General features: G+C 37.4%; 1 protein-coding gene and 1 non-coding gene across 2 annotated transcripts; one reads left to right on the top strand and one right to left on the bottom strand.

The window, feature by feature from the left end:
* The first annotated feature begins 26,910 nt into the window (after positions 1 to 26,910).
* Positions 26,911 to 43,201, top strand: LOC107789320 (trafficking protein particle complex II-specific subunit 130 homolog). The gene is made up of 21 exons (XM_075235646.1): positions 26,911 to 27,301; positions 28,526 to 28,755; positions 30,628 to 30,809; positions 31,520 to 31,703; positions 32,116 to 32,206; positions 33,918 to 34,078; positions 35,392 to 35,481; positions 35,744 to 35,905; positions 36,172 to 36,233; positions 36,538 to 36,628; positions 37,329 to 37,492; positions 38,443 to 38,641; positions 38,897 to 39,442; positions 39,533 to 39,745; positions 39,968 to 40,352; positions 40,433 to 40,529; positions 40,600 to 40,684; positions 41,092 to 41,281; positions 41,765 to 42,063; positions 42,502 to 42,592; positions 42,698 to 43,201. Exons 1-21 carry the CDS (start codon positions 27,238 to 27,240, stop codon positions 42,871 to 42,873), a joined length of 3,762 nt encoding a protein of 1,253 aa, XP_075091747.1. The 5' UTR covers positions 26,911 to 27,237; the 3' UTR covers positions 42,874 to 43,201.
* Positions 43,202 to 44,437: 1,236 nt separating this feature from the next.
* Positions 44,438 to 44,509, bottom strand: TRNAQ-CUG (transfer RNA glutamine (anticodon CUG)). The gene has a single exon. It is a non-coding gene; the product is annotated as a tRNA-Gln (tRNA).
* Positions 44,510 to 72,089: the final 27,580 nt, after the last annotated feature.

Genomic DNA, 72,089 nt, shown 5'->3' with positions numbered 1-72,089 from the left:
CAATTGAATTTTTTTGTGGTTTAAAGGATATGCAGATTAATTTGATACTAAACGATAACTTTGATAGCAATTGAAATAAATAACGATAAATTAACTGCATACCACACGAATTGGATATTAGGCCTAGGAAAGGTGGCCACCCTCGAGCTGGATGTACTTTGATTGACACCGAGATACCAAAGAATAAGAACTTAAAGAATAACGGTAATATCTTGATTATGAGTGTATGTTACAATATCCTTCATGAATTGTGAGGCCCCCTTTATATATTAGAGGAACCTACTTTTAAGGTATTATTCTATTATTCCATTAAAGGTAAAAAGGTCCTTGATTTATTGACTGTTGGTCCCTTTTTTGGTATGTTCCGTGATTTCCGCCGTAATGTCCGGTTAGGTACGAGAATTTCGGACCCTTTTCGGATAAGCTGGCAATATGTTCCTTGAGTCCGTTATAACCTCGGTATCCTCAAAGGCAAGTCTGGTGGTTCCGGTGACTAATTTGGTAAGGCAGGAACCGATCTCCGAGATTTTATCACCATCTCTCCATCCCAAACTGTTATGCTGGATGCTTGGTCAAATCTTGAGTTCGATTTTACCCGTATACAAATTTTAATCCATAAGAAATTTGGATTTAATCTCAATTAAATATATTTTGGTCCAAATAAATAATATGGTCTAATATAATTGGATTAATTACTTAAGTCTATTAAATATTGATTGGGCTAGCCTATTTAGTTGGTCTACAAGTGATGAACCCACTTCATTAGGCCCAATATGTCATCTTCCTAGAGGCCCAGTTTGGTTCCACGGGTCAAATGATGTGGCACGCCAAGTCAAACGGAAGAACCAGTAGGATCATGCCACGTGTCAAAATGACAAGGCATACCAAGTCACATCAAAAGTCCAATGAAACCGTGCCACATGTGTAAATGACATGTTCTAGCCAATCAAATGCGGCCTTGTCACACTTCAATTTGATTGGTCTGAAAGAGTTTGTTCTTATCATAACTCTTCCCTCCCACAACTATAAATGGGGGTCTTCACAATCCAGAAAAGACACCAGAAGTTATAGCAAGAAGACACAAGGGAGCTCGTGGATCAAAGGCCACAATTCTCTGCAAATTGCAAGTGTTCAAGCATTCAAGCACTTCAACACAAATTTCAAGTATACAAGACCAAGAACGAATTCAAATCAAATACAAGGCGTTCAAGATCAAAGCTACTTGTTCGTGATAAAATTCGTGGCAACAATCAAAGTGTTCATGACGGATAAATCAAATTCAAATTCAAGATCAAGCTCAAAGGCCCTTGAATTTATATTGGAAAAGTAGAATCAGAGGGATCATAGAGATTGTGACACTCAAATATTTGAAATCAAATACTACGATTGTTACAATATTTTTCGGTCTTGATTTTATTTTCTTGACGTAAATTTATTGTCTACAAATTCTGGCACACCCAGTGGGATAATTTCTACCTCTCATCTCAACTTTTCAATCACCAAAGTTTAAGAACACAGAAATGGCTTCAAAGAAAATCAGCCCCAGATCAACTTCCACCAAGGCTGCTAATTCCAGGTTCTATGCTGATGTAGAAAGAATCCTCGATGTTACCTTTGGAATCTTTGGACCAACTAAAATGAGCAAGGCAAGCTCTTTAGAACAACAAGCACTCCAAGTGTCGTCCACATCAACCCCTGTTTTCTGATCTTCATCCTCAAAAGGAGCAAGATCTTCCATAAATGCCCCCGAAGGAGGAAGCGATGTTGCTGAAAAGATCAAGAAAATTGTTGCTCTACTTGACCTCTCCGAATCCAAGAACTCTGTTGTGAAGGAAGATGATGATGCTTCAAGTGATGGATCCTCCCCACTTACACCACATAGCGTGAGCCTATCGAGAATCAATCTGTGTGACAATCCATGGTACTTTCCATCGTCCACAACAATCATGCAAGCCTTGGTGACAAATGCTTCATCTGTGGAAGAGTAGTTGGCAAACTTGACGAAAGCAATCGCTAGCTTGACCAAGTGCATGCAAAATCAAGAAGCTAGAATTGACAAGCTAACATACATGGTGGGAATCTTGATAGAAGAAGAATCCACCCATGCACCTAGAAAACTCCCAGAAGTTCAAGAGATTGATCCTCCCCCACGACAAGTTACATCCACTAAGGAAGTTCCAGTCTCTTCGGAAGGGATGATTCCAATCAATTAACTAAAGGAGTTCATTGAAGGTACTATAAGAAACAAATATAAAGTTGCTTCCAAGTCCTCCTATAGCTACGCAAAGCCGTACACTTCAAGGATCAATATGTTTAAGATGCATGATGGCTATCAACCTCCACAATTTCAATAGTTTGATGGCAAAGGCAATACAAAGCAATATGTAGCGCATTTCGTCGAGACATGTAACAATGCTGGGACTTATGGAGATTACCTCGTCAAACATTTTGTCCGCTCATTAAAAGGAAATGCTTTTGATTGGTACACGGACCTTGAGGCTGGATCTGTTGATAGTTGTGATAAACTAGAGTAAGAATTCCTCAATCACTTTTATATCACAAGACGTACTGTGAGTATGATAGAACTTATAAATACTCATCAACGAAAGGGTGAATCAGTTATCGACTTTATCAATCGTCCTCAACTGCAAAGACAAGCTTAGTGAAGCTGCAGGCATAGAGATGTGCATCCAAGGTATGCATTGAGGACTCTGCTACATCTTACAAGGTATCAAGCCTAGCACATTTGAAGAACTTATGACTCGTGCCCATGACATGGAGTTAAGCATGGCCTCCGCTAGAAACGAAAGGCTGCCTATCTATGAGCCTCGCAAAGGGAACGACAAGCAAGAAGTCAGGAAATGGATCGAGTTTGTACCCAAGTCTGAAAACAAAGAAGTTATGAATATCAATACATCACCTGTGAAGTTCACAACGAAGGTGAGCAAGAACAAGAGTACGAAATCCACTTCTTTTCAAGATAAACCAAGTGTAAAGTTGACTCTAAAAGAAATGCAAGAGAAAGAGTACCTATTTCTGTATTCTGATGTGCCAACAATTTTTGAAGAACTCCTCGAGTTAAATCTCATTGAGCTTCCGGAGATGAAATGGCCAAATAAAGCTGATAAAATGAATGACCCAAATTACTACAAATACCATTGACTCGTGAGCCACCCTCTCGAGAATTGCTTTGTCTTCAAGGACAAAGTTATGGACTTGGCCCATGAAAAGAAGATCATACTTGAAGATGAAAAGGCAAGTCCCAACCAAGTCTCTATCACCTTTGTCTCATTCAGTCCAGATGAGCTATGCAGTTTAAAAGAAATCAAAGATGAAGAATTACTGGAGAATAACAAAGTCGAAGTAGACGACCATGATGATGATGAAGGTTGGACGTTGGTGACTCACCGTAGGCGCCAAAAAAGGAGCCCACAAAATGAATCAATAAAACAACCAACAAGAAAAATAATGGTGAAAATACCAAGGAGACGAAATCCAGTTAAGAATTTGAAGAAAGCAAAAGTGAAGGTGCACCATCCTCAAAAGCCACGACATCCAGTGACCTTGGAGGAGTTCTTATCGAGTTGGTTCCTCACGAAGATTTTTCATGAAGGTATTGGTGCCTCTTGTTGCCATACTGACAAAGGGTAAGAAAAGAGTGATGACCTACCAAAAGCACCATCTTCAGAAAATTCCATCGAGTTTATTCATCAAGAAGTTCATGCCTGTGAGGAAAAAGTTACATTCACAAATAACGATCTTCTACTAGGTGACACTTCTCATAATCGCTCGTTGTACCCGGTTGGCTATATGCGTGATGAAAGGGTAAATCGAATTTTGGTTGACGGAGGATCCTCAGTAAACATCTTGCCAATTCGTACTGTAAAAGAACTTGGTATTCCCATGAACGAACTCTCGGAAAGTCATGTGATGATTTAAGGATTCAACCAAGGGGGGAAAAGAGCCATAGGTGCTATCAGGTTGGGAATCACCATTAAAGACATGCAATCAAGTGCATGGCTGCATGTGATCGATGCAAAGACTTCATACAATGTCTTTCTTGGAAGGCCTTGGATACATGAGAATAAAGTAGTTCCATCTACCTACCATTAATGTTTAAAATACTACGAGGGTGAAGTCGAGAAGAAGATAGTTGTTGATGATTAGCCATTCACCGAGGCTGAGTCACACTTCGTTGATGCAAAGTTCTACTTGAAGAACCGCATTGTAAAGGAGCTAAAAGTTGATATGTCATGAAAGGCAAGAATGATGAGCCCACAACTAAAAGAGCTGAGGTAACTGCTGGTAGAGCCAAAGCTGTTACTGAAGAGGTACAACCTAACTCTAATAAATCTTATAGAGGGGGCTATTGCGTCTTATGGCAAGAAAGTAACTCATGCGCTCCAATATGCCCCTAAAAGGAAGAACGATGATGGTGAATCATCTAATCTCCAAACTAACATGCTAAAGGAGTTAACTCTTCCGGTAAATCAAATTGAGGCACTAAAGTTGTCATCAAAGCCACTTGCAGGGTTTGTGGCCCAAGATCGTTTGCAGAATGTGGCACTCCCTATAAAACGAATAGATGAAGGTTTTGATCATAACGCTTACAGACTATTTGTAGAAGCTGGATACAATATCAATGAACCGTCAAAGTTAGGGAATCTCCCATCAAAAGCTGCAACGAGGCAACCACGTGAAGGTTTGGGACACAAGAAACCGTCACCAGTGCGCATCTCTATAAAAAGAGCGAGCAACAATTATATCACCATAGAAGACGAATCTGCCGCTTCTAACAAGCCTTCTGTCTTTGATTGACTTGGAAAATAAACTGTGAAGACTTCCGCGTTTATGAGTCTGGGTCCATTAAAGCAAGGGAATAAGTTCCAGAGAAACTATCGAAATACAATAACACCCGCTTTGCCCAAAATTCAGAAGATCTCTAAGGATTTCCAAAGTCCGATTCCTTCTAGAATGAGGCGACAAACAAAAGTCATGGTTTCGTGTGATGAGGTGCTAAAGGTGAAGCCATACATTGTGGTCTACACTAAATAACGTGATGAAGAAGAAAGTGTGGGTTCTTCGTATCATGTCACTACACAAGGCGAGAAAGGTGTTTCATCTTTAATAGATGATGACGAGAAATTGGAGGATGTTTCACCATGTTATCACATATCCTTCAATGATGGGGACCCTTTAGAAGATGAAGATGTGAAAGATGCTCCCCCGAAACTTGAAGAAGGGGTGAATGCAATGATTGATGCCTTAAAAGAAGATAACCTTGGCATAGATGAAGAATCAAGGCCCACATACCTAAGTGTTTTACTAGCAATCGATGAAGAAAGCACTTATATCGAGTTACTTAGGGAGTTCAAGGATGTATTTGCTTGGAGTCACAAAGAGATCTCTGGCTTGGACCCTAAAGTACAGTTCATCACCATGCAGTCAAGAATGACGCTCGTCCTGTTAAGCAAGCCCAAAGGCGCTTTAGGCCGGACTTGGTTCCCTTGATCGAAAGTGAAGTTAACAAACTCATTGAAGATGGCTTTATTCGCAAAGTTAAATACCCAACATGAGTCTCAAGTATTATCCCTGTAAGGAAGAAGAATGTCCAGATTTGGGTGTGTGTTGACTTTAGAGATCTCAACAATGCGTGTCCCAAAGATGAATTCCCGCTTCTTATTCTAGAGCTGATGATCGATGCTACTATTGGGTATGAGGCAATGCCATTTATGGACAGTTCATCGGGCTATAACCAAATTCGCATGGCACCAAAAAATGAAGAGCTTACTGCATTCCGTACCCCCAAGGGTATTTATTGCTACAAGGTAATGCCTTTTGGTTTGAAGAACGCTGGTGCTACTTACCAAAGGGATATGCAGAATATTTTTGATGATCTTCTCCACAAGAATGTCGAATGCTATGTTGACGACTTTGTGGTAAAATCAAGAGAGAAGAGCGAGCACTTGAAAGACTTGAGAATGGTGTTTGAGTTACTCCGGAGGCACCAACTTAGGATGAATCCATTGAAATATGCCTTTGGAGTTACTTCTGGAAAGTTCCTTGGTTTCATTGTCCGACATCGAGGGATCGAAATTGATCAAGCCAAAGTGGATGCTATTTTGAAGATGCATGAGCCTCGCGATCTTCATTAATTGAAAAGTCTGCAAGGAAAGCTAGCGTATCTTAGGAGATTCATCTCAAACCTAGCTGGGAGGTGCCAACCATTCAGTTGCCTCATGAAGAAAGGCGTTCCTTTCAAATGGGACCAAGCTTGTAGCAATGCCTTTGAAAGCATCAAAACTTACTTGATGAAGCCTCTAGTTTTGGCAGCTCATATACCTGGAAAGCCGTTGATACTATATATTTCAGCACACGAAAGGTCTGTTGGAGCGTTGTTGGCCCAAGAAGAATAGTGAAGGGAAAGAAAACTCCATTTACTACTTGAGAAGGATGATGACACCAAATGAGCTAAATTTTTCACCAATCGAAAAGTTATGTTTGGCACTAGTTAATCCAAACGTTGAAGCACTACTTTCAAGCTCATATCGTTCGTCTTGTTTCTAGAGCAAATTCGATCAAGTTCGTGATGTCAAAACCTATCCTTAGTGATCGATTAGCAAGATGGTACCTCCAGTTTCAGCAATTCGAAATTGTGTACATCCTTCAAAGGGCTATAAAAGGACAAACGTTAGCATACTTCTTGGCAGATCACCCTATACCTTATTATTGGTAGCTAACCGACGAACTACCTGATAAGGACGTAATGTTCATTGAAGTTCAACCTCCATGAAAGATGTACTTTGATGGTGTTGCACATTGCGGAGAAGCTAGTGCTGGCATAGTATTTGTCACTTCTCAAGGTGAATTTTTGCCCTACTCTTTTACGTTGACGCAACTCTGCTCTAACAACGTTGTTGAGTATCAAGTATTAATACTTGGGCTTGAAATGGCAGTCAAAATGATGCAGTTGCAATTACAAGTCTTTGGTGACTCTCAATTGGTGATCAACCAGCTTTTAAGTAGTTACGAGGACAAGAAACCTAAACTACGCCCATATCATGAATATGCTAAAAATTTAATGGGGTGAGTCGGTTATGTGACTATTCAACATGTTCTAAGGAAAGAAAACAAGAAGGATGATGCTTTAGCTGCCCTAGCTTCATCGTTAACCCTGCCTGATCAAGCGCAAGTTACTATCTGCCAAAAATGGGTAGTACCGCTGCCAAATGAGGGTGAATGTGAAAGAAATGAACTCGAACATCTTGTGGTTGTTTCTAAGGCTGAGAAGGAAGAATGGCGACAACCCATTATTGATTACTTGAGCTACGGGATACTCCCAGAAAATCCGAGGAGAAGGACTGAAATCCGTCGCCGTGCACCTCCCTTCCTTTACTACAAAGATACTCTATAAGAAGATCATTTGAGGGAGTAATATTGCGATGTTTAGGGAAAGATGAATCACTCCAAGCTTTGCAAGAAGCGCATTCTGGGGTATGTAGATCACATCAGTCTGGGCCAAAGCTCCACTTTCATATAAAAAGGATGGGATATTATTTGCCAACGATGGTAAAAGATTGCTTGGACTACGCTCGAAGATGCAAGGCTTGCCAGTTCTATGCAAATTTTATTCATCAACCTCCTGAAGTGCTACATCTGACTATTGCATCATGGTCATTTCACACTTAAGGACTAGATATTGTTGGACCATTGCCAAAATCCCCTAGTGGACACTTATACATCTTGGTTGCACCTGACTACTTCTCAAAATAAGCTGAAGTTGTTGCTCTTAAGGAGGTAAAGAAGGAAAATGTTGCAAGTTTCATCCGAGTAAATATAATCTATCGCTTTGGCATTCCTCGTTACATAATAACGGATAATGTCAAGCCATTCGACAATAGGTTGATGAACAAGATTTGTGATCTCTTTGGCTTCAAGCAACGTATCTCTTCTATATACAATGTTGCCGCCAATGGTCTAGCTGAGGCATTCAACAAGACTCTATGTAACTTGTTAAATAAAGTTGTCTCCAAATCTAAATGAGATTGGCAATTTGGCATGATCGTATGGAAGAAGCTTTGTGGGGATAGGATAACTCACTGCACGCCAACACAAGCGACCTCTTATGCACTCGTTTATGGAGTAGAAGCCGTCTTACCACTCGAGCGTCAAATACCTTCATTATGATTAGCTATTCAAGAGGGAATCACTTATGAAGAAAATGCTCAACTTCGATTAGCAGAGTTAGATGCTCTTGATGAGAAGAGGTTGGAAGCAATAAAGTCTTGAATGTTATTAAGCTCGATTGTCTCGCGCCTTCAATAAAATGTTTCGCCCGAGATCCTTTCAAGTAGGAGATCAAGTCCTTGCCATACGAAGACCCATTATTACTTCCCATAAAACCTTTAGGGAAGTTCACTTCAAAATGGGATGGGCCATATGTCGTACAAGAAGCTTATTCAAGTGAGGCTTACAAGCTGGTTGATGTAGATGGCATAAGAATTGGCCCTATAAATGGAAAATTCTTAAAAAAGTATTATCCTTGAAGTTGCAACGCTCCTTAACGCATGAGCCTAAAATGCATGTTCCTACACTCCTGGCCTACATGAGTCTAAACTGTGTACGGCCCACCCAAAAAAAAAGAGTCCGCTAGATTGAAGACCTCGAAAGAGGCGGCCTAGGCAAAAGTTAGGACATAAAAAAACAAAAGACTCTGCTAGGTTGAAAACCTCGAAAGAAGCGGCCTAGGCAAAAGTTAAAACATAAAAAAAACAAAAAAGTACCCATTCAAAACTACAGTATGACTTGATCCTCTTCACCGAGGTACGTAGGCAGCTTAAATTTTCATCCTGAGTTCAGTCGCATGATTTCAAAAGATACATAGTGCCCCAATCGTTGTTCGAATGAAGTACGATGGAATGTAATCCATTCAATCAACACTTGAAAATCAAGTTGAGAAACCATTCTTCTGTTAAACTTTGGATCCCATTTAATTTAAAGGAGGCAAGCCGCTATGGTAAATTGGTGCCTTTAATGAAATTATGACAGTCTTTTAGGAGACTACAAAGTATTCGCATTGAATTCTGGGGGTTTGCTATGTTTTAATATTCGCATAGCTTTCAAGTTTGTTGGTCTTCATATCCGCTCACTACCCTTAAAAAGGGGGGAAGAGAAGAGAGACGTCAAAAGAGAACACAAGTATAAGAAGAAAGATTGCTTGGCACAACATTTCAAATTCATTGAGACTTGAACCCAAGATATTTGTGAGAATAGAGCTCCTGAATTTCGATTGATAGCAAGAAAAAACGTCTTGTGATCCCGAAGATTCCATACCAAAACATAAAAGTTTTGGCGGAACTATTTTGAAATCTTGTTTCCAAGAAATCAAACAGTTCGTGATTTCGACATTCCTATATCAAGATACAATTTTTTTGTTGAAGCTGTGCAAATCTAAAACTATCAACGTGTCGTAATTTAAAGTCAGTTTCAAAATAATATCCGGTATGACTCTGAAAGTGTTTGATTCCAAATTTTGGATATGTCTTAGATTTTGAAGTCTAGTTTTCAAGAAATCAAACGGTTCGTAATTCCGACGTTTCTACACCAAGATACGAATTTTTTGATGACACTACACAAATCTGAAATTGACAGCGTGGTGCAATATAAATTATAAAGTTGGTTTCAAAATATTATCTGGGGCGATTTCGAAGGTGCTTGATTGCAGATATTGGATATATGTTAGATTTTAAAGTTTAATTCCTATGAAATCAAATGGCTCAAAGTTTTGATGTTCTCACATTGAGATATGTACTTCGCACCGCAAGGATACAAAGGTGATGAAAAACATTATCTTCAAAGACAAAGGAGGATGTATCTTCCAATATAGAGAACCCCGAGACATGAACGGCAACGTTGTTTAAAAGAAAGCCAAGTTCTATTATGTAAACGTCAATGCATCATGCTAAGCAAGCAACTATTGATACTGATCCAAATAAAATTGGGGGGGGGGGGGAGGGGGACATCAATGAAAATGCAATATAAAGTAAAATAGATGGAGATTGCATTTTCAAGGATAGTCGCTAATTAACTAAATGCAAGAAAAAAAAAGGCAAATAAAATACTTTATAGGCTAATCTAAAAACAACTTGTAATTGACCAAGTCTTTAAGGGTGGCCTCTAAGTGTTGTTTCTTCGTCTCCACGTCGGCCAAGTCATCAGCAGTCGCCAATGAAACATCATAACATCTACGGTACTCCTCTTCAGCAGATGAGACTCTAGATTCAATCTCTTCAACCTCTTTCTTGGCAGCATCTCGGAGAGCTCTTAACTGTTTCACCTTCTCCTTGGCCTCTTTGAGAGATAGACTGGTGATGTATAGTTCCTCGACCTTCTCCCCTTTTTCAGTCAAGACAAGATCAAGATGTTCCTTAGCTTTTAAAAATGGCTCTAATTTTTCAATGTCCACAACCTTATTAGAAAGAGTTGATCGTGCTTGGCTATATGAAGTGGCAAGCTTAAAGAAAGATGTCAGCATGTCTTTTAGAGGGCAAATATACACATCCTTTCCATCCATCTTCTCGAGAATCACTTGGATCTTGAAATGAAGAGAAGAAGCATTGTCTACAGTAAGGTCGGAAAGTTTAGCATGAATTTTAGCCCAGGCATTCAAGATGAAATCCTTGCGAAGCGTCAAGACAACCTTTCTTCTGTCAAAGATAGACATCGTTGGTGAAAATTAGGCCCCAGTTTTGCTCCAAGATTAGGAATGGAAGTTGCCTCTAGGGCCGACTTAGATATTGGAAGTGATTTCCTTGAGTCCGGATCCGCCACAGATTCACTAGTACCCTCTGGCTTTCTTTGGTGTGACGCTATCGAAATATGATCACCGTTTGGTTGCATAAAAAAAATAGGCGGTTAGTGAAGTTACCTATATGTTATAAGACAATATGAAAGTTTTAAGCATTACCTCTTTAATGACCGTCAAAGTCCTTGAAGCACTGCCAATATTGTCAGTAATCTCGACTACACCCAAGTCAGTGTCTCCTTATTTGTTTGAATATGTCTTCACCCGCTTGAAGTTTTGATCGCCATGACTACTATCACTCTCATTTTGTGATGATCTCTTGTTAGAGGTAGGAACAACGGTGCCTAATGGAAAGGAACCCTCATTGACTTGATGAGCCTGAGAAGGTCCCTTCTTTTTTTGAGCTTCTTTATATGGAGGTCCTTTGCTGTCGCATGGTGCAAGCACTTTGGATTTCAAAGTAAGGTGGTTTGTCCTCCTTGTTATTCTCTTGAGGCGTGATATCTAAAGGTGCAACGGTGATTGGCCTAGCAAAAGTCACCAAAGATACTAAATGATCTTCAAGAAAGCTCTCATGCACTCTTATCCACCAGGATCTGTACTTTGACGAAAATAGCTTTTTGTCGTAGATATAGCTGGGGGAAAGGTCGCCCTCGCGTTGCTGGAATTATGTGACACACAAATTCGCCAAAATTTGAGTCCTTCTTCTAATGAGGCGCTACAAAGGTTATTTTCCAAAATACCAGGACTAGTCTTATAAAACCCAAATTGACGGCTGAATCGATGTGGACTATATAGTTCAAGAATGAAAGAGTTCCCACACCTCAAAGGGAGATAATTAAAATAGATACTCATAAAATAATTGACTTTCGGTTCCGATGCTTTATCATTATCCTCAAAATAGCAAGGTTCGAACCCTCCGGCATGGTAGAAGTCCAAGATGCATTATCCGCTTGATGGATGCGTTTTCTTGCATTTGTATCATCCAAATACCTTGCAGTGCCTTCTCCGGAATACGCCTCCATCAATGGAAAACATGGTCCTTTTGGAAGCCCATAGTGCGTCCTGAAGTAGCGAGCAAGCCAACCGTATACATAATAAATGGGAAAAGAGATCTTGATATGCTCGAGATGCGAGGACTTAGAGATCTTGTTCAAACCATAGTAGATGCTCGCCAGAGCTGGGATTGCAAGGCTGAATTTCTATCCATATGCCATCATGCTCGCTATTTTAAAGGTCTAAGGTCGAATGAAATCACCATCTTGAGAGGAAAATACAAATGCACACAACCAACAAGATAATAATGCCGCCAGATACGTGCCTTCTCTCCTTTCATGTTGAACCCTAAGGTTAGAAAACATCGTCTCGTCCGTGCTAGACCATGCAACTACTTCTGGCATAGCTCCAGTAGGATTGTGCGTTGACTTCAAACGGGTAGATTTTTTATCCTTCCTTGTTGGAGCAAGTTTATATCTCAAGTCTCTCTTGCATCAAAATTCAATCCACTTGATAAATGAGACATTTGGATCATGACTCTCCCCTTCTTGAAGATGGTTAAAGGAGGTAAACATGTATCCACAAGCTCGAGGAGTAAATCTTTCATTATTTTCATTAACACCTGTGAGTTCGATAGTTTAGGGCACAACTTCTTCGTAGGGAGAACCTCCAATAGGTAAACCGCCAATGGTATGTAAATCCCAAAGAGATATTGATAATTCTCCGACTGATGTAAGTAAGGTATTTGTTGTGGGACACCAAGCTTCAAGAAACGCTTGCAAGATGTTTGAGTTTCGATCATATGTAAATAAAGAAACATAGACGGCATCATAAATTCTTGTTGTCTCCAAAGCCCGTTGACTTCTGCCAAGTATGTCCTCAGCCCATTCCCAATATCCCGGGATATGATGATATTCACCGTCAATTCTCAAAGTATCTCCCCAACATATCTCCCTTTGAATGATACGCCGTCCTAGGCAAGGAAGGGTACTCGCGATATTGAGTTTACATTGGTAAGGAGTCTGAAGGGACCACATTTTGCTTGGGTTTTGGTGGTGCTCTAAAGTCCAATCTACCATATGGAGGGAATTCTGCAGAGGTGGCAACAAATTTGCATATCGACCAACTAGTGGAGGGTAAGTCAACAACTTGGTTATAACCCCTCCATTGTCCAACTGATCACCACACCTATATTGTAAATATGCAGTTACGAATAATCCAGCCAAAGTAATAGGAATTAGACCTAACACGATTCCAAATAGAAAAACTTCAATCATTTTTATTTGTTTGAAAGGAGAAAAAAAGAGGTAATATCGATACCTAAATATTAATCCGAATTGTCAATTCTTGTTCATTGTCATTGTTTCAAAGTAGATAAATGATATCAAAAATCAATAGGTTTAAACTACTCGATCGACGAATAAAGTTTCTTAGCGTCAATTTTGAGATACTTGCGCTTGGAGGATGGAGATGTGTAGTCTCTGAAGTGAACCACCTCTTCAAAACTGCATAAGCGAAAGAAGAAAAAAGAGATTAGTAAATATTAAGTCAACGACAATTGACAAAAGGAGGATAAGATTCTAGTCCTTTGTGCTTTAGGCAGATTTCTATATGCGATTAAGAATTTTTTCTTCTATGTGTTGTCATGGGGTTAATCTTCTATATGTTGATATGGATTTATCCGTCTATGGATTTGGCCGCCTATATAGTGATATGGATTTATCCGTCTATATGAAGGAGATTTTTCCGTCTATATAGTGATATGGATTTGTCCATCTATATAGTAATGTGGATCTGTCCGTCTATATAATGATGGGGATTTGTCTGTCTATATGTTGATATGGATTTATCCGTCTATATGGTGATGGGGATTTGTCTGTCTATATGTTGGTATGGATTTATCCGTCTACATAGTGAGGTGGATTTGTCCGTTTATATAGTGATATGGATTCGTCCGTCTATATGGTGATGAAGGTTTATCCGTCTATATGGTGATGGAGATTTGTCCGTCTATATAGTGATGTGGATTTGTCCGTCTATATATTGGTATGGATTTATCCGTCTATATATTGCGAGGGATCTATCTTCTTATATGTTGTTGTGGATTTGATCATCTATATGCCATGATGGATTTATCCTTCTATGGACGTCATAAAGTTACCTGTCAACTTGGCACTCGGCGACTTTTATCTTCTTAGCCTAGAAAAAAAGAGGAACAAAAAAAGGGACAGAAATCGCAGAAGAAAGATACCTGTCAGGGAGGGACTGAAACAGACTTGAGACTATATGTGTTGATGCTTATAGTTGAAGAGCACGGTGCTATACATAGTAGCATGTATTGGCTGTCCAAAGTAGTTTTTTACAATGTGGGATCATGTAAAAGGCGATGACTACTATCTGTTTCCAACATGGACTTGGTAGGGGACTCTTCCGTATCTAAATAGAAGTCAAGCAAAGTTATTTGGTTTAGAGACGGATTTGGAAACATTCGACATCAAGCGTTGTGGTAAAATAGTATATGTACATATTCATTAGAAATAATGCTTACTTATGACTGTTCAAAGGATTTATGAGTAAGGATTTCAAATGCAAAAAGGTGGTCACGTGCCATCAATGTTTCAGTAAGAAAAACTGAAGAACATTGGCAAAGTTGGAGTTCAAATGCCAAAAGTTTCAAGCTTACGTGGCTTTCCATTGTCTTAGTAAAAGACGAATCTCTATTATAAGCAAATTTGAAGCAAGATTTTCATTACAAACAAATTGCCTAGAGCATTAAATTAGGGGTTCAAAACCATCACATTTGATGTCTTCATAATAGTTCAATCCTTGTCTTAAGTTCGACATATCTGCGACCGGCAAGTCTTGAAGTAGAGGAAATTTGTAGGCAATTAAAATTTTATTGAATTTAAATTCGCAAGAAATTTGGATTTAATCTCAATTAAATATATTTTTATCCAAATAAATATTATGAGCTAATATAATTGGATTAATTACTTAAGTCTTTTAAATATTGATTGGGCTAGCCCATTTAGTTGGACTACAAGTGATGAACCCACTTCATTAGGCCCAACATGTTGTCTTCCTAGAGGCTAGTTTGGTGCCACATGTCAAACGACGTGGTACGCCAAGTCAAACGGAAGAGCCAATAGGATCATGTCACGTGTCAAAATGACAAGGCATGCCAAGTCACATCAAAAGGCCAATGAAATCGTGCCACGTGTGTAAGTGTTCTAGCCAATCAAATGCGGCCTTGTCACACTTTAATTTGATTGGTCGAAAAGAGTTTGTTCTTATCATAACTGTAACGACCCGACCGGTTGCTTTGAGCTCTAGCGCGTCGTTCAGCAGCTTGAGGCCATGAACAACTTCACTTCACGTATTATGACTTGTACGTGTGGTCGGAATTGAAGTTTCGGAAGTTTAGAGTTGATTTGGAAAGCAAATTCTCATTTCGGAAGCATTAAGTTGGAAGAATTGACTAAGGTTGGATTTTTGAGTAAACGATCTTAGAATCGGGATTTGAAGGTTCCAACAGGTTCGTATGATGAATTCGAACTTTGGCGTATGTCTGGATCGAGTTTTAGATGACCCGGGAGCGCTCCGGCGCCTATTGTGGAAGTTGGCATTTTGGAAGAATTTTAAAAATTTGGGTCGACGTGCATTTCAATGTTATCAATGTCCATTTGGGATCCTGAGTCTGGAAATAGCTCTGTACGGTAATTCTGGTATTGGGAGCGCGTCCGGAAGTGGATTCGGATTTCCCTATGTCATTTTGGAGTCATTTGGCTAAAGCTAGAAATTTGGAAAATTTTGATAAGTTTGATCGGAAGTGGACTTTTTGATATCAGGGTCGGAATCTGATTCTGGAAGTTGGAGTAGGTCCGTAATGTCAAATGTGACATGTATACACAATTTAAGGGCAATCGGACATGATTTGATAGATTTTGGCATCGATTGTAGAAGTTGAAGTTTCAAAGTTCATTAAGTTTGAATTCGGGGTGCGATTCATGATTTTGATATTGTTTGATGTGATTTGAGGTATCGAGCAAGTTTGTGTTATGTTATGGTACTGGTTGGTATGATTTGACGGTGCCTCAGATGTGTTTCGGGGTGGTTTAGGATCATTTCGGGTTGTTTTGGAACTGTTGTTGCTAGTGTCTAGTGTCCTTCTTCGCAAACGCGAAGGAAGTCCCACATTCGTGAAGAGGAAAATTATGGGGCTGTTGAGATTGGCCTTCGTGAATGCGAAGGGTAAGACGCGAACGCGGTGAAGAACTTGAGGAAACTACGCGAACGCGAGGGTGGAGTCGCGAACGCGTAGAAGGAAATGAGGATTGGGCCTGAGGATGTTTGGCCTACGCGAACGCGAGGCTGGGTATGCGAACGCGAAGCAGTGAGGGCGGAAATCTTCGCGAACGCGTCATGAGGAAGGGCAGTGCTGGGTAGTGGGTTGTTTTAAAAACGGGTTTTGGCTCATTTTATCTCAAAATCTTTCATGGGAGCCGAGCTTAGGGTGATTTTAGAGGAGATTCATCGTTACCCATCACTAGGTAAGTGATTTCCTTCCATTTGTGAGTTAAATACATGAATTATACATGAATTGGAACATGGAAATTAGTAAAATTTGTGGATTTTTGGTAGAAAACCTAGAATTTGGTATTTTGGATTTTTACCATGAATATGGGCATGGAATTGAGAATAAATTATATATTTGAGTCCGTGATGTCATGGGCAAAGTTTATCTTTGAAAATTTTCGGAAACGGGGTACGTGGGCCCGAGGGTGATTTCATCAACTTTTCAAACGGAGTTGAAAATTGTTATAAAATGATTAATTATGAGTATTAGAGTATATTTTGATTCGGTTGCGTCATATTTGGCTAGTTTTGGAGCAACGAACTTCCGTTTGAATTGTTGGAGTGGATTTGGAGCTGGTTATGGAATTTCAGAGCGAAGTAAGTCTTCTTTCTAACCTTGTAAGAGAGAATTAAACCCATAGGTGAACCAAGTTATTATGTGCTTCTATTTATGGGGGGCTACGTATGCACGAGGTGACGAGAGTCCGTACGTAGCTACTAGCTATGCCTATGTCCGGATAGTTTTAGGCTCACATCTTGCCTTGTTGATATTGTTATTGATTTATGTTTATTGTTTGCCTCGAGAGGGAGCGAGATTGAGTTTGCTTATTAAATATTTTGAAAGGAGTTGAAATTGAAGAACTTGAGATTTAAAAGGTTTCATTTGAACTTCGAAACTTCGAAAAGGATTGAGAAATGCTATAATAACTTAGGAAATCTATGTGTAACCGCGTCGCATGTATGTTTTGCGAGTGGGGTAATTTCCTTAAAAAGCTACAAACTGAATTTCCCTTATTTTGAAAAGAATCAAGAAAGAGACATGATTTTTAAATGTTAAATTTATATTTGACCGCGTCGCAAGTATGATCCACGAGCGGGGAGATTCCTTAAATTTATATATAACTGCGCCGCACGTATGATTCGCGAGCGGGGTATTTCCTTCTACCACTCTTATGGGATCAGGTCGTTCGCTTCGGCAGGATTTATGTACCACACTCTCATGGGAGCGGGTCGTTCGCCTCGGCGGGTTAATAGATACATCTATGGTTCGTACCGTTCGACCCTCGGCAGTGTACAATTTACTTTTATGTTAGATCGGGTTGTACGTCTCGATAATTTCCTATATATATATTATCCTCATGGAATCATGCGTAACATTTTGCAAGAAGTCGGTGTATCTGAGGTTTTTCCTGATTTGGATTATGACAACCTCTTTGATGAAATCCACTATACCTATATATGCTCTGGTTATGGAGGGAACTTGCTAGTTGAAAGCTTGAGTAAATCGTAAAGAGAAAATTTGTACCACGTATTTTATACTTGTTTGTTTCATATATTTACTATGTCTCGTATTCATTCACTTTTTTTACTGTACTATATATTATTGGACCACTAGTAACAGTCGAAGTCGACCCCTCATCACTACATCTTCGGGGTTAGGCGGGATACTTACTGGGTACGCGTTGAATTACGCACTCATACTACACTTGCTGCACATTTTGTTGTGCAGGCACATATATATTACTGGCCTTGTGGGCACAACGGCGTGGCTGATACAGGGACTTAGGTGATCTGCATTTTGTGAGATGATTCGCAGCCAGCAGAGTCTTCTTCAGAGTATTTGTATTTTCTTTTCTGTCCAAATTTGTATTCTAGACAGTAATTGTATTTCATTTTATCTCCTAGTAAATGCTCATGCACTTGTGACATGAGAAAGAGTGGAATGGGACTCCGAGGTCTGCGGACGCGACAGATATACCTTGAAGTCTCCAAAGCTGTCCCGGCTCACTGATAGTGCGGCTGATAAGGTGCACCTGGATCTGTACACGAAAACATGTGCAGAGAGTAGCATGAGTAAACCACAATGGTACCCAGTAAGTGCCAAGCCTAATCTCGATCGAGTAGTAACGGGGTCAGGCCAAGGCTCTACCGGAGTAAACATAATAAATTAAACAGTAAAAGATATAAGTAAAGTTCAAGGTAACACAGTTAAATAAATTCTCGAAAATTTAACAGTTAAGGGAGCCCTCGGCTCAGAACAAGGTAAACACAATGTGGAAACTCCCGGGATACCGTCCCATAGTTCTGAATAAATATACAGTACATGGGGATCTCCCGGAATACGTTCGTAGTCCCAAAATAAATATGCAATACTGGGGGATCTCCCGGAATACGTCTATAGTCCCAAAATAAATATGCAAGACAAGGGGATCTCCTGGAATACGTCCGTAGTCCCAATTTAAATATACAATACAGGGGGATCTCCCAGAATACGTTCGTAGTCCCAATTTAAATGTGCAAGACAGGGAGATCTCCCGAAATACGTCCGTAGTCCCAATTTAAATATGCAACGCAAGATGAAATCACAGGTATGGCACCGAGTTATACAATTTACGCTGAACACATATAAGGAAGGTAGGGACTTAACTAAGCATGGCGCACAAAATATCAAATAGGCAGTTAAAATATGTAAGCATGCTTCTCTAATCTAAGCTAAATAATTAAATGTATTAGTGCAATTTAATAAAGGAAAAACAGTTTATGATTTAGAAAGGAAAAACGGGATTTTTGCAATAATAGGCCATGTACGTACTCGTCACCTCACGTACACGGCGCCCACACATAAATTAATATCAAACATCCTAAAGAAAAAATTCCCAACACAAGGTTAGGTAAGCCACTTACTTTGACCGCTCAAATCAACTTGATATCACGTTCATCCACGAGTATCCGCCTCCAAATGGCCCGAATCTATTCAAATTAATTGCATAATGTAAATATAACTACAAGTAACTAATTAATTCGAAACTAAAGCGTAAAATTAGGGAAAACACCCAAAAAGTCTCCCCGAACTCACGTCTCGAAATTGGGTAAAAATTATAAATTATGAACATCCATTCACTCATGAGTTCACTCAAACAAAATCATCTAAATTCGACGTCAAATTCCCATTCAAATCTCAGATTTTCAATTGGGGAACCTTTTCCCCCGTTTTAAAACTTCTACCCTCAAATTCCTTAATTAGACAAGGGAAAATAACAATAGATTAATGAAATATACACGAATTAGAGTTAAGAATTGTTACCCACTGATTTCCTCTTCAAAACCCTTGCAAAATCGCCTTCTCCCGAGCTAAAACTCGAATTGGTAAAAATGCGAAATGAACCCTCGAATCTGACTCTTCAACCCAGCGATTTCCGCACCTGCGGACCTAGGACTGCACATGCGGTCACGCACCTGCGGACAAATCCATCACAGGTGCGAAGTCCACTTACTTGGGCTGCGTCCGCACCTGCGACCTCTGGGCCGTATCTGCGGTTCCGCTTCTGTGGACAACCAGCCGCACATGGGAGCCGAGCTTGACAATTCCATTTCTGCATCTGCGAGCTTCCCATGCGCGCATGCACTCCTTCACCAGCCCCACCAGTTCTGCATTTGCGCACCCCCTCCGTACCTGCGGCTCTCGCACCTGCGATGTCCCTTCCGCATGTGCGAAACACCAGAACCAGCAAAGGCACCAGATTTTTCCCAAGTCCAATTCCATTCCGTTAAGCATCTGAAACACACCCGAGGCCCCTGGGACTTCAACCAAACCTACCAACCAATCCTATAACACCATACGAACTTAGTCGAGCTTTCAAACCACATCAAACAATACCAAAATCATGAATTAAGCACATATTCAAGCCTAAGAATTTAGAATTTTCCAAATTCTACAAACGAAGGTGAACCACATCAAATCTAGTCCGAATGATCTCAAATTTTACACACAGATCACAAATGACACTACGAACCTACAACCACTTTTGGAATTCCATTCCGAGCTTGATATCAAAATTTTCACTATCGGCCGAAATCGTCGAAAAACTTTCTCCAATTTAAGCCTAAATCTACTACAGAACTCCAAAACACATTCCGGACGCGCTCCTAATCCCAAAATCACTCAATAAAGCTAACGGAGTCGACGGAATTCCATTCCGGATCCGTCTTCACACAGTTCAGACTACGGTCCAAACTCTAAGGCTTAAACTCACAACTAGGGACTAAGTGTCCTAAAAATCTCCGAATTCCATAACCAATCACTCTGGCAAGTCCCAATAGCGGAAACAAACGTGAGAAAAATAGTTATTAGGGGATCGGGGCTCTAACTCTCAAAACGACCGGCCGAGTCGTTACATCATTGTTGAATGAAGTTATAGACTTATGTTTTCCATTTATTTTGAATTACATTTACTTATATTATCTTAAAACTTATTTTATATTATGTTGTAATTTTACATAAAAGTATTATGTTATTTATTTTCTTGAATTTTGAATTTATGTTATACTTTCGGTTCTATTTTTCTTTGCTTTAGTAGTATTGACTTATTAATTTAGATTGCATACCGTTCATTTTTACGTTAGAATTGATAGATTATTTTTTCGTAAAATATTTGAGCAATGTTATGGCAAATATTATAAATATTAATCTTTTTATCAACCATGTAGTCCATGTTGTTCTTACAAAATATGTAGTTTTAGTTTTTATAATTAATTAAAGTAAAACATTATTAATTTGTAAAATATATGTCAATTATTTTTATAATATTAGTTGCAGGTATATGATTCGTAATTAATATATTTTTAAGAAACAATATGCGTCTTAAATGTCAAATTTAATACTATAAATTATAAAAGCATATATTTGTTAAATTTTAACTTTTAATTTTTGATAATTAACTTTATATTAAAAATTTAATCTAACTGTGTAATTATACTTGTGTAACTATATAGTACACATGTAATTACATTATGACAAACAAACAGGTCGTCCTAATTATAATACTATGTTATTACTAGGTTGTGTAATTATTACCTTAATAATTACATCAATTGCAATTTCATGGTGGCTTTCCAATTGTAATATCAACAATATAATAACAAAATTATCGTAAAGTTTAAGGCACTACAACATGATATTTCACCGATGTTCAATAATTGCTACTGGATAAAGAGTCTCTACCTCTATTAATTCATAAGTTATGGATGGATCAATGAAAACTCTATTGCAATGAGTATAAATATTCTTCAAATGAAATATTCATGTTTAGTTTTTTTTTCTCTCAAATGTACTTGTAACTTTAGCAATATAGTTCGAAAAAAAAACAATTTCTAAATGGAAGAAACAAGTGTTCTTTCAACTTACACACGGATCATAGTGAATTAAAAGTTCTAATTTATTTTCACCGACTATAAATTAAAAGTTCTAATTTACCAGGTTAGATAAGATTAGAAATGAGGTTATTCGCGACAAGGTGGGTGTGGCCCCTATTGATGACAAGATACGGAAAACACGGCTTAGGTGGTTTGGTCATGTGAGGAGGAGGAACATAGACGCTCCTGTGAGGAGGTGTGAGAGGTTGACAGTGGAGGGCCTACGAAGAGGTAGAGGTAGGCCAAAGAAGAGGTGGAGAGAGGTGATTAGGCAGGACATGACGCAACTTCAGCTGACCGGGGACATGACCCTTGATAAGAATGTATGAAGGTCGAGGATTAATGTAGTAAAGTAGGTAGTCTAGAGTGCTCATAACAACAGTATTGGCACGCAGTTTCGCTTTCTGTTAGTAGCATGTTTTTATGACTAACCGTTGTTTTCTTGCATTGTTGATCACCTTACTATCTTATTGTTTTTATTATATTTTTATATGGTTTTTGATATTGTCCCTTCTTGTCTAAATTTTCATTAATGTAGTGCTAATACTTTTCTGAGCCGATGGTTTATTGGAAACAACTTCTCTATCCTCACAAGGTAAGAGTAAGGTTTGCGTAGACACTACCTTTCTCAGACCCTACAATATGAAATAATACTGGATATGTTATTATTGTTGTTGTATATGAAACAAGTGATAGAAAAAACAAAAGACAAATGAAGCAATAGTTTAACAGTCGTAGTTGTCTGGATTATGAGATCTAGAATGGAGTTAGGGAAAAGAAAAACAAATCAATAGAAACAAATATACAATTATGAATCATCTAACAACATAAAGGTTATTTTTGTTTACATTCTCCCTTTATATGTTCACTCACTCTCACTCATATCTCTTATTACTATTGATTATTAGCATAATAGCCTAATAAATACTTTTACTTATCCCGTTTTATCATTTCGGTCTCGATACTTTACAAGGTTTCATCCAAACACCTGTAGTTGTTACAACGCACTACTTTAAACCCCTCTGATCGTTGACAAAACATATGTGGTAACTTGATGACCGAGTTAGACAAAATACGTAAATTTTACGCGTATAAAGAGCGTGAATATAAAAAGTTAGACTAAAATAATTAGAATAAGAAGAATAAATAAAAACAAAAAGTAAAAGATAAAAAAAAATATATATATGCCTCCTTCCCCCACGGCTCCCCCATTACTTTTTCTCTTTCTACTGTTCCCTATCCTTTTTCTCTGCTACCCCTCCTCCATTTCTTTTCTCTTTCTCCCCTTTTTCCTTTCCCGTTCTTCTCCTTCCCATTTTCACAAATCTTGAACATTTTGAGAAAAATATATTCCAAAACCCTTTTTTGAAGAGCAATCATCATTAGTGTTTTTGAGATGAATTAGATTTATGGCTATTACAATGTTAAATCTGTTTTGGGTAAGGATCATTTTTGGACTATGATTTTCAGGTTGTAGAGTTGATATTTAATGGTGGATTTATTTGATGGAGATAAGCTGATTTTTTTTTTTTGGCAATTTATGGTGAGATGTTGGAGATGCGGTGATTTTGAAGGGTGTGGTTGACGGAGATCTTTGCAGAATTAAGTGGGATGTACATCGTAAAATTATGTGGACATATGAGTATATTGAGGATTTTACTGGTGGTGCATTGGCGTCAATGGAGGAAGAAGTTCAAGGTGGTTCACATGGGTGTGATTGAAGTAGTGAGTGGCGGCGTTGGACAATAATCTTTGTAAGGGAAATGTGGTTGCTGGTAAAGCCATAAAGTCGGAGTGTTGTTTCTTACTTTCTGTTGTAAAAAATGGAGAGAGATGGGCAAGCGTGGGAAGGAGTCGAGTGAAAAAGAAAAAGGAAATTATTATTTTTGAAATTAAAGTAAAAAAATAATGACGTGTCATAAAAAATTTGATGTGGATGACGACGTGTCATCCACATTGTGCATTTGAAGAACACAGAGGGGTTTAAAGTAGTGTGTTTTTAACAACTACGAGTGTCTTGATAAAATCTTGTGGAGTATAGGGGCCGAGATGACAAATCAGGACAAGTAAAGGTATTTATTAGGCTATTATGCCTTAATTATTTATAATTTGCTTAAACAATGTTTTTAAAAAATATTTACAGCTATTTACTTGTATATCAGACCTTTACATGAATTTAGCTTATTGTTTTTGCACATACTCATTAATTTATTTAGTATCTTATATTCATGTAAGTAATTATTATAGATTATATTATACATTTATGAAAAAGTTATTTTTGTTACAAATCTAGCGCCAACTTTAGCTAGCGTTTGGGTATAGATTTGGTTGAAACTTGACAAAAAATTTTAAAGTTGTGTTGAAAATTAATTTTTAAAAATTGAAGTTGTGTTTGGACATGTATTTTATTTGCAAAAATATTAAAATTTTGTGAGTGAAAAAATTTTTCACCCAAAAACTAGCCCAACCTAGTTTTTGGAACTTGATTTTTTTTAAAAAAAACTGATCAAATTTTATAAACAAATAATTTTTTTTTTAATAAAAAAGTAACCAAAATCCATATCCAAACGGGAGTTTAATTTTCCTCAAATGAAGCATATATTAATAATGTAGAATAACCCTCTCTATAATCCTTCATTGTATTATAATATCCAAATTTATCGTGTATACCAACATAATGAATATTAAATTGTATATGTGACTTACAAATAGTTATACTTATTCACAAGTATAATTTTGTGGTGTTTCCTAGCAATGGTTCTGCAAGAAAACAAAAACAAAAGAAGTTTTTTTTTTGGTAATACAAAAGAGTTACAGCCAAATTTATCTATAACAACATCTATTCACTATAAAAGCCAAATTTTTCTCGGAACCAAATTTTAAATTATATTATAATATATATCCTCTACAACAACACTTCATTATAACAGCCGAAAAATATCAAAATAAACGAGATTGTTATAGAAAGATTTGACTATACTTTGACAAGTCGAATGGATACTAAAAGAATTAAATAGTTCATTCAACCGACTTTGGAATAAATTTTCTACTTCAAATTAAAATACTAAAATTTGGAACGACGAACCCTTCATTGGGAGCCCCCAATCGAAGAAAAAAAGAAAAAGAAAAGTCACTCACTTTATTTGTTGGGACAACAACGCTACCAAAATTGGCTCATATTTTATATTCTTACCTAGTTTGGTCCGCTTTATATTGATTTTGATTTTTTTCCATCCCTTAGTCAATATTAAAGATTCGCTTATATTATTTTAGTCAGAATGGCTTCCTGGCCACTTAAACTTGTCGGGTTTTTAAAAGATGATACATAAGTTTTCTACTTTCCCATTTGAACACTAGAACTCATTTTTCCCGTAACTAATAAACACATCTAACAAGAGACCATGCGCGCGTGTATTACACATACACATACTTGTCCATCCAATCAGCAAATGACCAATGGATGTCTTACACGTCAAGGGCGCGAAAACCTTAACCCAACATATCAAGGTCCCCTCTTTCATTCCATAAACCGCCCCCCTCCCCTCATTTTAACCTCTCTATGACCAAACCCTCTTCCCTGTTCATTCCCGGTTCTCTATGTTTCTTTGTTCACGCAAGCTCTACAAATTATCCGACCTAAACTATAGCTCCAAATGCCATAGCCTAGTGTAATTCACAAAAAAAAAGGAAAAAAGGAAAAAGGATCCTATAAATCTGTTCAAATTATGGTGGTGGATATGGCATGAGGTTAGCGGTACTGGATGAACTTCCAAAATCGATCATAATCACTCACCCCTTCAAAAATCCATCATAATCACTCACCCATTTTTTTGTTTTCGTTTATTATCTGTTAATCTTGTTCTGATCGGGCTTCGTTTGGTCCAAGTGATGCAAAACTTAGCTTCAACTGCATAATGACAAAATATACGACTTTCCATTATTTTTACGGTCTGAAAAAAAGAAAAATAAATTAAAAATTGAGCTTCAGATTTTACAAGAAAGAGGAATGGAGCTTCAAATTTTAAAAAAATGGAGGAAGAGGGTATTTTAGAAGGAATGAATAAGAAGACAATTAAATACAACCCATTTTGTACTGTTGGACATTGGGAAGGGGGCTTTCACGCTCATGTGCGTCGTGTTCCTCACGCGGCCTACTGATTAGGACCAACTGACGCCACATGGGCATGATCAATGACCAAATGTGTTTATTAGTTACGGAAAAATGAGTTCGAGTGTTCAAATGAAAAAGTTGAAAGTTTATGTATCGGCTTTTAAAACCCCGTCAAGTTTAAATGGCTAAAAAGCCATTCCGCCTTTATTTTATTTTGCTTTTCTTCTTTCTTTCTTTTCCTTCCCAAAATTCTTGTAAATTTTCAAAAAAACAAGTGCCATTATGCTGGGCAGCCTCGCTCCCATCGAAAAAATTTACTTCTCCTTATAAATAACCATTCACTAAAATAAACCGTTATAGTTTTATCGTTAAACACACATTCTCTATGTATAGAGAGATGGAGAGTGGAAAGGAAAAAAAATTGCTTGATATGGTGATTCATGATATACAATGTTGGGTGACATTTACAGCATGCATTGTCGCCATTAACGATCGTAATCAGCCCAAAAAAATTAAATATGCCATAGTTACTTCAATTTTACTCTACCATTGAAGGCCGTTCAAAGCTTCAATTTTAGAAATTGGGTTTTCGACTTTATTAGTAATTTTGATTAGGTGTTGTTCTAATCGATTGAAAATATTAAGAGCAGTTTAAAACTTAAATTTGAAGTAATTTGAGCTAAATTTGAATTAAATTTCAAAAGAGACTCAAGGAAGAAGACGAAGCCAATTTTTTTATATACTAATGTATAATAAGTGTACATGAGTGTACAAACACCTCTTATATACTATTATACACATATATACATAATGTATCTATCTTGTATAAAAGTGCAATTCTTATTAAAAACCAGTCCAAATTTCCATTAAATGACTTCAAATTTCATAAACAACCTTCTTAGACTATTTCTAACAAGTCTAAACAACATCCACTCTAAAATTCTCACAAAATCGAATTCGAAATCTAAGTCCACTTATCTAAACTTGTTCAACAATGATGGATTACCATAAAAGTCTAATTTTCTCCACCCAAATAGATTTGTTTTGTTGCACTAGTGTTTGAGTGACATTTATTGATGCAAAGACTGGATTAGAAGCTTGAGATTTAAAAATAAATAAATTGAATAATGATATCAAAAACATATTTTGAGTTGGATATTAAATTTTGGCCTATTATTATTTGGTTATAGCTTTGCAAAGTTATATATAGGTCACCTCGTTAAAAAAATGTATGTGTGTGAACTTTAATTCTCTGTAAAAAAAAAAAAAAAGAAAGGAAAAAAAAGAAACAACGGCCAAATTAACCAAAGAGGGTAAAAACAGAAACGGAAAGAAGGAGCAAATCTACTGAGTAGCGGAAATCAGTGTTCAGTGAGCAGGTAAAAAAACTTCAGCGGCACATCCTCCCAAAGTCCGTCTGAATCAATCACTAAATAAAGATTACTTAAAAGGACATATCAGACGCGAATCGTAAAAAGGATCTTCGTCCGCTTCTTAGTTCGTCTATGGAAAATTGCCGATCTTAGTACAACACACATATGGTTTGTGCAGATCGGTAATGGCGAACTTCTTAGCTCAGTTTCAAAGTATTAAAAATATCTGCGATCACGTCGTCATTGCCGGTAACAAATCTCACCTCTCACTTCAATTTCTCTACTCATTTTATACAAACCCTAGCTTCATTTGCGCTCTTCTCAATTACTTTTTTCATGTGTTTAGTTGTTAGTAGTTTAAATTGAGTTATAGTTCCAATGTCTCGCGTTAACGCCGGCCACTGCCGCTTCAACTATATTAGCAACGTGATGGATCAATGTCTCCTAGTTTAGATCACTTAGAAATGTTACGAGGACTACTTCAGATATAGAGAGGCAATTTAAGACGAAAATGCAGAACTTGATTAAAACTATGCTATTTTTTCTTAAAAATTAACGATTTCATTGTAATCTGTCGGAATCAATATAAAGTTAGCTAATAGCAGAACATAATGGATGCAAAGGATGCATATAGGTTATACCTTCTCAAAAAAAAGAAAAAAGAAGAGGGATGCATATAGGTGATATTGACTAGTTGGATTAAGGCTCAGTTGTTGTTGTTGTTGCACGTATTATTACGTCCAGTATTTGTCAGGTGACTTGTATCTTATATAGAGATGAATGAAATTTTGGGACTATGTAGTTTTAGAGAACTCCTAGTTTACTTTAAACAACAAATTATTTAGTATTGAAAGGAAAATGGCTAAGTGGATTTAGAGAAATTATATAGCAGAACCAAGTTTGTGATTCAGTAGTAGTTGGTTGGTATATAAATTATTTTACTGTAACTTCGATATACGTGTGAATTACGTGGTACAACTGTGGCTCGTAAGTCTGTTGTGTGTCCAGTATATTTGCCGCATTACTGAAGTTATGCTCACCTTGAATATTGGAAAGGTAAAACATGTTTGTTTACTAGGGGGAAGCTTTTGGTAGTTAGTGCATTTTCTTGGCTTCTATACTTCAGGCTCATGTGTGGGCATCCTGCCTGGAGCGTAATCTTTAAATGTGCTACACCTATGTACTCTCTCCAATTTTTGGTAAATGTACTTGAACAAGTAACCTCCCTCCTTTTCTTTTGAAGGGAAGATATACTACTACTAGTTTCCTGTTCCCATTTCTGGCTCTACTAATACTTCTAGTTTAAAAACCTTAATCTGGAGCTTTATGAGCTGCACAGTGCCGACATCAGACATATAAACACATAAACTGAGAGCTGTAGAATGATTAGTTCTTCTTGTAACTTTTTACTTTTGTACATTATCTTGTACGGGCCAGTAGCTCAACTTCATTTTCCAATAAATTACTCTGCAGTTGAAGATGTAAGTGATTTATGGCCCCTTGTAAAGAAGGGGTTTGAAGACCATTTGCCATTCAAGAGAGCTTTTCTGAATAACAAGACCCGTAATCCTGTGCTTGTGGATGAACTGCCAGCTGAATACATATTGACAACAGACTCAAGACTTCGTAGCCGATTTCCTCAAGAGCAATCCTTATTTTGGTTCCGAGAGCCGTACGCCACTGTGGTTCTTGTCTCTTGTGAGGTAGGAAGCATATTTAACTTCTTAAATTTGACTATTCTATCTTGGTTCATTATTCGATAGACATAGAGGCTTTGAATGAGTTTGTAAAAGCGTTTGAAGGAGGTAGTGATAGAGTATAGCGGGAATGAACCATTAAATAAGGGACTGTAACGAAGAAAATTTCTTTCTTCATCTTTTTGTTCTAGCTCTAAGTAATTTATGGAGCATGTTTTTCCTTATTTGTCCCAATGTCATAAGCTGATGGTTCACTCTTCAAAACTTTAGATGATTAGAGCAGAGGCGTATCTAGTATTTTAATAACAGGGTGCACCATTATGTTAAATTAAAAAGGGCATGGTGAATTAGGAATTTGTTTATTTATAAGTTATAGAAAGAATTAATTAAAAAGAACTATAGGGACCGAACTCCTTGACTTGAGGGACAAAAGGGGCACTTAGTCACTAGTGCACTAGAGTAGTCACTTGAGCATGGGTGGCCACAAATATATTTAGGTACATAATCTGAAAAATTAGTACTGTTTATACATAAGAGGGAGGGGAGCATGGGTGCATGTACCCCACCCCCCTCCACATACACCCGCCCCTGGATTAGAGGGCAATGACCTGGCCGTGTTGAGGTAGCTCAGGTATATGGACCATTCACATAAACGTGCATGTCGCAAGAAGTTAGTGGTGGTTCAGGGTTACAGAGAAGGAAGGGGGTAGGGGGAGAACAGATTTAGACTTGTTAGCTTATAAATTCAGCTCCTGTCTTGGGAGGACTATGCTAATATAGTGCTGGTGGTTGAGTCGAGGAATATTATGGTTAAAAATAAAAGAGAAGGTAAGTGGAGCCAGCGTTATTAGCTTATATTCCTGTTTGGATAGGACTAAGGCTCTAAGCTCATAATGATTGGTGGCTGAAATGGGGAAATCCTTTTTTTTATAAGGTAATAAATTTTATTGCCAAATTTTGGGCGTAAAACCCGCATACAAGAGGTACACCAAAAAAAGTAGAGTCCTACATAAAAATATGATTCTCTAATCTCTACGAATTACACCCAATCTTTTTTACGAAGAGGAACTTCATGGGTGCACCAAAAAGAAATAAGAGATAAAAGACTACTTTTCAATTGTATAAAATTCATTTCTATCCCTTCAAAAGCTCTCCTATTTTTTCTCTCCAAGTATCCCGCTTAAGTGCAAAAGGAGCCACTTTTCAAGCCCTATATCTGCTCTTCTTTCTACCACGATTCCAGCTGAACATGACATCTTTCATGGTTTCTGGCATCACACACGAGACATGGAGGAATCTTATGCCAAGTAGTGTCTGTATAGAGAAAAAAAGGAGGATGGGCAAAGCGGGTGAGAATTTTTTGAAGGTGGGTAATAGTAGAATAGGGAAAGTTATATGCCTAGTTTATAAGATTGAGAAAAGTAGCTGGTTATACGCATGATTGATTCAGCGAAATGGCCCACTCAAACTCATTTTCTTGGATTTTCATGTTGGAAGTTGGTTTTTCCTAGTGGCGGACTGCATGATCTTTTATTTAAGAAAACTGCTTATAAATTAGCATTCATCCTTCTTAGAAGGAATTGAATTGGACAAGAAGTTCTAGTTATGCACAAAAAAATCATTGTCCTCTTAGTGAGGGATAAAATTGGCAGTTAAGGAAAACCCTGAAGTTCTTTCACCTTTGAGTTTCTAAGTTGTGATGGTCCTTTGAGTTGTTTTTTTTAATCAGTCAAGTTGTTTAGTTTTCTTGACAGCATTTTCTAGCTTAAACTGCTTACTTAACACCCGGCGTTTACTCTACTTCTGCTTCTTTTGTTGTGAAGATAGTTTCTTGTTTGTATACAGTAAAGATTGACAGCTTCTTTTTTCCCTTGCTAGGATCTTGATGAGTTTAAGACTATTCTCAAGCCACGCCTAAAGTTAATAGTTCAAAATGATGAAAGGGAGTGGTTCATCATCTTCGTATCTAAAGCGCCATCTCACAATGATCAGGCTACCAAGATGGCGAAAAAAGTATATGCAAAACTTGAAGTTGATTTTAGCTCCAAGAAGAGAGAAAGGTGCCTCTGCTGCTAATTATATGAGTACTGATGTTGCAATTAATAAGTGTGCTGATTGATTGCCACTCATGCATCTCAAATTGTTTTACAAAGGATAGTCTGTTGGGTTGTTATTCAATGTCCCGACTTCTCTCTCTTTCCAGAAGAAATCGATTGAATGGGAAATTTTAAAGAATATTTTATTTAGCATTGGAGCAATTTTTTATCGGTAAAGCTTTATATTAATAATAAAAACCAGCAAAATTGACCATTAGAGCAACTTGCAAGAGGTACAGGGATCGTACCCCTGATCTCCATCTTAATTCTTACTTCATCCTGTCAATAGAAACCATTAGTGCATCTTCTTTCTGGATATCATCACCAAGGAAGGTTACGTTGCGGTTCTAATAAGAAGGCTAATTTGAATAGTTATCATTCTTCCTCTCATGGATTTTGGCATTAAGCTACCTTTTCATTTGACAGGTTGTCATACTGCTAACTTTCACTGCATGTGGTCTATTCCATTATCTGCCTTGAGTTAATAGTATTTTCTTCAGATCTCTATGATACTCATCCAGTTAAAGCATCGAGTTAAATGACATATTGAAATTACGTGAAATCAGAAAGATGTAGACCGAAGTTTACCCAACTATTATTTTTGTTTCTTTTTGAATAAGTTTTCAACAACCAAAATAAATTCTCTCTCAAACCTATTTGGATATGTTGTATAGATGTTGCAAACTAGATTTTCATGGACCTGATACAAATTTCTGGGATGACTTGGAAGCTAAGATAATGGAATGCATCAAAAATACACTTGATAGACGCGTTCAGTTTTATGAAGAGGAAATAAGGAAGCTCAGTGAACAGCGCTTCATGCCTGTGTGGAACTTCTGTAACTTCTTCATTTTGAAGGTAATAATGTTGAAAAATATACCTTCCTTCCTTAACGAAATGGTTAAAATTGTTCTTCATCATTAGTAGGATTGTCATATGTTAGTACCTGGCTTTACAAATATAGAGAAGTTTCATCTTTTAGCAATCTATACATGATTTCAAAGATGGCCTGTTTGGAAAGCATTTTAGTGCGATATATCTTCTGTTGCTGAATATAACAGTTAGTAATGAGTTAGTTTTATGCTTTATAACAGTTAGTAGGCTAGGTCTAGATAATCTAAGTTTAGTAGGTTAGCTTTGGATAGTAAGTGATTATATTATGCTTATGTGGAGTTGCCTCAAACTATTGCATTGTTTGCTCAGCATTAGATTTGTGTCGGGAGGATCCATGTTCTAGATTTTTCAGTAACAATTTTCTCTCATTTAACAGGAAAGCCTGGCTTTTATGTTTGAGATTGCTCATCTCCATGAAGATGCATTACGTGAATATGATGAACTAGAACTCTGCTACTTGGAAACAGGTGCTTAATGGTTGACTCTTAATCTTCAAGATGGATCAATGCTAATTGTTTAAATTCACTGCTAAACCATAGTCGTCCTTCTCGTTTGATTTTAACCTCTTTACTTAGCCATCTTTACAAGTCTACCTCCTTTCTTATTATGCCATCGGATTTTAAAGGAAGCAGCATTTCTGTTTCAATTTCTCTTTTTTTAATCAGGTAAGAGCATTTCTATTTCAACTAACTTTCTTCCTCTATTAGTTATTTTTTTTGTTGTTCAAAATTGAGTAGATTGAGGAATTCTGACTGACAATTTCAATTACTTGTCCAAGACAAAAGGATGGGCCGTGTGAAAATATATTTGCGTTAGCATAAACATATCTTTCTACTGTCAATTCCCCTGAAACTCTTTTGGACTTTGTTAGCTCCTTGACTTTAGACTAGGCCTTTAGTAATAGAGATAACATTGTCTTTTTTCTTTTCCTTGCTCTGTAAATTTTGCATCCTCTTGATGCCTTTTTATTGAAATCCATTACCTTGTCAAAAAGCATAGTCTACTTGTTTCCATGTGTAACTTTAAAACATCTCAATGTTATCTAGAAGAAAGAGGTCCTTTTGGCACAGGTTACAAGGATTGCTGGCAAGTTTTACTTTTTTCCATTTGATGATTGTTCGTTAGTTGACATTGTTCTATTCTGTAGCCGAGGAGTGTCTAGTGATTGGTGTAATTGAAGAGCTTTTGTGCTTAATTGCTAATTTTGTTCCTACTTTTTAGTAGGTGACCTTAGTTCTCAATAAAATACAACTTTATCAACAGAGAAGCTTATCTCCACCATGTGCATAGTCTGTATAGTGTCTGTCTGTCAAGCAAAGTCTGAAATAGATTGCCTCGATCAAAAGATTATTTTTCCTTAAGAAATATCCTAATTGAGAAATCCTCATCTCTGTTGACCCTAAAAGGTTCTCTACATTTCTCTACGGAGTTGGTCAAACCTATGTATATGTGAATTTGCATTATGTCCTACAATCTCAGTGCTTTTCATAAGTTATAGAATCAAAGATGCTTGCAGACAATCCTTACTATATTACGATCGGTTCCAGTCCAGTAGTTCTTTTGACAGTAGATGCTTTTTTAGCTCATGAGCATTCTGATTTATACTAGTACTTCGTAACAATGAAGGTTGGCGTGAAAGAAATGCTAAGAGCCCGTTTGGACATAAAATTTGATGGAAGATTTTTCCAAAAAAATTTCACTTTTTTTCGAAATCAGCGTTTGTTCATAAAATTTCCAATTTTCACTTGAAGATGCATTTTGGAAATTTTCGAAAATTTGAAAAACTGCAAAAAGCTATTTTACAAAATTTTCGCTCAAATCAGTCACAAAACTTCAAAAACAACCCAAACTGAAATTTATGTCCAAACACAACTCTAAATTTCAAATACCATTTTCACTTGAAAAAAGTTTTCACCATTTTTTCGAATTTTACAATTCTTATGTCCAAACGCCTACTAAATCAATTTAATTTGATGACATAAGATCATCCGTGTCCTTTCTTTCTCATCCCTGAGGTCTGTACAATGAGAAGCCACTGTGATAGTCTGCTGATTTCTGTTATGCTTTGCAGTGTACTATTTAGGCTAACTTGATTTGCTCTAATAATCCGATGGTTTCTGGTTATGAAAATTGGTAAAGCTGATAACTGACCCGATCTTCATCTCTCATACTGAATAGTGAATATGACTGGGAAACAGAGGGACTTTGGAGGAATGGACAGCAAAGATGATCAGGCTGCATTGCTCAACCCAGGAAAAAAAGCACTTAACCAGATTGTTCAGGATGATTCTTTTAGGGAATTTGACTTCAGGCAGTATCTATTTGCCTGCCAATCAAAGGTGAGTATGGAAAGACCTATGATTAAAATGGGCTAGTTTCTGCACAAGGTAAATGTCTTTTATTATTCAGTCGTAGGAAAGATACATACTGCACTGTTCTCTTGCTTTCATCGTCCTTCTCTCTGTTGGGACATGCCAAAAATGTTGCCCCAACAAAAGATGAAAGGAACTCAAGTACAATTTCTAGTAATGCTCCAATATGTAAATTTTTGGCACTGACATAGTTGCTCCAAGACTTGCAACCCTAGCAAGTGAAATCAATTTGCTCATTCCTAATCCATCACGTGCATTTTGAAAGAGGATTATAAAAATTAGAAGAGGAAGTTCAGCTGATTAACCTGCTAGGGATTTTTATGACTTCAATTTTGGGTGGATTAGTATCTGTTACAAGATCTTTTGATATTTCTTCAGTCTTCCTTGTACTTCTCCATGGTCCCGCAACATGATAAAGCTGTCAATGGATCAGCGACGCAACAATATTGTATTAGCCATATGATGGATGCCCTCATGTATGAGCACTCTCACAATGATGAGGATCCCTCATGGCTTTAACTGGATGAGTACAACAGTTTTTCCCCCCAAATTTCTAGAAATTTGTGTTTTCTAGAGTCTACGTGTATGTTGTTGCTAACTTGCTATAGCTGAAGAGATTCAGATTCTTTGTGGTTGAAAAAGATAATGGAAATTCTATGTGAACCATACTTTCTCATTTTGTAGTATACGGGTTGTTTCCAATTGCAGTAGTTGCCTCGTTCTACTTTCATGTTTAGCATAATTCCATGATCCTGATAATACTCTAGTAAATTCTCGTAGCTCGAAAAAATATAAAACTTATCAGATATCTACTGAGGGAGGATAAGTTCTGAATATGTTCCTCATTTTTCATCTGCACCTTTATGAAGAGCATTTATTGCTAAATAATTCTCACCGGTGCTCAACTTTGAGAAATGTGTTTGTTAGTTTTAGGAAGCGATTAGCATTTAAAGGTACGAATTCTCTCCAGTTTAATTGTTTGGTTGGGTTTCGCGTGTCACATTTATTATTTATTCTTTGCAGCTATTGAAATACCTTTTTGGCTACTACTGTTCTGCCGTTTATATGTTCAAAACACTAATTGGGATAGAAAGATACTGCAATATGAAAGATTGTATCATGCTCATAAGTTCAACCCCCTGGAACCCAATAAACGATTAAAGAAAAAAAGAAGTAAGAAGATAGAAGGAGCTGACATCACTTTTCCTAGCGCCTGTATTATCTTAAGCATCTGTCTGATGATGTTTAATCAAGATTTATTTTTCCATTAATACCTGCAGCTTCTCTTTAAGCTGAGTCGACCATTTGAAGTAGCATCGAGGGGGCATTCATTTATTATTAGCTTCTCAAAGGCGTTGGCCCTTCATGAGGTAATGAGACATTCTCTTCTACCTGCTTCATCATTTCTATTACCTGAGAGGATTGAATTCTTTTTTTTTTAAAACTTCAAATCCTCTTTTTATTTTTCATTTCAATCCTTTTGCGTTAAAAGACAACTTAATTACCAGTATTAGAATGAAATGGGTCTGAATAGAGTGGAACATATATAAATGATTCATATAGCTCCATCTATATCGGGATTGAGGTGTAGCTGATTAATTGATATTTCATATGCGCTTCTCTTTGTTCCAGAGTATATTGCCCTTCTGCATGCGCGAGGTGTGGGTTATAACCGGTTCCTTGGCTTTAATCACTGCAACTGCTTCTGAATACAAAGATGGACAAGTTGCGGCTGACATTGAGAAAGAGTTTTACCGTGTTCAGGGGGACCTTTATTCTTTATGCCGTACTAAGGTAAACTAAGCTATGCCTAAGAGAGAGGTATCATCTGTTGAGGTCAAATGTATCTACTGAAGACTAACCTTAATCCTGACCATCCTATGCAAGTTATTGTCTGATGATTTTTGAAATGCTCGTCACGTGTATGCAGCTTTGTAGGGCTGCCATTTTGCTCAAATTTTCCAATAATTTTGATTCTTGATTCAGTTGCTGTTCCTTTAGCTTTACATATAACAGATTACTATCTGCCTTCCACTGAAAGCTTGTAATGGTTGTGGCAGTTCATGCGGCTGGCATATTTAATTGGTTATGGATTACATATTGAAAGAAGTCCTGTGAACAGGTAATCATGCTGTTTGCTCTAGACAGCACCTTTTTCTTGTATTGGTGCAGTTTTTTGAACCAACCATCCTACAGGAGGATAATCCTAGTCATACAATAAAGGCTGATTAATTTAATGAAAAACTTTTGTCATTATCTGGAATTTTTGGATCTGTTGGTAAAGATGTAATAGGGTGCTCTTTGTAGGTGCTGTCTGCTCTGTTTTGTACTCTTGTGTACCCTCTTGATACACTTTTCATTAATAGTACTTTACCTTATCATTTTTTTTGATGATAGCTTATGTATATTTTCATTCTTTTGAGCAGTGCTTCACTTAGCATGCTGCCTTGGCCTAAGCCAGCAGTTTGGCCTTCTCTTCCACCCGATGCTTCATCCGAGGTTCTTGTGAAAGAAAAGGTGCGTTTTTACTCACGGTATCATGGAAGAGAAGTCAAAAAGGCATGCCCATTTGAAAGCATACCATTCTTTTGGTGTGTGGAGAATGCACGAGGAGTACTGGTTTTCTTCTATAGCTATTGCCTACAAGAAAATTTTAGAATAGTGATATGCAGAAAAAGGTGTCTGGTTTGTAAAGTTAAAATCCTCCCTTCTCATCAACTGTCAGACGTTGAAAGAGCAGTTAGGACTCATCCTGTAGGGTTAAAGATAAGCTTAGGAATGAATATGCTGCATATAGGCAACCTACTGACATATACGAACTAAAAAATAAGCAACTAAAAAAGCTAGAGGTTTGACGAATCATTGTTGTACACAAATAGCTAATATTACTTGAGTTGTAAGTAGATGAGATAAAATTTATAGCTAATATTACTTGAGTTGTAAGTAGATGAGATAAAATTTTCATGTTCTGACCTTCGATCTAAGTTCATGGTGCCATTGGCAGGGTGAACACTTTTATAATAGACTGACATGAATATTTGAGTTTTCTCTGGGGTACCTGCGTTCCCCTGGTAATCATATTGTTCCGTGGCGCATTTCAAATTTTCAAAGGTCTGCTTAGCCAGCAATAATGGGTCCAATATCACTTTTTGATCATTTGCATTTATGTTTTCAGTTGAGATGCCTTCTGATACCCTTGGTCACTATTTCTTTGCAGATGATATTTCAAGAAAGTCAGCGGGTTAAGCATTTTGGTATTCAGAGGAAGCCTTTGCCTCTAGAACCATCCGTACTTTTGCGGGAAGCAAATCGCAGAAGAGCTTCTCTTTCTGCTGGGAATGTGTTTGAAATGTTTGATGGACATCCAAATGCAATTGATGGGTAATGGAGATTGATTAAGATGAATTCTTTATTTGTACTTTTTGTTCAAGTGCATTTGTATACTTAACAAGGTAAATGTTGGTGGGTGATAGGCTGTTTTGAGATTATCAGTTCCCATGATTTGAAAACTTTAGAAGTTTGATACTTTTGCTATATTTGCTTAGGAAGCAACAAGCTTATGGCACCACTTTGACTTCTTGACTCTTAATGCATTTCTGCTTTTACTCATCACCGTTGTGCAGTTGAAAATTGCTCTCTTTTAAAAAACAGCAACATATTGAACAATCAGTAAGGTGAATAAACACTGCTATCAACCACACACGTGCTGATTTTGAGGGAATCACTAAGTACTAATGGAGGATATAAAACTTAAGTAGACTATTTTAGCTGATTTTTGGGTGTAATTATATGGATGCATGGACAAAGATTATGGTTTATGTAAGAGTGTAAGTATGTTTGATTAATCCAAGAATTATTTCGTGAGAACATCATTAACAGACAGCAGGCCACATAAAAAGGGATGACTGGCCTATATCGTTTTCATGGATTTCTTTTCTGGTCTTTTAACTAAGGATGTTTTCCTGAGACCGTATCGTAAAAAACCGAAAATTAAATTAGAACATTGGTGTTAGTTTCTCTCAGAGGCTTCAAATTTTCATACTCCCTCCATTAAAAAAGAACGAACTTATTTCATTTTTAGTCCGTTTAAGAAGAATGACCCCTTTCTAAATTTGGAAACAATGTAACTTCAAACTTTCCATTTTACCCATAATGAGATGATCTATCTCCACATAAATATCTATGGATTGTTTGACCACAAGTTTCAAAAGTCTTCCATTCTTTCTTAAACTCTGTACCCAGTCAACTAGGTTTTCTTTTTGAAATGGAGGGAGATGTTTTATTCTGAACCTCAAAGGCTGAGCTCTAACCTTGTCGTCATCTGCCGACAGCTCAGGTTCAATGTCCTCACCAGCAAAAGCACAGTTGATATCAATGTCAAGAACTAACTCTTCGCCTGGAAACTTTGAGAGCTCAATCGGCCGACCTTTGAGGCTTTCAGAAATTTGTGTTGCTGCTGAGCATGCTTTGCGGAGTACAATTTCTGACACAGAACTGTGGAAATCATTGTCTTCTGTCCAGGAATTTGAGGTACCTATCTTCTCTAAGGACTATATATGTACCTGTGAATAGGAATGGTACTTTGAAATAGAGTTATGTATACTACTTGTTAGCAGGTATGATGCTTCAAGTTTGAGTTCTGCATAAATCTTTTTTGATTGCGCGTAAATTGGAGACCTTGACATGCGTTATTCAGCAGCAAATTGATTTCGCGTCTAATGTAGCATCATATTTTTTTAAATCTTCCTCATTCCTTAATGCAATTCTAATCAGTTTTAATCTTAGGAAAAATACCTGGAGCTGTCAAAAGGTGCTGCCAACAATTATCATCGTTCATGGTGGAAGAGGCATGGAGTTGTACTTGATGGTGAAATTGCAGCTGTCTTCCATAAGAACGGAAATTATGATCTTGCTGCAAAATTGTATGAAAAGGTTTGTGCTCTTTATTCTGGTGAAGGATGGCAAAATCTTTTGGCTGAGGTCCTTCCCAATTTAGCTGAGTGCCAAAAGGAACTCGGTGATCAAGCTGGCTATCTATCTTCATGTGTGAGATTGCTCTCATTGGATAAAGGATTGTTCTCCAGCAAGGAACGTCAAGCATTTCAGTCTGAAGTTGTTCGTCTTGCACATAGTGAGATGGAGCATACTGTGCCTCTAGATGTGTCCTCACTGATAACATTTTCTGGTAATCCTGGACCAGCACTGCAGCTTTGTGATGGCGATCCTGGTACCCTCTCTGTCACTGTATGGAGTGGATTTCCTGATGACATTACTCTTGAATCACTTAGTCTCACTCTCACAGCCACAACTAATACCGATGAGGGTGTTAAGGTAATCTGTTCGATTCACTGTTGCTTTTTCTCTAGTAGTTCTTAGAAAGTGGTATTCTAGAGTAATAAGTCTCTGAATTTTTATCGTCAGGCAATAAAAAGATCCGGTGCTACGATATTAAAGCCGGGAAGGAATATAATCATGGTCAATTTACCTCCGCAAAGACCCGGTTCTTATGTTTTGGGGGTTCTTACAGGGAAAATCGGCCTACTCAGTTTTAGATCTCACAGCTTTTCAAAGGGTGCTCCTGCAGACAGTGATGATTTTATGAGTTATGAGAAGCCAACAAGGCCAATCTTAAAGGTAATTTATCTGTCATATAAATGGGAGAGAAAAAAATGAATTCTGAAGGTTGTGATGTGTATTCCAAAAGGATAGAGAATCATCCTTCGCTTCTATCCTCAAATATTCTTAGTGATTCTTTTGTATGCAAATGATCTACAATTATACAGAATGATCATCTGAAAGGCCTTCAATATTTCTTGAACTTAAAGGCCTTCAATATTTCTTGAACTTTTTTGAAAGGTGTTCAAGCCGAGGTCTCTGGTCGATCTTACTGCTGCTATTTCATCTGCTTTATTGATGAATGAACCTCAGTGGGTTGGAATAATTGTGAAGCCAATTAGTTACTCTCTTAAGGGTGCAATTCTGCACATAGACACTGGTCCTGGGTTGACTATTGAAAATTCGCATAAGATTGAAATTGAGGGTCACATGAATGGGCACACAGATGATTCAGATCATTCTGAAGGTTCTAAAGATGACAGTTCTCCAGCTGCTCCAGAAGTAGAGCAAATGTCTCTTCACGATGGAATTATTCAGCTGCCTGATTGGGCAAGCAACATAACTTCTGTTTTGTGGATCCCTGTATGTGCTACCAGTGAGGGACTTCCTAAAGGCGCTCCTGCAGGTGATGATTAATAACCAGCATAATCATTGCTCCATAAATCTGTTTTTTCCCACTGCCTAAACACCTGCTTTACCTATCAGGTGCAGTTGTTCCCCAGAGACAGAACCTAGTGGAGGGATTAAGAACAATAGCTTTGAAACTTGAATTTGGGGTGTCGCGGAACCAAATATTTGAAAGGTTAGCTTCACTTTTTCATTTCATGTGTATTCTTGTTAGTGAAACTAATCTGGAATCTAACTCTTTGCAGGACAATTGCGGTGCACTTCACTGACCCCTTCTCTGTAAGTACACGAGTTACGGACAAAAGCACTGATGGTAAACTGCTTTTGCAGGTAATCTTTCATGTCTCCTTTGTTTCGCGGAGTTTGGGGGGGGGGGGGGTGTGTTTCAGTTTCAGGCTAGAGTAGTCATTCTTTCTGTCAAACGGTGTTTCTTTATAATTATTTTGGACGCCTGAATTATGTAATAGAAATAGAGAATAAAAATAATGGGCTTCAAGAGAAGAAAAGACGTAGGGGATGCAAGAAGCCCTCTGAGTTTGTATCCTTTGTGTTAGGAGGAATATTTCCAGTTTTTATAGTCAGTTTTCCCTTGGGTTACACTACCTGGAAATGCAGGCGCTTGTCTCTGTTGTCTGCAGTTGTGTTTTACGGAATTGTCATTTCAGATTCAGGAAATTGCATGACCTGCATGAATGCCAACTTACTCATGGATGTTATTTTTTCCTGCTTTTGTCTAGGTGATACTGCAATCACAAGTACAAGCTACATTGACCATCTACGACTCTTGGCTTGATCTTCAAGAAGGCTTTGCTCACACTGGAAATGGTGATAAAAGGCCAATCTCCGGCTTCTTCCCCCTAGTGATCTCTCCCAAATCTAGAGCTGGAATTCTCTTCAGTATATGCCTGGGGACTGCACCAGTAGAAGGCATGCTCTGTTATTTTTTCACTTTCACAGTCATTATTGTTTGTCCTTTATGTACGGAGGGTCTGAGGCTGATACTAAAGCACCTAATTATGGCATATCATCCACTAAGCACCTAATTATGGCATATCATCCACTAAGCACCTAATTATGGCATATCATCCACTAAGCACCTAATTATGGCATATCATCCACTACAGTTTCTGCAATACTGGGGAAATCTTGGACGGCATTTTTCCCTGCAAGCTTCTGATTAGCCATAGACCAAAAGCAGAAAAGAAGATAAAATATCTACTGGAGTCTACTAGGGATTATTCCTTTATGGACAGTTGATAGGGGTTAATTTGAATTGTGTGAAGGAGGAAAGTGCATGCAAGTTTTTTTCCAATTTTTGAAACACATATGAACCATTTTAAGAAGCATCTAATGATCTTTTATGATCTTAGTTTTCACTCTTCACCTTTTCTTTTTTTTTGGTTTGTTTAGAAGGAGCTGAGATCCTGTATCCTGAGAGCATTTTAAATATTAGATTTGGTATTTTGGGAAATAGAGCTGCTGGCGCGCATGACCTCAATGCTGAGGAACCTATAGGACCTGATGGATCGACTCAGAGTCTGATTTTCAAGAGCTCCCTTCTTTTACAGAGACCCGTGCTTGACCCTTGCTTTGCAGTCGGTTTTCTGCCTCTTTCTTCAACTGGTCTTCAGGTTGGACAGCTTGTTAGCATGAGATGGAGAGTTGAAAGGTTAAAGAGTCTGGAGAAATGTGCAGCTTCTGAAAACAATGTAAGTATTTCACCTGATAATCTGCTATCCTCTTTGGGGAGATTGGCAATTTCAATGTTAATCCTGCCTGTCCATACAAATTGCTCAACCTTTCAGTAATGTTAAGCTGTTTTACTGTTGTAATTTTTCCTTTCTCTTGTTAATCAATCATTTGGGTGATTTACTGGATAACTCTGTTGTGTTTTCCTGACATCTACTTTGAATTTACGAGAAAGCTTATTCTTTTTCTACCAAAATTTTGAAATAATAGAAAGTGATGTAAAATTCAAATTGGAGCCCTGGCTGCTGATGCACATGTATATCTTTTTAATCTAGTTAGTCTTGTAAATTTCTTGTATCTTGTAAAAATTAACTCGTAATTCTGTAAATATCATAATGGAAACATTCAAGAAGCTTCCTCTAGATGACAAGTGCATGTTTTTTATATGCTCATGCAAGGATGATGTCCTATACGAGGTCCACGCAAATTCAGATCACTGGATGATTGCTGGGAGGAAAAGGGGACATGTCTGTCTGTCCACAAAACAAGGTTTCTTCAAGATGTTAATTTTTTTCTTATGATTTTTGACTTTCAACTTGTATCTCAAGTGCTTCTGTACTCTGGTGTACTCATGCTTGTTTTGTACTCTGACAGGATCGAGAATAACTATTTCAATATTATGCTTGCCACTGGTTGCTGGATATGTTCGTCCTCCTCAGTTGGGCTTGCCAAATGTTGACAAGGCAAATATTTGTTGCAATCCTCCTAGTCCACATTTGGTGTGCGTCTTCCCTCCAGCTTTGAGTTCTTCTTTCTGCATATCGGCCTGAAGACTTTGGTCATCATTCTGACCTTTACAATTGGATTGATCGTCCTTTCTCATTTAAAAAGACATGAGCATCAAGTGGACGATTTAACTGGAAAACTTCAAGTCTGCCAGTGTTTGTACAATATGTATTCTTTTTCCAAGTTGCAACAATAGAGAATGTGAGCTTTTGCACGTTAAAGGTGTAGACTTATTGCTGTATCATATACTCATGTACAGAGAACATTTTTGCTTGTACAATAGAGGAGATGCTGAGAGATGATTTCCTTGTACACGGAACAGTTGTCAGGAGAAGGATGAAATTAATAGGTAAAGAGATTGGTTTTCTACAATACAATGTGCATGCTCTGACAAACTGCTCTTGTTCTTATGAAAATGTTCGATGTGATATAGTAATATGCGTTGTATGCCTTGCACTTTTGGTTGCTGTTGGAAATGGACGTTGACCAGACGTCATTGGAGCTCGTATGGATTATATACATTGCATTTAAGTTATATGCATTAACAGTGATAATGTTATTTGACCTGTTATAAAGATAAAGATTATCAACCAATGCTAAGTCTCTTAAATAAAGTTACCTGCAATTACCTTTTGATCTGACCATTAGTGCACATAACTCAGACTCAAACATATATCATTTATTAAGGCGATCCAGTTAAATGTAATTAGCAGTGATATCATTTCTCCATGGGTATGCGAGGCTTTGTATGGGGTGCATGTGAATTAATGTACTGCAATCTTGTTAACATATTGAGTAATCAATACAATCAGTTTACTTCTATTGCTCATTTCTTATTTCCGGTGATTCACTTAGCTGCCGTTTTCAAGGTGTTCTGTCATCGAACTTTTTGGTTGAGCTATATCATCTTTCAGTCTTCGTCATGTGTGTACACTCCTCTCTTTCCTTTATTTTGACACTTATCGCTTATGGAAGATAAATTAAAGTTATTAAACTAATTTCACAACTATATCATTCGATATTAATTTTAAGTTGAAGTTTCAAAAGTCAGAAACAATGCGAGAAAGTGATGGAATAGACTTTGAGGTCCTAGCTAAGGTAAGTTAAGTTTCAATATGAAGAAATGATAAGTGAAACACTTATAGAGGGAGTAGATTGCGAACATCTCAGTAATACTATCATTGTTTGTGTTTATAGAATGAAGTTTAAACATATGAGGTAACGAACTAAAAACTACTTTTAGGAGTCATCATTGAGCACAATGTATTTTCTGATCGTTTCTCCCGAATCTGAAGATGACTTCCATTAGCGTTCTAACATTACTTTATCAATTGACGTCTAGTTGGTTTTCTATAGGTACGAGTTCATAAGAAACTACAAGAGTTGACTATTATTATACTGAAGAATTTATGTTCAAGAATTACTTATGAGTAGTTGACTATTAGGTTATCAACTGAGTGCCACGGAATGTCAAATATCATGAACGAGCTATCCTTTTTTTACTTTTGTTATCAGTAATAAAGAACTACATATACCAGAAAGGAGGAGCAGGAAATAGAGGATAACGGAATGAAGCTTCAAAAAGGTGAAAAAAGAAGCAAAACGGAAAGGTCCCACCGAGATTTGAACTCGGGTTACTGGATTCAGAGTCCAATGTCCTAACCACTAGACCATGGGACCTTGCTGATCTTTCCCTTAAATAAAACTAATTTCACAGGTAATTTATTACCAAGAAGTTATAAAATATCTTAAATCGATGATATCGTAATAGTTCATTATTTTCTTCTTGAAGGAAACAAGGGAAACATAAAAAGGAGGGAGGTTTATCAATTCAACATTACCCTTTGGATTAGGGCCTATTTTGAGGACCCAAATATTCCGGTAAGTTGTAATGTAAAACACCAAATCAGGAGAGAAGGAATGTAGTTGTTTGGTCTCTATCAACTCTTTGTGGCCTCTAACACTCTAATTTCCACGTGTTAAAGTTATTGATGAGCCTATATTGATAGTTGAAACATACATACATACATACATATATATATATATATATATATATATATATATATATATATATATATATATATATATATATAATAACTTTTTTTGTTATGGGATTCCGGAAAAGCCCACGCTCCTACTGCGTTACTAATCACATAAGAATATGAGGATGATAAAGGTTATTTTGGAGTTATGCCTATTCAATTGCAAGATTAGAGTGTTTAAACTTTTTGATTTAAAAAATGACATTTGAATCCCTCCTATTTTTTTCCTTCCTTTTGTTGTATTTGTTGTAATGAATCCCTAAATGAATTTTTTACATTTCTATACACTATTTGAAACTTTATTACCCTCCCTACTCAAGTTTCAATTTAATTACATCCTATATACAAATTTACCAATTATATATACTTTAGGAATTAAATGAGTATCCCTTTATATTAGGAATCAATTATTTCTCATCCTTATTCTCTCTCCCTCTTGCTCCCTCTCTCTCTCTTCGTCTCTCTTTCTCCTACGCTCTCTCTCTCTCTCTCTATCTCTCTATCTACGTCTGTCTCTATCTCTCAATCCCTAATTCCAGTAATATAGAGCAAAGAAAAAGAGAGCAACAATTCCACCATTGACAACCGTTAAAAAGTTTTGAAGCTTTGAATTCGAATTTGAGTTTTCAAAAATCATTATTTGTTTGGATTGGGTGTTGTTGCAAACAATTGGAATATTGTTTGGAGTTTATATCTCAATTTTGAAGGTGTTTTGGTGAAGATTAGACTTGATTTTGGTTGAATTTCAGATTGAAACTAGAAGAAGAAGAAGAAGACATGATATACATTATACTTACGAAATTGTAGTAAAGTTGTAGGTAAATTATATTCTGTTGTTTATATATATATTTTTTTATTTAAATATTGTATGAAAGTTGAACAATATTGTATAAAATTTATATTTAAGTTGTATGATATTGTAGTTGTATATAATTGGGTAGAAATAATGTATGAAAGTTGTAGATAAGTTGTATAATATATAATTAGTTATATGAAATTTTATTTTTATTATGTATAAATCAGATACAAAATATACAAAAGACATATTGTATAAAATTTGTATAAAAATTATATTTAAGTGGTATGATATTGTAGTTGTATATAATGGGGTAGAAATAACGTACGAAAGTTGTAAATAAATTATAGATAAGTTGTATAATATATAATTAGTTGTATGAAAAAGGTTCACATTGATATTAGAAAAATAAATTTGAGTTAAATTAAAATAAATTTCCTAACTTTGAGTTGTTCGATTAATGACTTTCCATTACCTACACTAAGCTCAGTCACGGGATTTGACCGTTTGGTTTCCAGTTTCGTCCTTGTTTCAATGTGAACCTTTTTCTCTGCCTCAAAAGGCGAAGGAGCAGGACTATCAACATCAGAACTTTTGCCAAAATTTCAAACGGTTTTCACAGGTAAAGAATACTACTACAGTAAATGTAACAAGTTCAGAGCAATTGACCAAACACTGAAACCTCTTGTGGTTATTCTTTGATTTTTTTCCATGTTTGTGAGGTCATCTTCTTCTATAATAAACAAATATTTGTTCACTTTTTCTAATATTAATTTGTAACAAGAAAACAACTTTGAATAGTTTATTGAGTAGACACATTTGTTCATGGATCCCAAGGGTTCAAAACAGCCGCAGGAGGGATCCCGTACCAATATTCCGGAGAGAAGAAAGAGAAGAGGAGAAAAAAAAGGAAAACGGTGTAACTAAATCCCTTGATTGAAGGCACTAATAATGGATTGAGAGCCTTTTAAGGTAGAATGTATATATTTTGTAGATAAAACTTGTGTAGGTCAGATAATTAACTAAACATGGACATTTTTAGTAATAAAATTTTAATTAATGTATAGGAACGAAAAAATTCCCAGGTTATATAAACCATTGCTGTTTATATATAATAGCTAAAACATCATTAATTTGACAAGCACAAAAGTTGTCCTGCTCTGAAATGCAGCTAGAGCTTTAATTACGGGATGGCAGAATTCAATAACTTTGGCCAAAATGCTCTTATTCTAGAAAAGATATCTTTTCTAGAATTTAAATGTAACAACCCAACTTGTTAGTAATATTGTGTACTCTGGGCTTAGGCCTTCACGGGTTTAAAATGCGTCGCTAGAGTCTAAAATCTGTTTACTTATATACCTAATATTTTTTCCGTATTTTGTCGACGTGGGATTCACCTAAATTCACACTAAAACTCAAAAATTCAAGTTGCTGGATCCGCCTTTAAATTCATGAGAATATTTGTTAGTAAATCCTTTTCACCCTACCAAACCTACAATTACAATCAACATCAGTGTTGTTTTAGTTTGTCACAAACGAAAACTCACGATTTTGATATATCACCTTCTAGGAGTACCTCGAAGAAAAGGAAAGCTTCATGATTAATGATTTGTTTTCTAACACACCAATCAGTTTATTCATATTGTAAAAATAAACAGATTTACTTTATATCTATTTTTTTCTATCACTAATTACAATTTAATTGGATATAACAAGCTGCTCATTTTCTTTGATGGATAAGGATAACAAACATAAGACACATACGTACAAATGAAAAGAGGCTACTAAAGAAAGCAATAGGAGTAATAAGTATTGAACTTATCTTTTATGCCCAAATATCCCCTATTCAAAATCATTACTTTGTTACTCTATTTTTTGGAGAAAAAGATATAGGGTCAATTTTATTCTTTTATTGCTGTAGGACCTATGTGTATGTGAAGGATTGAAATATCTCGAAGAACAATTTAGGCACAAAGCAAAAAATTCAACAAAGGTTATATAGAAGAAATTTATCAAATTAGGGAGAGAACGTGGTAGGAGGCTTTTTGACAACTCATAAACTCTTGAATCTCTCTACATGATTAAAAATATGTAGCAACACCCCTATTTATAATACTACAAACCAAATTTGACTAAACTAACAAAACTTATTCCAATATAAACTTAGTAAACAAATCTAACTAGACACAAATTATATAAACTATCAAATCCTAGATAACTTAGGAATACTAATTAATCTTGGTTTAATTTTCAACAGCCTCCCTTAAACCAAGATCTTCAAACTTGAGCGTGCCATGAATAACATCAAGCCTTATAGAAGTCAAGTACCTTAGACTCTTCATCAATTTCCTAAAATATATAGCATCAACAAAATCACGAGTGCCATCTTTAGTCAACTTCAATTTATCTTGAATATTGCTCATATATAATTTGTCTTTACTCATGGTAAATCCCTTCAAAATATCATCAATATAATTTTCCTTTACTTTGAAATCATCTACTTCTCCAGTTGCCTTGCAGTTGGACTTGTACAACCATTCAACTCCAATTTGCCATTCTATAGGTTGTAGGGTAATGCCACCAATAGACATTTCGTCATGCTCCTTGAAACATGCAATCTCGAACAATGGCACGAAATTGATTGTACTTTCAATATCTATAATCATGTGTTGTTCTGGTTCTAGATCGCAAGCTATTTCTGCCTCAATCTTAGGTAGATTGTTAGAAACTCTCTTGATGAACTATCTTGCTTCTTTCATTACTAGGTTCATCTTCAATACTATCAAATAATTTTTCTGGTGAAACACCAACCTCTTTTGGACGGGCATCCCTTGCAATCAAATCGTCCTTTTTAACAATCGCAGAAATTTTTGGCCGATCAATTTGAATATTATTTGACTTCTCTTCGCTTTCAATGGAATCTCTATCACAACAAAAAGTTACATGTACCTTCTCTTCTTTTCTCCTCTATTTATGAATTTTGGCCTTCTTGATTTATTTCCGCCATTATTTGTGTGCTTTCTTTTTCTTTTGGTTGATCATCATTTTCTTGCGATGCCTCATATGTCACCAGTTTCCTTTCTAAATAATTAATTTTGAGAGTGCTAAGATCTTTGATAGCCCGAAGAATAATTTTTTTGTTGTTAAACTTTAAACTGAGAGACTGTAATATTTTTTCAACAATTTTAACTTCTTCCAATACTTCTCTATTGATCCTTAGACCATTGACTATATCTTCAATTCTTGTAAAACATTCTTTGACAGACTCTGTTAGTCTCATATTAGCCAACTTAAATTGACTCTTAAACTTTTGCAGTTTCTCCGTCTTCGTGTCAGCAACTCTTCGATATGACTTCACCAAGATTGTCCAAGTCTCCTTTGATGACTTTGCATGCAAAACTTTTTTAGATACATGCAATTCGATCTTGATGGCGAGATAGTAACGTGCCTTATAATCTAAATGTCTATTTTTCTCTAATTGCATAGTTTCTTCAGCCGTTAGTATTGTGCCTTCCGGGGTTCCACGAATCCTTCGTCAATGATGGACCATAATCCAATAGTTTTACAGAAATTCTACTTATGTTGATATCAAGTTTCAGAATTATTTTTGCCATCAAACACAAAAACGGGACAATGAGGTAATAGAATATCCATATTTTTTGGATCTCCTACCGGCTTAGACATGATCTCATATAGGCTCTGATACCAATTCCGAAGAACAATTTAGGCACAAGCAAAAAATTCAACAAAGGTTATATAGAAGAAATTTATCAAACTAGGGAGAGAATATAGTATGAGGTTTTTTCACAACTCATAAACTCTAGAATCTCTCTGCATCGTAACTGCATCTCCATGATTAAAAATAGGAAAAATGACCAAATATACCCCTATACTTTGATATATTATTCATATTTACCCTCTGTTATACTATCGGGTCAAATCTACCCTCACCATTAGCAAAGTTTTCAAATTTACCCCCCAACCTAACAGAAAGCCCCAAATCCCTTCTATTTAACGCAATTCTTCCTCACAAATCCGTCATCTCCTTCATGTGATCCACCAAAGAAGAAAAAATGTCCATATTATAGAAAATAGGAGTGTGGAGTTATAGCATAATTATTCCCCTTGTCTTTGGTTATGCTCAAACCATAAATGAAAGGCAGAATTCACAGTTTATGGGTATGTCTCCAACGGAATGAGGATGAGTGAAATACCATAGATAATTTGAAAGATATTTATTTGATTCTTTAGGTGGTCGAAATGCATTCGCTTATGAAGTTGTTACTAATATTTACTATTTTTATGGACTACAGGTATAACAAGGCCGTATGTATCAATGTAAATGCATTTCCTTTCGGATTTGGATTTAGCACGTCATTTGGTGTAAATTTTGCTTGTGCATGCACTTCTGCATGAAATTTGCGAAATATGATTCTATAGAATTGTCTGAGAAATCCTAAATTAAATAATCTGTTTAAGTTTATGTCCAGCTTCAGAACATCCTTTCAAAGGAATATTTACTAGTATTCTCATGCCTGGAGGTGTCGAGTTTGTTAAGTCGTCCTGCTCTAAATAATCAAGTGGAACAAGAAATCAACTTGTCGAGGATATTTTCTTCTCTGGTAGAGTACACGTAGGGATAAATAAATTTGTGAGAAAAAATTGTAGTAAATAGAAGAAATTTGGGATTTTGGGGCTTTCCGTTAGATTAGAGGGTAAATTTGAAAACTTTGCTAACGATGAGGGTAGATTTGACCCGATAGTATAACAAAGCGTAAATGTGAACAATATATCAATGTAAAGGGGGAATATTTGGCCATTTTTCCTTTAAAATATGTAGCAACACCCCTATTTATAATACTACAAACCAAATTTGACTAAACTAACAAAACCTATTCTAATATGAACTTGGTAAACAAATCTAACTAGACACGAATTATATAAACTACCAAATCCTAGGCAACTTAGGAATACTAATTAATCTTGGTTTAATTTCCAACGGTATGCATTCGTAATTCGTCATTCGTTGCTCTTGCTTTCACATGTTAGTCGTTCATTTCTAGACCAAATTTCAAAAGGTAAAGTTGTGCCATAATTTATCCATGATAAATAACACTACAATTTATAAATTGGAGAAAACTGATCGCGTCCAAATGCACACCTCAAAGGAGGTATGAAACGACCGTTTGCAATTATAGAAACCCAGCTAAGAGTGGGGGTCAAATCCATAGAGAGCTAAGATGGGTGTTAGGGGTATATATTTCAATGCACATGATTGAACTATATAGATTGCACTTCCACCAAAAGATTGGGTTTCTATTTCTAATTTTACTCTATTGATTGCAAAATAAAGAAAGAAGACTAGAAATAATTGTTTTTGGGTTTTTTTCAAATTGATAAAAAGCCTAGGGTTGTGACCATTGCCTAGGTATTTGCCTAATGTGATAAAGATTTTAATGCTTGTTCTGTTGACTGAGGTGTATTATAGCTATCAATTCTAAATTATCCACTCAATACCTCTCGGTCAGAGAGTGATTTTGCCCAATTTGGCTTTCTCAAGACCAAATGGGTATCACACAAAACAATTGATAAAATCTCAAGTCGAGTTATTACTATCTCTAGGTTGAACCCTTTAATTGAGTTAATCAATCTCTTAATTGACCCAATTCCTTGTTAGCTAAGTTATCCTAGACTAGGTCTCTCTTTCTCAAGAAGAGACTAAGTCAAATAGGTATGAACTAATGTTTGCAACCATTAATTCAATAATTTAGGCATGAAATAAGCTAAATAATAAATACCCAATCATAAACAAGCACTAAATTAGATACCCATGAGGTTTATACACTAAGGTTGGGTCACAACCCTAGAAAAAATCTAGCTACTCATACTTGGGTTTGAAAAAAATAGAGAATAAAGACTAATTAAACTCATAATGAAAGCTTAAAATAATTAAATCTATTGTAAAATACACCAAAGCAAAGTAAACTTCCAAAAATGGCAAAGAAAAACGGCTACAGTAATTGCTGATGTTCAAAAACTTGACCTAATTTGTGAAACTCGTCTATTTATACAAGGCTGAAAATCTCAGACAAAAATACCCTTCGGGAGGTTCTGCGGCTGTACAATTCCATGTGCGGTTGCAGATTTCTTCATCTGACAGAAGTAGAAGTTCTGCGGCCACACAATTATGTACTGCGGCTGCGAAGCAGCTTTTCTGCGGTCCGCAAATTTAGAACTGCTGCCGCAAGACAATATTCTGCGGTCCGCAATGTTAGGGTTGCGGCCTCAAGGCTATCTTCTGCGGCCGCACAAATATTGTGCGGTCCGCAATTCACTGAGGTCCTGGACTTGAAAATTTGCATAGTCTCTGATCTTGAATCGTAGCCCAGATTTTGTGGCCGCACAATTCATGTGCGATCCACAATTTGCACAATTGTCTGCAGATTTTTCCCTCTTTGGTTGCGGCTGCAAAATTCCTTCTGCGGACCGTACATTTTATGCTTCTATGCCCCTTTATTGCCTTGTGCCTAGACTGCTCCTTTTTGAGTTGGATTTCATCTCGGGAGCCCAACTTCCATAATTCCTGCAATTTTGTACAATTTCATTAGTTCTAGAAGCACAATTCAATGCTTTTAGACTAAAACAAAAGTTAAAAGGCGCTAATAAGTAGTCAAAATCCCTACTTATCAACTCCCCCAAACTTAAGTGTTTGCTTGTCTTCAAGCAAACAATGTAGTTCCCACCTCCAAAAGTTAAGGGTCATTTCAGCGAGTTGAAGGTGAGCCATACATACATCAGTTGAGACCAACAATTACCCACACTACTTATGTATTATCAATAAGGCGACAAGTTAATCATTTGTGCACATATAGTTCTAGAGTGACATTTGAGCATCAAAAGTTAACTTTACTCATCAAGGACTCTTTCTCTATCATGTAGGTCATGGTGGATTCCAAACTCTTCCTCCTCTACTTTCCGGTTGCCTGGCTCACTACAGAATTTTAGCACTCAATCCAAAGATTTATGAAAGGTTCACTCATCTCTCTCAAGAGAATGTCGCAAGTACGATTTCAAGTACCATAGGCTTGCCCCTCATATAGATCGCCACTAATGTATGCTCACTCGGCTTGAGATAAAATATGACTTCTTTCGAGATGTAATGAAGGCTTTTGAATTAGGGTTGGATACAATATGGTTGAGTGGTTACACCTTTCCTTAAGCACTCCATTTTAAAAAAAAATTCTCGGCTCACACTTTGCCAATTCTTTGAGGCACTTTCTTTTCTTTGGGGAACTAGAGAGACTTAACATCATTCTTTCTTGATCATTACATTCATTTTCTCCCTCCTTGATTTCACCATGTTTGGGATCATTACCTCTCTTTGAATCCTTTCAAACCTTCCACTTATTCACTTTTCTTGCATTTTTCTTTTTGTTCTTTTCTTTTCTTGCCTTTCCTTCTCATCATTTATTTTCTATTTTTGTGCCTTGATACCTTTTTCAATTTCCTCGTCTCTCCCCCAAACTTACGTTTTTAGCCAATTATTTCACAAGAGTGTTAAAGAAAGCTCGGGTTCCAAGAAAGGGTCATGACAAAACAGGTAAAGGCTTGTAACATGGTTATCAAATAAGAAAGGCTCGAGGCTCAAATGGGTTGACTAGGGATAAAAATATTGGTAGGCAATAGAAAATTCAAACGGGTCAAGGAAAGCCTACAATCACTTCTTAAGCCAAGTAAAACTTAGGATTTTGCCTTGAAATACATTCAGGGCAAGTTCTAGACCTTTTGCACGTGTACTTGGACTAGCAACAAAGTATCTCACCCCTCACACAACTGGATAATTAAAAAGGATAGATTCGAGGGCCCACAACGACCACATTCAATATTGAAAATCACTATGGTTCAATTAAACCACTCTATGGTTGCCAAAGTCAATACAAGAGTCACAAAGTCACTAACTAGAGATATTTCTTTCAAAAACTTTGTTTCTAACCATAAGAACGTAATTATGTGTGTTGGTACCAAATGAAGCATGTTTGACTCTTCGAGCATGACTTAATTAGGTCTTTTTATTTATTACTACTACTATTATTACCTAAACACAAAAAATGGACTCATTCCCTTAAGAAGGTTGTCACGCCATCCATCGTTGGGACGAGTCACCCGGTTCACACAAAAACTACCTTTGGAAAGAACCGTGGTATTAAGAAAACCAAATGCTTATTATCTACTACAACATAAAATAAAGCTACTAAAACAAAAAAAGAAGCTACTAACTGAAACTACAACCTAATAACGGAACAAACAAGAAGCTAATAAACAAAAGCTACTGAATATACATAATGAGAGAAAAAGAAAGAATATATACATAATTAGAACGAGAAAGAAAATAATATCAAGTTATTACATGCCAATTGTCTCAGAATGTACCAAATAAGATCAAATAAACTCCACCCATCTAAAAACAAATAAGCATTGTCCCTAATGCTTAACAAAATAAGAGTAAAAGAGGGAAAAGAGTGAAGAAAACTCCCTATGGCTCCTTGGACATCTCCGTGTCCACAACAAGGTCACTACCCTCAGTATCATCTAACTGGATCTCATCATCCTCAGATTTGGTTGTGACTAGGTTGGTGAACATCTGTCGCACTGCTTTGGCAGTGTCGGCAGCAGACTGGCTCCTCAGACTGGCCAACTGGTACTACCGGTGCTGATGGTGCTGCAGGATCTGGGCCTGAAGGGCGTGGGTCAATCATCATGTCAAAAGGAATATCTCCGGCTGCGGAAAGCTTGGTAACCTGCCTTCGGAGCTTGTCCACACACTTCTTACTGGCCTGGGAATTTCTCATCTTCTTTACTTCTTTGCCCAGCTCGTCGATCACTGACCCGTGCTGTACCAAGGTAGCCATGATGGTGTTCTAGTTCTGTAGGAGCTTCTTCAATGTCTCCTCAACTGTCGGGGGAATCTGAGGTGCCTGAACTGAAGACTGTGCTGCAACAATACTGGATAGGTCAAACAACTTTACAGTGGCTGTCTGCATTCAGTTGTTGAGGCTCGCCAATGTCTGGGAGACTCGCAACATAGAAAGTGGAGCAATATGCATAGGCACCGAATTCAAAGCCGAAGTGGAGACTGTGGCAGGAGTTGCAGAAGGGGTTGTGGATGATGATGGAGGCATAACTACGACACTAGAGGAAGGCTCAGCCGAAGTAGATGGAACATCAACTGCCTCCGCAACTACCGTCGCTGGCTCATGAAACTAGCCTGTGGTAGTAGACGACTGACATTTTCTCTTAGGGTTGTTTACATCCATCAGTGAGTACAATGAGAAAGGCTCTTTTGGCTGTACCTTTGTATCATAATCCTTCGGCTCTACCCTTGCATCCGTGAGATACTCTGTAATAGTGTTGGGATACAAGTAAGGCGAGTCATCCTACCGAGCAATGACTGAGACGTTGGCCGATATCACGGCATCCACATTGATAGGGTACCCGGTCATGATCAAAGAAACTAGAACTGTACGAGGGATCGGGAGATAGGTCTCATTTTGGCTCGGGTCCAGTCTGATGCAGACAAAGGTTTGCCACCCCTTTGCCTCAAAGCTCAAAGTGCTCTTATGAATAGGAACCCCTACTGTGATCCATGGCGGTGGTGGCCCAGGAGCTGCTAAAATCTCTGCTAACCAAGGTTGGGCCTTATCTCCCATTGCATACTTCTCTACATATTCCGTCGGCTCAACATCTTTGAAATCCAAGTACATGTTCAGAGCAGCTTGATCAAATCTCACTTTCAGGATACACATTTTGGTTACCTTTGCCCCCTTTTCACATTGGCGTAAAATTCTCGGACAAGATATTCCTTGGCATCCACCACACTCTGGGTGAACCACATCCACCCCTTGCGTTCCTTGAACTGTCTCAGCACTTTCGGGGTTATATTTCTCTAAATCTTTCAACTGAAACTACCACTCAAGAGTAAGCGACCTCACTGGCCACCACTGACGGAAGCTGGTGAAGGCAGCCAAACTGACAAACTGATCCTCTCAAACCTCTTTCTTCTTTGTCCTTTCAAGGCCGGTAACTGTAGCATCTCCCCCTTTACCATCATCGGGGATGTCCTGAATTGATGTCTCTGGTGCCTCAGGGATATGTGTAGTAGATGGCTTAGAAGCCTGACTAGCAGTTTTTGAACCTTTGCAAGTACTGTGTCATGATGACGACTCGTCCCTCAGTTGAAATCTCCCTGATGGCCTGGACTGTACTGCTGGTTGTTCTTGAACAGAGGCTGGGTTGCCCTCTGATACATCCCTAGATGGGGCGTATGAACTCGTCTCGGAGAGATCTGCACCTATCCCTCTTCGGGATGCTGTCTTTTTTCTGATATTATGCTGTTGGGCACTAGGTAATGGTCTCTTGCCTCGTCCCCAAGAAGGTTCACCCCTTCCTTTCGAAGTATCGCTTCTGCCTCTAGATCGAACCATTTTCTGTATCAAGCAAGGGCGTTCATTAGGTACAATTCAAATTCAGACATACAATGAGATATGTACGGATACACCAGAAGACACAATGAGGAACACAGTTGAAATATGCTTGCACGATAAGTATCTGCGTTCCGTATATCTTTCCTTGCAGTCGCAAATTGGGACTTGCAGACCACACAATTCTCTCTTGCGGCCGCAGATATGAAGTGCGATCCGCACATTTTTCATTGCGGCTGCAACTTGTAAACCAAAAATATGCTAACTCTCCGATGACAGAGAATTGGCTGATGTGCGGCCGCAATCTGATTTCTACGGTCCGCACATTTTGTCTTGCGGCCGCACATTGAATCGCAAATATGTACACTTCTCTGAAGATGGTGAAATAGCTGTTTTGTGGCCGCAATGAAAATTCTGCGGTCCGCACAATTTTTCTTGCGGCCGTAGACCAATCGTTACTTAAGTTTCCCTAGACTCAACTTTTGCGGACCGCACAAATTTCTTGCGGCCGCAAAATTCAAATAATTACGAACAGGCCAGTATGACTAACTAGGTTTTGCAAATTATTTAGAAATTTTTGACATGGCAACAATATAAAAGCATGAAAACACATTTGCCAAGTCCCCAATTAGCAAGTATTAGATAACCCACAATATATTTACCCCTACATGGTTGTACACACTACAACAAATTTGATTATTAGTGATGAATTATTTTGTCGCCTAAAATTCATATTTCGTCGCAAAAGATTTTTTGTGACAGAATTTTTTTTGTCAATCTTTTGTCTCTAAAACACCGTCACTAATAATATATAAAGACGACTTTGCGTTTCGTTGCAAAATAAAGTTACATTAACTACGTTTTTTTTCCGTCCTCAAATATGTATTATTTATGACGAACTTGTTTGTCATAAAAAGTGTAAACATTTTGTAGTTAAAAAATTTGAATCGTTGCTAAAAAGATCTTCAATACTGACGAATCTATTTTGTCACTAACTATAATTTTGATTAGTGACGATGTCGATTGTCTTTAAAGATATACATAATTTGTAGTTAAAAGAATGTGATTACGTCGCTAAATGGTTATGCTTTTATGTACAAAAAAAACTTTCGTCTCTAAATATATAAATTAGCAACAAATTTGTTTGTCCAAAAAGGACAACAATTTCGTAGTTGAAACTATTTTTGTGTCTCGACAAATTGTGCTATTAGTGATAATACTAATTTGTCGCTATATGTTGTCTTAATTAGTGACAATTTCAATTGTCGTCAAGCATTAAGTTAATTTATAGATAAAAATATAATTATGTTATAATATAAAGACCATTTCTGGACAAATTATTTCTTGTCACTAAATGTAATCAATTTGTGACGAATGAAAATGTAGCAATATGACTTACTTTCTATAGATGAAGGGGACATTTTTTGTGACGAAAATGTAGTGATCCTAAAATATATAGATATTTAAATATTTTTTATGACAAATTATATACTATATAACATTTAAAATTATAGTTAAATGGTTTGTTATTAATTACATGTATATTTTAATTTTTTAAAATTAGCTTATGTATATCAAAAACATCACGAAAAATGTAATACCAAAATTCATACAAAACATATATTAATTACATCTACAATGAGATAACATTTGAGTACAAACTCACCCAGTAAATAAAGTGAAAGCACTCAAACATAAAAAGTCTAAATGAAATACATGAATAATAGTAAACGAAAAAAAAAGTATGTTGCTTCCGGATCATGTGCCAACGCAGCGTCCCTTATCTTATAACTTCATTGACGCTTTTTGCACCTTCGTATACCTATATTAAAAGGAAAAAAATGAATATATACTTTTTGATTTCATGATTTAAACAAAATATATTTTCAAACTTAAATGATAAAACTAACATTAATTAGTGAAGAAAATAGTAGTAATAAAATCAGAAATATATAGTAACTTCTTTGCAAAATCATTAACTAGTAGATTATCACGATCAACTCGACATATATAGAAACTCATCTCCTCATCAAAAGAATGTTAAGAAATACTTCATTAAGGGATGAATCAAGGCCCTCAATTTATAGCAAAAGACAATTTTCACAACAAAAGATTGTGGAATTGCTCTTGTGCTAGTCAACTCCTGCATAGAGACTAATAGAGTATTGATAAAAATGTTGTTAGGAACTTTTATTAGATAGAGATATTAAGTAAATCAAAACCACATGAGAGATAGGTGTTGATTTACCTGGTAATAAAAAGCTATTCATAAAAAAAGAAGAATAGGCAGAAAATACAAGCAAGATTTTTTCTTTTTTTTGGAGTCTGTAGTTGTATTTGAGTTGGATACTTAAGTTTATCTTTGTGGGAGGCTAATCGTGGGTTACAGGGTTTACATGGAGGGAATGAGTGAAAGAGAATTTTACACGAAAATATTGGAGGGAAGTTAAAATAATTGAAAATTAACTTTTGTTATTTTATTTCCCCCACCCCCCAACATTTTCAGGTATATTTCCATGCTTAGCACTTCCATCCTTTTAATGACTTTCCATTAAAATTATTAAGATTATATTTTTATCTTTATAATTTTGTATATGAATATGATTTCAACACTTTTTTGATTGAGGGGTTTTATTTGGAAAAAATGTTACGATTGATATTATGTATACACAAGATCAAGCTTATAGGGACGTGCGTTATGATCCATAGATGCATCTATCATGCCGAGGCGTTCGTTCCGCTCCACAAGAAAGGGGACATTTTCTTATGTACCTCCGGAATGAGAGTATATTTATTATATGATAAATTCAGGAGGAAGAACAATTTCTCTTAATAATTAATTAATTTAAACAGAAAATCAAGTATATGAGATTTCCATCCTTTAATATTTTTACCTAACAATTCACAATATATATAAATAATATTAATTAAACAAAGAATACAATTTACACAGGTAATTCATGCTTTGACTCCTAAACTACCCAGACTTTAGCATTAATAGTAGCTACGCACGGACTCTCGTCACCTCGTGCGTACGAAGCCCCCACAATTAGCAACAATTATTTAATTTTAATCACTTATGAGGTAATTTTCCCCCTCACAAGATTAAACAAGAGACTTACCTCGTCTTGCTCCAATTTAATCCACTAGTAGACCCTTTCCTCGATTATCCAACTCTGTCTCGCTCGAATCTAGCCAAAATAATTCGATACAATCATTAAAATTTATATGAATCAATTCTATAAGAAAATACTACATTTTCAATAAAATTCCGAAATTAATTAAAACTTTGTCCATGGGGCACACGTCTCAAAATCCGATGATAGTTTCGAAATCTGACAACCCATTCAATTACGAGTCCAGCCATACCAGTTTCACTCAAATACGACTCTGAATCGATACCGAAATCTCGAAAATTCGTTTTTATGAGATTTCAAAAAATTTCCCAAATTTCAATCTCAAAACACAAATTAAATGGTGAAATCAATGATATATTTGTGTATATAGACTAAATCCGAGTTAAAATCACTTACCCCAATGTCTTTCCTTGAAACTCTATCCAAAATCGTCTTTGATCAAGCTCCAATTTGTTAAAAATGGCGAATGAGATGAATGTCCTCTTTTTATAAAACTGTTGAGACATCCTTCGAAATTGGGCCTCGAACTGGGCCTCGATCGTGGCTTCGATCATGGTCCTCGAGCCTAGGCCTCGATCGTGACTTCGATCACAAGCTCGAGCCTAGACCTCGGTCATGGCCTCGATTATGGCATCGAGCCTGGTCCTTCGATCATAGCCTTGATTATGGCATCGATCCTGAGCCTTCGATTGTGACCCTCGATCTTGGGTCTCGATCCTGGCCCTCGAACATTGCCTTCAATCATGGCCCTCGAGCATTGCCTTCGATCATGGCCCTCGAGCATTGCCTTTGATCATGTCCCTCGAGCAGGACCTTCGATCTTGGCTTTGATATTGAGCCTCGTCCCTGGCTTCGCCTCAGGCCGTCGACCTTGGGCTCGATCTTGGGCTCGATCACAACCCAAAAATATCCAGCAGAAGAAAAAATTGTAGCAGCGTTTTAAATCAAAATTTTGATCCGTTAACCTTCCGAAACTCACCCGAGGCCCTCGGGACCTCAACCAAATATACCAACAAGTCCTAAAATATCATACGAACTTATTTAAAATCTCAAATCACATAAAACGACGCTAAAATCATGAATCATGCTCCAATTCAAGCTTAATAAAACTTAGAATTTCCAACTTCTACATTCGATGTCGAAACCTATCAAATCAACTCTGATTTACCTCAAATTTTGCACACAAGTCATAAATGACATAACGGAGCTATGAAAATTTTCAGAACTGGATTCCGACTTCGATATCAAAAATTCAACTCCCCGGTCAAACTTCCAAACTTAAATTCTCATTTTAGCCATTTCAAGCCTAATTTAACTACAGACTTCCAAATAAAATTCCGAACACGCTCCTAAGTCTAAAATCACCATACGAAGCTATTGGAATCGTTTGAATCCTATTAAGAGGTTGTTTTCTCAAAATATTGACCGAAGTCAAACTTGGCCTTTTAAAACCAACTTAAGGAACCAAGTGTTCCGATTTCAACCCAGACGCTTCCAAATCCCGAACCAACCATTCCCGCAAGTCATAAATCATCAAAACGCACATACAAAGAGTTTTATTTTAGGGAACGGGGTTCTAAAATTAAAAATGATCGCTTGGGTCATTACATTCTCCACCTCTTAAACAAACGTTCGTCCTCGAACGAGTTTAGAATTATACCTGAAGTGATGAATAAGTGTGGATATCTGCTCCGCATGTTTTCCTCGGCCTCTCAAGTCGCTTCCTCGACTGGTTGGCCCATCCACTGGACTTTTACTGCAGAAATTCTCTTGGACCTCAACCGGCGAACCTGTTTATCAACAATGGCAACTGGCCCCTCTTCATAACCCAAGCTATTATCTAGTTGAACTGTGCTGAAGTCTAACACATGTGATAGGTCGGCATGATACTTTCAGAGTATAGATACATGGAAAACTGGATGAACTCCCGATAGGCTGGGAGGCAATGCAAGCTCATAAGCAACCTCCCAACTCGTCTCAACACCTCAAATGGGCCTATAAACTTTGGGCACAATTTCCCCTTTTTCCCAAATCTCATGATTCCCTTCATCAGCGAAACTTTCAAGAGAACTTTTTCACCTACCATAAATGATAAATCACGCGCTTTCTGATCTGCATAACTCTTATGTCTGGACTGCGCTATACGAACTCTCTCCTGAATCAACTTTACCTTTTCCAAGGCATCCTTCACCAAATCAGTACCATATAACTTAGCCTCACCGGGCTCAAACCACCCGATCGGGGAACGATATTGCCGACCATATAAAGCCTCAAATAGAGCCATCTCGATTCTAGATTGGTAACTGTTATTATAAGCAAACTAGGTCAAGGGCAAGAAACGATCCCACTGAACTCCAAAGTCAATCACACATGCCCTGAACATATCCTCCAAAATTTGAATTGTCCGCTCTGACTGCCCGTCAGTCTGCAGATGAAAGGCTGTGCTGAGTTCTACACGGGTCCCCAATTCACTCTGTACTGCTCTCCAGAAATGTGAAGTAAACTGAGGGCCTCTATCTCATATGATGGAAATCGGCACGTCATGCAACCGAACTATCTCCTTAATATATATCTGGACCAACCTCTCTGAAGTATACATAGTCATAATAGGAATAAAGTGTGCCGAGTTGGTCAACCTGTCGACAATGACCCAAACTGCATCAAATTTCCTCAAGGTCCGCGGCAACCCAACTACAAAGTCCATAGTGATGCGTTCCCATTTCCACTCTGGTATAGTCATCTGCTGAAGTAGGCCGTCTGGCCTCTGGTGCTCATATTTAACTTGCTGACAATTTGGACACCTAGCTACATACTCAAGTATGTCCTTTTTCATTCGTCTCCACCAATAATGCTGCCTCAAATCACGATACAACTTCGTAGCACCTGTATGAATAGAATACCGGGAACTGTGTGCTTCCTCTAGGATCTTTTTCCTCAGTACATCCACATTAGGAACACATAGACGATCTTGGAGTCGCAGAACACCATCCGCGCCAATAGTAACTTCCTTGGCACCACCTCATAGTATCGTTTCTCGAAGAACCATTAAGTGTGGATCATCATACTGGCGAGCCTTGATCTGTTCAAATAGTGAAGACTGAGCTACAACACATGCAAGAACTCGGCTAGGCTCTGAAATATCCAGTCGCACAAGTCTGTTGGCCAAGGACTGAATATTTGAAGCCAATGGCCTCTTCTCTGCTGAAATGAAAGCCAAACTACCCATACTCTACGCCTTTCTACTCAAGGCATCTGCAACCATATTTGCCTTGCTCGGATGATATATGATAGTAATATCAAAATCTTTCAGTAACTCAAGTCATCTGCACTGTCTCAAATTTAGGTCCCTCTGCTTGAACAAATGCTGCAAGCTGCGATGATCAGTGTAAATTCACAAGACAATCCATACAGATAATGCCTCCAAATCTTTAGGGCGTGAACAATCGCAGCTAACTCCAAATCATGTACCGGATAATTCTTCTCGTGGGGTTTGAGCTGACGCGTGAAGCGTCGCAATATCAAATACCTAGAGTGCATAAATCTCTACATCTCTTAACCATGGAATTAGTTCATCCAACTAACACTATTTACCAACAATTTATAACTTCCAATCATCACATGTGTGACCATTTATCCACACCCAACCAACAAAATTACATCAATTAATCACCTTTCAATCTCTACAATGGTTATACATTTAAATTGGGAACTTATGGCTTTCAATCACCATACCATAAGTTCAAATACCTAGTTCATACTCATATTCCCATAATATATCCATACATGTAATTCTAAGGGTGTAGAGTTACCTTTTGGAAGAAATCTTGCAAAACTCTTTTTTGAGTTCTTGAAGAAATTTCTTGAAGATCTAAGGATTTCATGGCAGATTGAGTTAGTTCTAGAGTGGATTTGATGGAATGAAACACCAAATTAGTAGCGATTACTCACCTTGAAGATGGGGGGAGTTGGAGGTCTTGAAAGAGTGGAGGAAAATCCCAAAGTTCGGCCAAGAAAAATGGGGCAAAGTGAACCCCGAATGAGTATATAGCGTTTTCGGGCACCACAAGTGGCGTCGGGGGGCTCCGAATGAGTATATAGCGTTTCAGGCGCCACAAGTTGCGCCGGGGGGCTACCTGTGGCACTAGTTCCAGTACCTGAAAGAAATCCCAGCGCCAGGGATAGCGCCCCATGCTTCCCTGGGCGCTGGCGACGGGAAATTGTTTTTCCTAACACGGGAACGGGCATAACTCTCTCATACGATGTCTGAATTCGACAATTCTTTTTGCTATGGCTCCGTAATTTCAATACAGATTTAATACTTCAATCAAAACTGAATTTGGAGATCCTTTTCTTAATGTGATACCACATATACTCAAAGAAGTGACGTCGAAATATCCTAGGTTCGATGACGAAACATAGCAAATCAAGTTCGATTGATCTTAAATTTTGCACACAAGTCATAATACATCATATGAAGCTATTCAAGACTTCAAATAGTAGAAAAAGAGTAATTACTCAAAACGATAAGTCAGATTGTTACACTTAGCATCAAATTTATGGCATAAATAATTTTATAAAGAATCAAATTAAGTGGTTCGTCTCCGACGCGAAAATAAATAAACTTAATACTTTTCAATAAGAAAGTGAATTGTGCTCAAAGCTAAGTAGAAAGAAAAATATTCCTAAAATTTCTAATATAAGTGAAAATGGGATTTTAGTTTCTCGAGCTCGATAGTTTTTTCAAAAGATGGTTATTTTTAATCACAAGTTCAATTAGTCTAAAAGTAAGTATATGTATCTTGCATGAACAAAACTTCAGATTCATAGTTGAACATAAAGTATGATCATTTAGTTTTTAATTATAAATCTTTTTCGTCGCCAATAATAGCATGATTCAACTACAAAGTTAAGTCGTCACCATTTAAAATTGTACATTTTGTGACAAAATTTTGTTGTAACTAAATTGTAGGGTAATTAGAGACAGTAAAATAATTGTCACTAATTGTTTGCACTATTAGTGACAAAAATGAAGGTCACAATTAAATGTAAAATTTTATGGCTAAAGTTAACAATTTTTAACTACTAATTCTAATTCGTCGCTATTGTAACAACATATTTTTTGTGACGAAACTTTTTTGTCGGAAACTTTACCTAATTCTAAGACAAATAATGGTTCGTCGCTAATTGGGTACATCATTAGTGACAAACTAATGTGTCACTGATAACTTTAAATTTTGTCTCTAATATTACTCAATAAATGGCGCCAACTCATTTTTTGGTGGGAAAATTTAGTGGACGAAACTGCGCTACGAAATTTTGTGTTTCGTCATTAAAAGTATGTGGTTCATGTATTTAAAGACGAATTATATTTTTTGTCACAAAAATTGAACAATTAATGACGAATTTTGTGTTGTAGCTAATAATTTCGTAGCTAAATATCATATTTGTTGTAGTGACAATTGAATTCTACTGATAAATGGCTTAAAATTTGACTAACAATCTAAAAATTAAAAGAAGAAAAAAATTAACAATATTGTGAAGCATACCAAATGAATGGGTGTGATGATTGATTGATCAAAAATATTGTATGAATGCACATGTAAACTCAACAAGAAATTTCAAAAGATATGATTTTTTTTATGCTCAGAGAGGGAAAAGGGTAACAGTAGCCCTAGCCCTCTATTTATACATTTCATGTTCTGAAGGGAGAGAAGAGCGAGTGCGGCCGCAGAATCTCAATTGTGGACCGCACTTTGTTACCTGGTGCTTCCATTGAGGTTTCCACCTGCGGTCCGCAGAATGTTGTTTGCGGCTGCAGATTTCTTGTTGCGGCCGCAAATCGACCATTTTTCTAACAGACAAACTTGAGAGATTTGGCATTTTCCACCTTCTATTTCCGCGGTCCGCAAGTTAATTGTACGACTGCAGAGTTGGTTTTTCTGCAGCAATTGTAAATGTACGGTCCACACAATTCATTTGCGGTCCGCACATTTTTGAACACTTAGCTAGATTTCTATCCACCATTTCTGTAAGGCACACTCATCCTTGTAGCACTTCAAATCAAGTTAGCACAAAAATAACACCTAACTACAAAAGAAGAAAAGGAAAGAGAAAGAAACATTGGTTGCCTCCCAAGAAGCGCCTGATTTAACGTCGCGGGGCACGACGCAGAATACCATCAGTTGAAATGAATCACAGCCACGACGTGGCCATCTCCAACTTTCATAAATAGTGCTTCAACCGGCGACCATTGACTCGGAATACCTCATTGTTTTTGTTCTTCAAGTCCAATGCACCAAAAGACGTCACACCCACAATTTGAAAAGGACCACTCCATTTAGACTTTAGCTTTCCGGGAAACATCCTCAACCTCGAGTTGAACAACAATACGAGATCGCCCACCTTGAACTCTTTGTTCCAAATGTATTTTTCTTGAAGATATTTCATCTTTTCTTTGTACAAGGACGAACTTGCATAATCATGATACCAGAACTCATCCAATTCATTCAAATGTACAACCCTCAAGTTAGCGGCTACATCCCAATCAAGATTCAACTTCTTTAGAGCTCACATGTCTTTGTGCTCATGTTCCACCAGAAGATGACAAGCTTTGCCGAACACCAATCGGTATGGCGACATTCCGATAGGTGTTTTTTAAGCCGTCCGATAAGCCCATAATGCATCATCAAGCTTCTTGGACCAATCTGTCCGGTTAACATTCACTGTTTTGGACAAAATATTCTTTATCTCCAGGTTGGAGACTTCCACTTGTTCGCTAGCTTGTGGATGATAGGAAGTCTTGACTTTATGAGTAACACCATACTTGCTAAGTAAAGTGTCGAAAACCTTATTGCAAAAATGAGACCCCCATCGCTTATGATAGCCCGTGGAGTACCAAACCTTGTGAAAATATTTTTCTTCAAGAACTCCACCCACTTGTCGCCTCATTGTTAGGTGGAGCAACAACCTTAACCCATTTAGACACATAATCAAGCGCAACCAAGATGTAGGTGTTTCCACAAGAACTCACATGAAGTCAATACCCCACACATCAAAGATATCAATCTCCAAAATTGTAGTGAGAGGCATTTCATTGTTCTTCGAGATTCCACTGATTCATCACATCTTTTCACTACATCACTTGCATCCTTGTAAAGAGTAGGCCAATAAAAACTGCAACTTATCCCTTTGGCTGCCGTTCTTTCTTCACCATGGTGACCACCATATTGCAAAGAATGACAAGCCCCAATAATTTTACCTTGTTCTTCTTCCGGTACACATCTTCTAATCACCCCATCTGTGCAAATCCGAAAAAGGTATTGTTCATCCTAATAATAATCTTTACAATACCGTTTGAGATTCTTTCTTTGTTTTGAAGAGAACTCATCCGGGATAATTTCACACACAAGGAAATTTGCTAGATCCGCGAACTATGGCACCTCCTTCATTGAAATAGCCAAGAGTTGCTCATCGGGGAAGGAGTCATTAATTTGAAGTCCATCATGCGGCCTCCCCTTCTCCTCCAAATGAGACAAGTGGTCCGCCACTTGATTTTTACTCCCTATTCTATATTGGATGTTAATATCAAACTCTTGTAACAAAAGCACCCATCTCATCAACTGAGCTTTGGAATCTTTCTTGCTCATAAGATAATGAAGTGTCGCATGATCCGTGTGGACAATGACTTTCTTACCCATCAAGTACGGGCGAAACTTCTCAATTGCAAACACAATGGAAATGAGCTCTTTCTCCGTAACAATATAGTTGACTTAGGCACCATTCATGGTCTTACTATCATAGTATACCGGATGAAAAATCTTGTTGATGCGTTGCCCCAAAATAGCCCCAACCGCAACGTCACTAGCATCACACATGAGTTCAAATGGGACACTCCAATTTGGAGCGGTGATGGGAGTGGTTGTCAACTTGAACTTTAACAATTCAAAAGCTCTTATGCAATCATCATTGAAATTAAACTTAGCATATTTCTCAAGAAGTTTGCACAACGGATTCACCACCTTAGAGAAATCTTTGATGAATCGCCGGTAAAACTCTGCGTGGCCTAAGAAACTCCGCACACCTTTCACCGAAGTAGGAGGTGGAAGTTTAGAAATCACCTCAATCTTTGCCTTGTCAACTTCAATTCCATTCTTTGAGATCTTATGTCCAAGGACAATGCCTTCCTTGACCATGAAATGACACTTCTCCTAATTGAGCACCAAATTCGTTTCTTCACATCTTTCCAACACTTTATCTAGATTTGCAAGACAATCATCAAAGGAATCCCTAACTACCGAGAAGTCATACATGAAAACTTCAAGGTAGTCCTCCACCATGTCCGTGAAGATATCCATCATACACCTTTGAAAAGTCGTCGGTGCATTACACAAACCAAATGGCATCCGCTTGAAGGCGAAGGTACCATAGGGACATATAAAGGTTGTTTTTTCTTGATCTTCCGGAGAAATAAGGATTTGGTTGTATCCCAAATACCCATCAAGAAAGTAATAGAAAGCACGTCCGGCCAACCTATCAAGCCTTTGGTCTAGGAAGGGAAGTGGAAAATGATCCTTCCTAGTGACTTTGTTGAGCTTGCGATAGTCCATACACACTCTCCAACCGATCACCGTTCTTGTAGAAATCAACTCATTCTTGTCATTGGTAACCAATGTCATGCCCCCCTTCTTTGGGACACATTGAATCGGAGAAGTCCATGAACTATCAGAAATGGGTCAACCCCGACATCCAACCACTTAATAATCTCCTTTTTGATAACTTCTTGCATAGCCTCATTGAGTCTCCTTTGATGTTCAATAGATGGTTTGACACCTTCATCCAAGTTGATCTTATGCATGCAAAATGTGGGGCTTATACCCCGAATATCCGACAATGTCTACCCAATAGCCCGCTTCCTCTTTTGTAGCACCGCCAATGTAGAATCTACCTGCACGTTAGTCAAACAAGAGGAAAAAATAACTGGTAAAGTAGAACAAGGGCCAAGAAATTCATACCGAAGATGTGGAGGCAATGGATTCAACTCCAATATAGGAGGATCTTTAATAGAAGGCTTTGTGGGAGGAGTTTTCCTATTTTCGAGATCCAAAGATAGTTTCCGGGCTGCATAATTGTACGACTCCATTCCTTGCAAAGAATTCACACATTTCATGAATCCATCCATCTTGTCATCATCAAAGTTGAGCAAGACGACCTCCAACATATCACCATCATTGATTGTGGCACTTGTATCATCAACAAAGGTCACCAAGTCCACAAAAGAGCACACCTCAGTGCTATTTGGTTACCGCATGGACTTGCACACATGGAATACCACTTTTTTATCACCCACCCGGAAGGTGAGTTATCCGGTTTCCACATCACAAAGAGCCTTCCCCGTATCAAGGAAAGGTCTTCCAAGAATAATCATCACCTCATAATCAACTTTACAATCAAAAATTACAAAATCCGCCAGAAGAATGAATTTATCAATATGAACCAAGACATCTTCAATCACTCCCAATGGTCTCTTCATGGTACGATCAGCCATTTGCAATCTCATAGAGGTGGGTCCTGGTTGCCCAATTCCCAAGGTCTTGAAAACTGAATAGGGCATCAAATTGATACTTGCCCCAAGATCACAAAGAGCTTTAGCAAACTCGGCACTTCCAATTGTACAAGGAACTGTGAAAGCACCGGGATCTTCCAAATTAGGAGCCATTGAATGCACAATTGTACTCAGTTGATGAGTGACTTTGATAGTTTCAAAATTCATTGACCGCTTCTTCGTCACGAGATCCTTCATAAACTTGGCATAACCGGTCATTTGTTCCAAAGCTTCAACTAATGGCACATTGATTGAGAGAATCTTCACCTTTTGAATAAACTTTTTGAATTGATTCTCGCCATTTTGTTTGGCAAGTCTTTGAGGATATAGAGGCAGAGACTTAGGAAATGGTGCCTTATCCTTTTGCACTACTGGTTCCGGTATGTTAATAATGTGATCCCTAGACGGGTTCACATCCTCTTGAGTCTCTTCTACATTATCATCAATATCAATCGGAACTTCATCATTTGATTGCATCATATTGTTCGGGACCTCTCTTCTCCTTGTACCACTTGCTCATCATCTACAAGTTGCCTTTGACTTGAGGTGGGTGCATTCCCACCTCTTCCACTTCTTGTAGTAACGACTATGGCATACCCCGTGTTGTTCCCACCCTTTGGGACGCGAATTTAGAGCTTGAGATATTTTCCCCATTTGAACTTCTAAGTTGAGGATCGATGTGTTGTGTGAGGCAAGTTGGGCATCCGAATCGACATTCTTTTCCATCATTTACTTGAACATACACCCCATCTCATTGGTTAAAGAACTAGGACCATGGTAGGGATAATGAGGCGGGTTGTTCGGTTATTGATACATCTGAGGACTTTGAAGACCCCCGATTGCCTTGATTATTGTTCCATCCACCTTGATTGTTACCCCCCTCCAATTTTCTTTATTGTTGTTATGCCAATTTCCTTAGTTGTTTCCACCATTCCAATTTCCTTGGTTGTTAGAATTCCAATTGCCTTGATTGTTTTGAGGTCGCCATTGTTGTTGGTTTGAGCCTTGGAAATTATTTTGTGCCAAAAGTTGTTCACATATTGTACCTCCTCTTCTTGGTCATTGTAAGAGTCATCTCGATCAAAACTACTATCCATTTGCACAAAATTATCCACTCGATGTTGCACTTGTGGACCCTTTATTCTTCTTTTGTTCATCATCATGTTCACTCCCTCCATGGAATTTACTTGCTTAGGATGTTGCACTTGTTGAAGTTGAGCCTTTGCTAGTTCATTCATGGTGGTAGTCAATTCGGCAATGGCTTACCCATGGTCATGCAACTCTTTGTGAAGGTGGATCACGTTGGGATCACCTTGCGGAACATTAGACCGGGATTTCCATGCCGATGATGTTTTTGCCATTTCATCTGAAATCTCACACGCCTTTGCATAAGGCGTAGTTATGAAGTTCCCACCGGCAAATTGATTCACTACGTTAGTTGTGTTGATCCCGTGATAGAAAGTTTGTTGAATCATGTTCTCCGTCATATCGTTTTGGAACATTCCTTAACCATTGTTCGATAGCTTTCCCATATCTCATGTAGTGGTTCTTTTGGCTCTTGCTTAAATGCCAAAATCTCATCCCGAAGTGTAGCCATGTGCCTCGGAGAGAATAACTAAGAAATAAACTTTTCCGCCAGCTCATCCCAAGTGTGAATGGAATGGTTCGGCAAACGTTCCAACCAATCTAAAGCTTTTCCCCATAGAGAGAAGGGAAAATGCCTTAGCCTCAATGCATCCTCTAAGACATTTGTTTGTTTTCTACCCCAACAAGTGTCCACAAACTCTTTCAAATGTTTGTATGCATTTTGACTTGGAGCACCGATGAAGAAACCTTATTGCTCTAACAAAGTGAGCATCACATTGGTGATTTGAAAGTTACCTACCTTAATATGGCGAGGGACTATTGCACTTGCATATCCTTCATTGGGTAACACCCGTTGTGGAGTCGCTCGTGGTGGAGGTGGGGATGGAACGGGCACATTGTCATGAGGCACTCGGCCTCTTCTATTGGCTTGAGGTTCAAGAGGAACCTCATCCACTTGGTCATCCTCAACGTACACATCACCCAAAGCAATATTTTCGAGCTCATTGTTCGCCATAGTTGTACCTCCGATTTCTCAAACACGTTAGTAATACAGAAGGAAAATAAGATACTCCAAAAACACACCCAAATATATAGCTAACACCGTTTTTTAAGTCCCCGTAGGTGTCGGGTAAGTGATCGCGTCCAAATGCACACCTCAAAAGAGGTATGAAACGGTCGTTTGCAATTATAGAAATTCAACTAAAAGTTGGGGTCGAATCTACAAGGAGCTAAGATGGGTGTTAGGGGTATATATTTCAATGCACGTGATTGAACTATCTAGATTGCACTTCCACCAAAAGATTGGGTTTCTATTTCTAATTTTACTCTATTGATTGCAAAATAAAGAAAAAAGACTAGAGATAATTATTTTTGGGGTTTTTCCAAATTGATAAAAAGCCTAGGGCTGTGACCATTGTCTAATGTGATAAAGACTTTAATGCTTGTTCTGTTGACTGTGGTGTATTATAACTATCAACTCTAAATTACCCACTCAATACCTCTCGATCATAGAGTGATTTTGCCCAATTTGACTATCTCAAGACCAAATGGGTATCACACAAAACAATTGATAAAAGCTCAAGTCGGGTTATTACTATCTCTAGGTTGAACCCTTTAATTGGGTTAATCAATCTCTTAATTGACTCAATTCCTTGTTAGCTAAGTTATCCTAGACTAGGTCTCTCTTTCTCAAGAAGTGACTAAGTCAAATAGGCATGAATTATTGTTTTCAACCATTAATTCAACAATTTAGGCATGAACTAATCTAAATAATAAATACCCAATCATAAACAAGTACTAAATTAGATACCTGTGAGGTTTACACACTAGGGTTGGGTCACAATCCTAATAAAAATCTATCTACTCATACTTGGGTGTGAAGAAAATAGAGAAGAAAAACTAATTAAACTCATAATGAAAGCTTAAAATAATTAAATCTATTATAAAATACACCAAAGAAAAGTAAACTTCCAAAAATGGCAAAGAAAAACGGCTACAATAATTGCTGATGTTCAAAAACTTGACCTAATTTGTGAAACTCGTCTATTTATACAAGGTTGAAAATTTTGGACAAAAATACCCTTCGGGAGGTTCTGTGGCCATACAATTCCATGTGCGGT

The sequence above is a fragment of the Nicotiana tabacum genome, chromosome 2 (genome assembly GCF_000715075.1).
Source record: "Nicotiana tabacum cultivar K326 chromosome 2, ASM71507v2, whole genome shotgun sequence".
Classification (NCBI taxonomy): Eukaryota; Viridiplantae; Streptophyta; class Magnoliopsida; order Solanales; family Solanaceae; genus Nicotiana; species Nicotiana tabacum.
The sequence above is the reverse complement of the archived record's forward strand: the minus strand, read 5'-3'. Positions and strand labels throughout refer to the sequence as shown.

Excerpts from the sequence above, each read along its gene's own strand:
- LOC107789320 (XM_075235646.1), top strand. The coding sequence starts at position 27,238 with ATGGCGAACTTCTTAGCTCAGTTTCAAAGTATTAAAAATATCTGCGAT. Across the intron at positions 28,756-30,627 it reads TGGTTCTTGTCTCTTGTGAG|GATCTTGATGAGTTTAAGAC; the intron begins GTAGGAAGCATA and ends TTCCCTTGCTAG. Across the intron at positions 40,353-40,432 it reads TCCTAAAGGCGCTCCTGCAG|GTGCAGTTGTTCCCCAGAGA; the intron begins GTGATGATTAAT and ends TTTACCTATCAG.